Source organism: Vicia villosa, linkage group LG4, assembly GCF_029867415.1.
Source record: "Vicia villosa cultivar HV-30 ecotype Madison, WI linkage group LG4, Vvil1.0, whole genome shotgun sequence".
Lineage (NCBI taxonomy): Eukaryota > Viridiplantae > Streptophyta > Magnoliopsida > Fabales > Fabaceae > Vicia > Vicia villosa.
The window spans coordinates 28919363-28991451 of NC_081183.1; the positions used below are offsets into that span (position 1 = coordinate 28919363).

Genomic DNA, 72089 nt, shown 5'->3' on the forward strand with positions numbered 1-72089 from the left:
GGGATCGACAAATCCAAAAAAAAGAAGGGGGTTTTTCTCACTAGGACTACTTTGGTAGATTTGTGTGGAAGCCTGCAAAAAAAAGATGGAGTTTATCTCATCTCCATATAATCTAAGGCTCAAGGGACCTGTAGGATCGAGTAAATATCATTGTAGAATGGAGGCTTGGAGTAACATTCTTGGAGTTGGAAGATTTAAGTCAGAGTCGAGTAAATATTTACAAGAGCTCAATGTCTGACACTTTTTTAAAGAAATAATATATATTAAAGATGATAAAATGGGAAAAAAATCCAAAATCAATAGAGTATAACAATAATTAGCACAAGAGGGGCCATAAAGAACGGAAAAAATCATTAGAGAACAAGCAAAATAACTAAAACACGGCTAATAAACAACCATAAACAGGATCAACCAAAAACAAAGTAATAAAGAAACTTTAGTACAAAAGCCTACACTCCAAAATTTGAACCGCCGAAGAACCAAGCTAGATCTCAAAAAATTGGCCTTATAATTAATAAAAAATAAATTTCACATGAAAACCAAAGCCATTACTTCCTTCAAGGAGAGGGACCAACCTCTTGAACCGTTATTAGTTTAGGCACAAGTTAAGGTTATGAATCTATTCAGAGAGTAAGGTTGAGATTGGTGGTGACCTCCAAAGAAACAAATACCAAGCAATAAAATACTCTTATCTTCCACATTTCTTAGAGATCTTGAGAAAAGCTTATTGTTACGCACAAACCAAAAATGGTCCACACCGCAACATGCGAAATAATAAAAAAAAACTCCCCAAAACTTAGCCTTACTTCCTAATGATTGAAAGACATCAAAAAGAATATTGGGATCCATAGGAAGGGTAACTTCAAATCCTAGCCACCTAAAAATCCTATACACAAAACTAGACGCTAAGCTAAAAGTAACAAAAATATTGAAAGTCGATTCTAGCAAATCCTCACACATAATACACGAAATATCCTCATACTCAACTACGACCTTTCTCTTAATTATATTCTCTATAGAAGGGAACCTAACATGCAGAAGCTGCCAAGAAAAAACCTTTACATTAGAGGAAGCCCAACTCTCCTTAGTGTCTAAATTGTGTACAAGTTAAAGAGGATTTGGATCGAAGATTGTTATGTTTAGTATTATTTGAATTGTGAATGTAATAAGGAAGTCTATGTAAATTTGTCAAAATCAAAGTGGAAGAACGACAAACATTAAATGGACAATGGAGTAAGCATAGCGAGGATAAATTGTTGAACCACTATACATGTGCAGTATTTTCTTTTTCTCTCTCTATTTACATGTTGTTTAGAATTGCCTGTTTAGGTTGACTGTTTTATAAGAACTGTATGTTGTTAGATTTTATTGTATTGATATCGATTTCATTAACTAGTTTTAGAATTTGTTAGATTGAGACTCTAGAACATTTCTTGTTGTTGACTAAATCTAAATATTGTAATGTTAGATTTCTCACTCAATTGATTAGACTCATATTACATACCTTGTGTAAAATTGATTTTCATTCAATTGACATACTGATTTTATTGGTATTTGTAGTGTTATATTTGTAAAAGACTAGGCTAGGGCGGGAGCTTTGCAACCCCAAGGAGAGGTGACACCACTGCAAGGAAGCCTTAACTACCCTAAATTGTTATAAACCTACTAAGGCCTATGAGAATCTCCTACCCTTATAGGGATACCACACACATGTACTTTGTGACAAGTGCAATGGCGTCCACCGAAGATAGCAGATAAAAACTTTACACTCTAATACAAACACCATAGACGAAGGTTTCGTTGGTGAAGGAAGTTCCTAGTCCTCCCGAAGGAAATACACAAGGCAGGTATTTGCTACAAATTTGATATCTCCTAGTTTCCCTAGGGGTGAACAAAGGGAAATGAGGGTTAACATCATCTTTTCCGACAGGGATGCCATCAGAGTCAACCCCCATGATAATGACCATATGGCCATCATGATGCAACATGACAATTGGGATATCAAGCGAGTCAACCCCAACAATGTCAAAGAGTTTAGGGGCTCGTTAATAGGATTGTTAGGCGAACATGTACAAGAAAGGGGCCATAAAACCCTACAGACAACATTTGGCGAGGGAGCAAATGCCGAGGCGATTAAAGTCAAGTACCTCATCGTGGAATCCTTGTCTCCGTACAATATCATCCTAGGTCGACCCTCCATCAATGCATCAGGAGTAATTATTTCCATTTAGTACCTGGTCCTAAAGTACCACTGCTTGATGGATGAGTCAGTGCAATTCGAGGAGACATGCAAATCACTCAAAAATGCTGTCAGAATAGCAGCATGTGCGACACATTTTTCCAAGAAGTTATGGCATTTTTTAGCTTCATGAGATTTCATCAATTTGTTTATTTTTCTTATTTATTCTCATGTGTGTGTCTAAGTCTTCTCCATTCTAGTAGTCGTAACTTCTACAGTGAAAATACTACATAATTTTTATGGTTAGGATAATTCCAGCTACAAATCGATCTTTTCCAGAACTCTTTGAAAGCGTTGTTAAAATTTACAAAAATGTAAACAAATATAAGTAAAATCTATCAAAATTAATTAAAATATGATAAGAAATGTGTAATGACTGACTGTCATGAGAACACCAAACTTGAAATTTTCCTTATCTAGGAACAAACTCAAGAATCCAGATTCTACACAAACATATAGCAACTTTACATGCTTGGATGATAATGTCTAAGTTTGATGCTACTTTTCAAATAATTAAGATCTTATCCAAACCAAAATGTTCTAATAGTGAGGTAGAATATGATAAGATGATGAAGTTAAGTAATGCTTTATCCATGAAATATTCTCCTCAATTTGGAGGTGTGATAGGGTTGGTACGTGCAAAACAATCTGACACTCTAACTAGAAATGTTTTTAGGTTTTCAAGAGTGTGTTCCTTGTTTTTGTGGATGTGACCCTTTATATAGGGGTTTTACTAAGGTTTTTTATGGCTCTTGTTCTTCAGCTCTAATCATAGCCGCTTAGGCCAACAAATGTCAATATATAATTTATTATGACATCTGTCAACCTTAATTTAGTTCCCTACCTGAAAGTTTATACCTGCTTCATAGGTCCTATATAACCTTTTCCTTTATCCATTAATATATTTACCTTTTGGATTTAAATGGTTCAATTGTACTACTCCTCATTAGATCAAGTTTGGTACTGAGACCGATTAGAACCAATCAAGATTTTGGCTTATGAGTTATTATACCTACGGGCCAATTCTATCCTTGCCAAGGCCCATGTATGAACAACTTCCAAAATCATGGTTAAGTACAATTCCTTTCTCAAATCTCAAGATTTATAAATCAAAATACATTTATTGTGCTCGTATCTACTCATTTTTCTCTCTTCCTCACAAATTAAAATTGACAAGTGTATCGCTCAATCAACATTAAAAAATAATTTTACCATAAGCACGAACAATTTTTAAACAGTCTATTAAATCAAAATTATTGCACTCATTTTTTAGGTTTTAAAGATTGTAATATGACTTGAGTTAAAGTAGGAAACATTTAGTTGTTTGTGTTAGGTGCTAAATGTTTTCGTTCATCCTATCTTTCATATAAATGTTAAATTTCTTTTGCACATAAAAAAGAGTTTGAAACTTAGAGAGAAAATTAGTAATATGGCAAGTAAGTACCAGAGTTGTGTCACGTCATTACTATTATTAGGCTGAAGGGTTCAAGTGGTTATAGTGTTACTTTTAGATTTATCATTTTACCTGTTTATCTTAATAATTTCTATGTTAATAATAGGTATAATTCTTATGCAGTAAAAGCATACAGAAGAGGAGTGCTAGTAACACACTCTATTTTGTTAGTAACTTTTATTCTAAAATATAGAGAAATTATTTGTGCTTTATTGAATCAGAAATGTTATTTTTACACCAAACCTTACACCTACACCGTATGTACAAACGACACTGTTCATGTACGGATGACATTGTTCATGTACGGAAGAATACTATTCATGTACGGACGTTTATTTTTAATACATGGACGTGCATTAACCAACTTCATTACTGCATTAATCAAGTTTTTACACTGGATTAACCAAATTTAAAATTGTAAAATACTGTTGGGTATAAGTATTGGTGTAACAAATAGGTGTATGAATAGCATTCTTCTTATTGAATATATCCCTCCACAAATTACATGAACACGAGAGAACTTTGGTTTTCCCTTCAATCAGTTCAAAATCAACACTTCCTTCATTCCTTCATTGGCGTCTGATTGGTGATTTCAACACTTGACTGATTCTTATAACACAATTCATAACAAACAAAAGGGGCTTCTTTCACAAATTGCAGGAACAAGAAATGTTAGGAAACATGTTAATTAGTGTGATCATATTAATTGTTTCAATTTCTCTACCAATGCTTCCAAGCTTACCTATTCAGGATCAATCTATAAGTTTGTCATCTTAAAAGCTTTTGGTTCTACGATTCATCTTCTTAAGGAAACTATGACCAATAAGTGATTTAGAACTTTAGTCATATAATTGGTTTATCAAATTTATAGGGAAGTACATCATTGTGTGAATAAATTTAGTCGCAATAGCTTTAGAACTTTAGTCACAGAGTATATTATGGATTTATTTCTTTTTTTTTTGGTTTGGACATGTGGTGAATGAATGAATATTGGAGTGTATGGTTTGGGCTTTTTTAAGCCTTTAACATGGAAATTTAACATACCACCTTTAAAATTATTTCTGCCACCTCCCGTATTTTCGTATTGATAAAAAAACTCTTATTATTATTTATCTAAAAAATAGTTATATTTCTTTAAAGAAATTCAGTTTTGAAATTTCTGGTATGTCTGCAGATAAAATTCTTTACTTGTGTGGTATAGAGCCGACAGCATCTTCGACGGATTTCTATACAAAATTTATGGAGTTTTTACATATACCATAAGTTTCCTATTCAACTAATACAATTTTGAGTTGTTTTCACGTATTTATGAAAGTGATAGTTTCATAATTATGTGTTGTAATTGACAGATATTTAAGTCTCGATCTGAAGTTTTAGCATTGGCACAAACTACTTGTAAATGACATGGTAATATTATTGTCACTATTCGTTCCGATTCTGCTAATGAAATGCCAGTGAAAAATGATAAATTGATTATGCATTGTGAGAGAAGAGGAAATTTAAAAAATAAAAAAAAAGGAATGCATCCGAAAGCACTAATTTCTCAGACGATATTTATATACTACTACAAATAATACATTTCATGACGAAGCTTTCACCTCAGCCAATAAAAAAGAGGTATTATGCCTTGGCGCGCCACGTTCTATTTTATTTTTAATAATAAAAACAACATTTTCCCTTGGTTTTTAAGAAAACCGAGGGGAAAAACAAATCAGGACACACTTTAAATCCCAGCTTTTGTAGTTTATGTTTTTATTTGTTCATAAGTGTAAGCTAAATGAACTAACTATTCGGTAAATTACATGGTATTATTGTTATCACTATTCATTCTGATTCTGCTAATGGAATGCGAGGAGGAAGGATAAATTGATCATGGATTGTGAGAGAGGAGGAAATTACCTAAAAAAAAGGAATGCATCTGAAAGCACTAATTCCTCATACGACATTTATACACTACTACAAATAATCTATTTAATCACAAAGCTTTCACCTTAGCCAATAAAAAAACGAGGTATTATGCCTTGGTGCGCCATGTTTTATTTTTTTATAATAATAAAAACAACATTTTCCCTTGGTTTTTAAGAAAACCGAGGGGAAAAACAAACCAGGACACGCTTCGAAACCCAACCTTTGCAGTTCATGTTTTTATATGTTCATAAGTGTAAACTAAGTGAACTAACCCTTCGGTTTTTTGATATAACTGAGAGATCAAATAATCAAATTTCACTATAAAAGTACTCGTCAAACAGATTTTAACCTAATCCTTTTTTATATGAAGCCGCCCCAAACTCGCAGACATCATTCTTTTAGTTGGATTAAAAGACAGAAAAATCTTCAATGCTCTTCTATCTGAACAAAACATTTTTCTGCTCTTGCAATCTATCTCACATAATTGTGTTGATGTTGTTGTTGTTGTATTTTTGCTCATTTGATAGATTGCAAGTCTAGAAAATCAATCTTGCTTCAAAAATTTATCGTACATTTCCTCTCTTCAAACAAACAAACTTACACAAAGATGTGAGCTTAACCTTTGAAAAGATTTGTTGTAAATAATTTATCTTAATATTCTGTGTAAACAATGTAATATTTTTAACAAAAGAATTATTCATCTCGATTTTAATCCAAAAACGAGGTGATAGTTTAAAGGATATGATAATTTATCTTGGTTTTATAGTTAAACTGAGGGTTATAATAATCATATTTTACTATAAAAATACTTGTTAAATAGATTTTACCCTAATCCTTAATAATATGAAGCTGCTCCAAAGAGAGAAAATATTTACCATCGCTACAACATATCTCTGAGATGGATTGCAAGTTTAGAAAATAAAAATTCTCATTGGCCTAGGAAACTGATATCTAGCATCTTACATGAAACCTCTAGCATCTAAATCTTAATATCATCAAAGATTTGTTGCATATAATGTATTTTTAATATTCTGTGAAAACAATGTAATTTTAAAAAATAAAATACGCATTCACATCGGTGATTTGTCATGATCGAGGTGATAATTAAGTGTTTTTTCTATACTATATACATCGTCCTTAACAAATCTTTGTCGTTCATTTAATGATTATCAATGCTCAAGAAGTTGACATTAGTGATTCGCGTGAAATCGTAGGGACATCCATTATAAAAGTATATTGAAAATGTAACATAAATGAAACATATGAAACGCTTGAAACCTAAGGACGCTTGGGAAAGTTCTCTATGAAGGATTGCAAGAGCATAAAATTTTCTGGGTTCTAGGTTTGTTTTATAAAATATTTATTCAAACAAAAAATAATTTGATTTTTTATATTAATTATCTTACCTTTTTTTTCATCATATCCAACAGAAGATCTTCCCCAAGATTCTCTAATTCGAAGATCTAAAGTCTAAATCGTGAGGGAATTTGATATTTATCTAAATCCCTAGGGAATTTGATTTTTATCTTAAACTCTAGGGAATTTGAATTTTATTTTAATTTTAATATTATGTGTAAATAATGTAATATTGGGTAAAATAATGTAATATTCTAAGTAAACAATGTAACAACTTTAAAATAATAATAATAATAATCACACCCCTTAGTTCTTGAATAAACCGAGGTAAAAGATACGTTAGTTTTGAAAATAATAAAAGTGCAACTGCAGGGGTTCGAACCTTTGTGCATATAACTATATCCCTTGGTTTTTTAATCACCGAGGTGTTAAGTGGAAACTTTTCATGACGCCCTTCGTTACCTCGCTACTTTAGCTGATGTAAAACGCATTTCGCGTCTGAGGTTAAAAGTGTTATTTGTTGTAGTGATAGCATGAAAGTTAAATATCCCTTTAGGTTGAGATATGTTCCAAATGTAACTATTCGAGGATTTGGATTGCCCTGACATATCAGTGTAATAACAAGATTTGGTTCTATATCTGGCCTTAAGTTTTGATGATAACATTATATGATATCTTAGAGAACAATTTAGTACTCTAATGGTTTTTGTCTAGTATATATATTTTTCTAAGAGGTTCTGACTGTGAAGATAAGACATGTTACGTCATTAGGTTCTGAACTCAATACACTCTAACTCTGAAACAAACCAATGGCATTTACAAAGACTCAGTCAAGTTTTAGAATGCTTCTATTGTAAGTATATTGAGTGCGCCTACGAGGGGGGTGAATTAGGATTTTGAAGATTTATCCGGTTTTAGAATACTTGTACTTATTTTTGGTTAAGTGTTTGAAGATTTTGGAATGGTTCTTTTCTTTTCTTGGTAATAGTGATGAAAGCGGTAAAATGCGGAAAAGTAAAGAACACAATGATGTATACTGGTTCCCCTCACAATCCGAGAGTACTCCAGTCCCCTTTCAACACGAAAGAGATTTTACTATTGTTAGATATTTGTACAAGCCTAATCCCAAGACTTATTCTACAATCTTCTAACACCCAAACCACCAAGAACAATCCTCTTGGATTTATCAAGTTGAAATGAGAACAATCCTCTCACTTTCAACTTCTTGTTTCCAACAATCCTGAAAACAATGAATACACTTCACACAATCTTAATTCCAACAATCCTGGAAAAATAAGATGTGATACAAAGAAGAATTTTTTTTGAATAAATAAATATGTAGTATATAAATCCTATGAAGGACTTCTTCTCTTTCAAATATGAAACTCAAGAATAATATACTCTCTTAAGTGCTCAAGATACTTTATGAATATGATATGAAAAATATGAATCAAAAGTATCACTTGATGAAATTTCTATTTGGTAAAAAATATGCAGAGAGTTTTTATTTAATTTATTGAAAGAGGTTAAATAAAAAAGAATTTGAAAATGAATTTATAGAGTAAAGGAAACTCTACGTAAAATGGCAATGGTTGGTATATATTTTTGAAAGAAAACCATAACGTAATATGAAAATAAATTAAAAAAACATTTATTCAAAATGAGACATTGTTTCATAAAATTTTTTCAAACAGTGGCGAGTAAAACAATTAACTGCATCAAGAAGCCAATTAATTGGCTTACTCCCAACGAATATATATTTTTAAAAAAGAAATAAACCAATCTATTGGAGTCACATGCCAATCTAATATAAAATATGTTTTCTATCTAACAAACCCACCAGAAAATTATTGATTAAGTTTAACATAAACTTTGTTTTCAAATCTTAAAGCAACTATTGTTTCAAAAAGGAAATATATTGGTTCAACATATTTTTTAAAGATACACAAATATAGAGACATAGAGACATGAAACAATCTATTGTCTCATAAGACAATCCATTAAAAAAAAATATTATTTTTAAGAGTATTAAAAAAAAGTCGTAACATATTTTTCAAAAAGTGAAACTTTGAAAAATATTTTATTAAATTTTAATATGCATGATTAATTTATTTTGAGCACTAAGATTGTATTTGAAAAGAATTTCATATACCTTAAAAGTTTGATCATAAAGCTTGAACAAAATCATGCATCTTTTTCCTTCTTCTTTGATATATGTATATGGTCTTGAGAGTTTTAAAGTTGTCTTCATCAAAACACAATGTTGGAGAAGCTTGACTTCACAATCTCCCCCTTTTTGATGATGACAACCATTAAAAATTGAAATGCTTGAATCTCTTAGAATAGATGAGAAGTTATTATGTGAATTCTCCCCCTAACTTTGATAACTCCCCCTTGATCAAATATCTCCCTTGATTCATATAGAATTTGACTTCTTTATTGCTGCAAAAGTTAGAGACAAGCATACACATACACATATATCTTCTCCCCCTTTGTCATTAGCAAAAAGGATGGGAAAAAGATAAATTATCTAAATAAATCATTAAAAAATATTACTTCTTTACCTATGAGTTTTACTTCATGAATGACTTCATCAAATATTCATCTTTGGTGAATATGATTTTGAAGCCTTTATCACAAAGTTGACTTTTGCTTAGAAGATTTTGCTTTAGTCTTTCAACATAAAGTACATCTTCAAATGGTTGTGAAATTTAGTGCTCCAACTTTGCCAATGCCAAGAATCATTCCTTTAAGGTATTTTTCATATGTGAAATCACCCTTGGACTTTTAGAACTAGATTTGAAAGTTAGTTTATGTCTCCCATCAAATGCTTAGAACCACCACTTATCAAAATACCATAGATTTTAAGTGATCCTGAAGCAAACCTACAAAACAAATTAAGTTTGATTTGGTACCCAATGTGCTTTGGGTCCATCATAGTTAGTTCCCTTTTTAACCCACACATAATGTCCACTTGCCACACTAAAGTTTCTAACATAGAAAGCATTAGGTGCATGGCCAACAATACCACAATAAAAGCAAGTAGGTACAAAGTTGTTTCTATATCTAGGAGTATATGATTTCTTCTTAACACAACTTTTTCTTTTATGATAATAATGAACCTCTTGTGCTTTATCCATTTCTTTCTTGTTGGATTGGTCACTTGTCTTCACAAAAATAGTTTTACTAGTACTTGGTTTGTCAAGGACACATTCCAACCCAATTTGTCCCTTTTCATACCTTTCAAGGACTCTCTTTAATTGAACAATTTGAAAAGAAAGTGATTCACAATTTTTGCATACAACATTATGTTTTTTATCACTAATCATCTTTTGTTTTTCATCCTCAAAATCTTTTTCCATTGTCTTAACTTTTTCTTCTAGAGAGGAAATTTGTTTATTTTGAGATGATATTGTCTTGTACAAAATTTTGCATTCATTTAAAAGTTCATTTATAGCACCTTGTGCATCATTTTCATAGATATTAAATTCGTTACTAACCTCATTGTCTTCATCATCAGAATGGTGTGAAGCCATCAATGCCAGATTTATATATTCTTTGCTTTTGGAATCGGATGATGAACTTACTTCATTTTCTTCCCATGCTATATATGCTTTCTTTGATTTTTTATCCTTATTTCTCTTGAAGTATTTATTCTTCTTTTCAAGTGTAGGGCATTCACTTTTGACATGTCCTCTTTCTCCACATTCAAAGCACTTAACCTTCCTTGTTGGTGCTTCCTCTTTAATGATCTTCTTTTTCCTTTCTTTTCTTAGAGATTTTTCAAATTTTTTGATAAACTCATTATCTTCTTCACTAGTGGATTCATCCTCTTGATTGTTATCATGATGTTTGACTCTTGTCCTTAAGGCAATGTCTTTTGAATCTTTTATTTGAATTTCATGCGTTTCAAGTCTTCCGAGTTCTGTTTCATATTCTTGAAGTTTACCGAACAAGGTTGCAGAAGTCATCTTTGATAGATTCTTTTTCTCGGATATCGCCGTTACTTTTGGTTGCCATTCTCTTGTTAAAGATCTAAGCACCTTTAGATTTTGTTCCTCGGTAGAGACTTTCTTTCCAAGAGCACTCAAATGATTTATTAAGTGAACGAATCTTTTTTGTAAATCAAGGATTGATTCTCTGGGCTGCATTCTGAATAATTCATATTCTTGACTTAAAGTATTTAAACGAGATCTCTTAACTTCAACGGTTCCTTCATGAGTTTCGACTAAAGTATCCCATATTTCTTTTGCTGTGGTGCATGCCGAGACACGAAAGAATTCATCCATACTAAGTGCACCTTGAAGAAGATTGATTGCCTTTTTATCATAGAGGACCTTTTTCTTATCATCATCATTCCATGAAACTTTAAGCTTTGTTGATACAACGTCATCGACAACAGTTGTAGGAACAAAGGGACCATTTTGGACTGCTTCCCATACTTCTTCTCCTTGTGCTTCTAAGTGAGCCTTCATCCGAATTTTCCAAAAATCAAAGTATTCTCCACAAAATAATGGAGGCTTGTTGTTACTACCACCGTCTCTAAAAACTATATTTTGATTTGCGGAAGCCATCTGGATCTTTTAGGAACAGGTTACCTATAACCTGCTCTGATGCCAATTGTAAGTATATTGAGTGCGCCTAAGAGGGGGGGTGAATTAGGATTTTGAAGATTTATCCGGTTTTAGAATACTTGTACTTATTTTTGGTTAAGTGTTTGAAGATTTTGGAATGGTTCTTTTCTTTTCTTGGTAATAGTGATGAAAGCGGTAAAATGCGGAAAAGTAAAGAACACAATGATGTATACTGGTTCCCCTCACAATCCGAGAGTACTCCAGTCCCCTTTCAACACGAAAGAGATTTTACTATTGTTAGATATTTGTACAAGCCTAATCCCAAGACTTATCCTACAATCTTCTAACACCCAAACCACCAAGAACAATCCTCTTGGATTTATCAAGTTGAAATGAGAACAATCCTCTCACTTTCAACTTCTTGTTTCCAACAATCCTGAAAACAATGAATACACTTCACACAATCTTAATTCCAACAATCCTGGAAAAATAAGATGTGATACAAAGAAGAATTTTTTTTGAATAAATAAATATGTAGTATATAAATCCTATGAAGGACTTCTTCTCTTTCAAATATGAAACTCAAGAATAATATACTCTCTTAAGTGCTCAAGATACTTTATGAATATGATATGAAAAAATATGAATCAAAAGTATCACTTGATGAAATTTCTATTTGGTAAAAAATATGCAGAGAGTTTTTATTTAATTTATTGAAAGAGGTTAAATAAAAAAGAATTTGAAAATGAATTTATAGAGTAAAGGAAACTCTACGTAAAATGGCAATGGTTGGTATATATTTTTGAAAGAAAACCATAACGTAATATGAAAATAAATTAAAAAAACATTTATTCAAAATGAGACATTGTTTCATAAAATTTTTTCAAACAGTGGCGAGTAAAACAATTAACTGCATCAAGAAGCCAATTAATTGGCTTACTCCCAACGAATATATATTTTTTAAAAAGAAATAAACCAATCTATTGGAGTCACATGCCAATCTAATATAAAATATGTTTTCTATCTAACAAACCCACCAGAAAATTATTGATTAAGTTTAACATAAACTTTGTTTTCAAATCTTAAAGCAACTATTGTTTCAAAAAGGAAATATATTGGTTCAACATATTTTTTAAAGATACACAAATATAGAGACATAGAGACATGAAACAATCTATTGTCTCATAAGACAATCCATTAAAAAAAATATTATTTTTAAGAGTATTAAAAAAAAGTCGTAACATATTTTTCAAAAAGTGAAACTTTGAAAAATATTTTATTAAATTTTAATATGCATGATTAATTTATTTTGAGCACTAAGATTGTATTTGAAAAGAATTTCATATACCTTAAAAGTTTGATCATAAAGCTTGAACAAAATCATGCATCTTTTTCCTTCTTCTTTGATATATGTATATGGTCTTGAGAGTTTTAAAGTTGTCTTCATCAAAACACAATGTTGGAGAAGCTTGACTTCTGTTTGAACTGAACAAGTTGTTCATACTTCACTCAGTGAAGTTCTGATACAGTGAGAAGGTAAAACTGAAGGAAGAAGAAAGACTGAAAGAGAAGATAAGCTAAGCTTCTTGATTTTGTGATTTCATTCATTGAATCATAATGTTCACACCACATGGTTAATATACAGAGGCTAGGAAAACGGTTACGTGAGCTAACAACCAGTAACCGAATGCCAGCTGGTAAAACACATGTGCTAGAAAATAAAAGAATTATACACATACAAGCTTAGCTAAAAACAGATAGAGTGTATAATCCTAATACCCCCCCTCAAACTGAAGGTAGGTGAGTGCCACAAACCACCTTGAGTTTGTTCCTAAGATCCTGGAAAGTTGCAGTGCCAAGTGGTTTGGTCAAGGTGTCTGCAATTTGAGCAGTAGCAGGTACATGTTCTATAGCAAGCTGTTTAGCAACAACTCTCTCGCGGACAAAATGAATGTCAAGCTCAATGTGTTTCGTTCGAGCATGCAATACTGGATTGTGAGAGAGCAGTACAGCACTCAGATTGTCACATAGAAGAGTAGGTGTGTGGAATGATACTTGCAGTTCTGAAAGCAGTGACTCCAGCCATAGCAGTTCTGCAGTGGAGTGGGCAAGAGCACGATATTCTGCTTCTGTGCTTGACCGTGCAACTAAGGACTGCTTTTTGGAGCTCCATGATACAAGATTTGGGCCAAAATAGAGACAGGAACCAGAGGTGGAACGCCTGTCATCAGGATCACTTGCCCAGTCGGAGTCACTATAGACACGCAGGGAGAACTTGGGGGCAGAGGCAGCAGGAGATAGTATGAGTCCATAGCTACTTGTACCACTAAGATACCTTAGGAGTCTCTTCACAGCAGACCAGTGTGACTCAAGAGGTGAGGCCATGAATTGACATGCCTTGTTGACACTGAAGGCTATATCAGGCCTAGTAAGAGTGACATATTGTAGAGCTCCTACAATAGATCTATATAGAGAGGCATCAGGCAAGAGATTAGATCCATGCTTACTGAGTTTGCAGTTACTAAGCATTGGAGTTGGAACTCCATTGGCACCTGGCATATTGGCTCGAGCTAGTAAATCCTTGATATACTTGGTTTGTGTAAGATGTAAGGAACCATTGGTACAAACCTTGACCTCAATGCCTAAGAAATAACTGGGTCTGCCAAGCTTTTTAAGAGCAAATGTGTGATGTAATTTGTTAATCAGATCATGAATCAAAAGAGAGTTAGAACCAGTGATTAATATATCATCTACATAGACTAAAGCATACATAGAAACATTTTTAGCACAGTAGATGAACAGAGAGTGATCACATTTGGATGGGCAGAAGCCAAAATGAATGAGAGCTTGAGTGAGTTTCTCATTCCAGGCTCTTGGTGCCTGCTTGAGACCATATATGGCTTTGTGTAGCTTACATACTAGATTCTTATCTTTGCTCTCAAACCCAGTAGGCTGCACCATGTATACTTCATCATGAAGAGAGCCATTAAGGAAAGCATTGTTGATATCAATCTGCTGAATCTCCCATTTGTAGGTAATAGCTAGAGTTAAAATGACTCTGATGGTGATTGGTTTAACAACTGGGGAGAAAGTTTCTGTATAATCAAAGCCATGTTCTTGGTGAAACCCTTTGGCCACTAATCTGGCTTTGTGTTTGAGCAGACTACCATCAGAGTTGTATTTGAGTTTGAAAACCCACCTACATCCTACTGCTTTTCTGTCAGAGGGTAGAGTGGTGAGGGTCCAGGTTTTGTTAGCTAGTAAGGCATCAAACTCAGTCTTCATAGCTTGCAACCAGGCTGGAGAAGCTAAGGCTTGTTTCACAGTGGTAGGTTCAGACTCTGTATGGGCTAAGAATGCCTTGGGTTTGGAATGCCCTGTCTTTGCTCTTGTGAGCATAGGGTGACTATTAACAAGAAGACTCTTAGGAGAGTGGTTTGAGTGTATTGAAGGTGAGTTGGAGGAACTGGAGAGATTGCCACGACTTGGGATCTGGATTGATGACAGACTTTTTGTAGGTGAAGTAGAAGCTGGCATACTATTATTTGTGCTATTATCCTCAGGATAATTAGCAGTGTTGTCTAAGGGCGTGGCTGTAGGAAGCTGGTCATTATCCTCAGGATAATGCAAATTGGGTGACTCATGGTTGGATGTGTTACCCTTAGACATATTAGACATGTCACTATTGGACTGAAGGCTGGTGTCAGAGACATGACTGGTTATGTGAGCTTGTAAAGAGTCAGTGGGTCCATAGGAGTTTGGTTCATGGCTAGGTATGTCTTTGTCTGACACAGAATTAGCCAACGTGGGGTCCTCCAGGGTTGGATGAGGGATTTGTTGTGAGGGTGACTCATGTAAAGGGGTAGACACACTGGGTGCAGCAACAGAGGGTATTGTAATAGTGTTGTTGTTTGACACACTAACAGAACTTTGCTGTTTAGAGAACAGGGATGGATAGGGAAAGTGATGTTCATTGAAGTTAACATCCTTAGAGACATAGATCCTACCATCTTTACTGAGGCACTTGTAACCTTTGTGTTGTGGGGAGACCCCAAGGTATATGCACTCTTGGCTTCTCATTTGTAGTTTGTTTTTGTTGAAAGGCCTGAGTAAGGGAAAGCAAGAGCACCCAAAGACTCTTAATGACTTGTAGTCTGGTTGTTTAGCATATAAGGCATGAAAGGGAGAGCTGGCTTTGGGTAGTGCAACTGTAGGTAACCTGTTTATCAGGTATGTGGCTGTGGTGAAGCTATGATCCCAGTATTCTATAGGTAGAGAGGCATGAGCTAACAGAGCAAGTCCCATTTCAACAATTTGTCTGTGTTTCCTTTCAACTGTGCCATTCTGATGTGATGTGTGTGGACATGTTATCCTGTGAGAGATACCAAGTTCTGCTAGATATTTTGTAAAGGGGCGAAATTCCCCACCAAAGTCAGACTGTACTGCTTTGACTGTTGTGTTAAACTGTGTTTGAACAAACTTAAGGAATAGCCTAAAGGCAGATAATGCTTCTGACTTTTGTTTGAGTAAGTACAACCATGTGTACTTGGAATGACCATCAACAAATGCTATATAGTAGCTAAAACCAGAACTAGATGGGCTGGGAGAGGGCCCCCAAAGGTCAGTGTAGACAACATCAAAGGGGTGTTTGTAAACAGTAGTAGTAAGGGGAGCATACAATCTATGAGCTTTGCCTAAATTGCAAGAGTTGCAGAATTGAATACTACTATTATTCATAACAGGAATATTACAAGATCTCAGTATATGAGCCATAGATTTTAAATTCGTGTGGCCTAATCTGTGATGCCATAATGTGCTGGTGTTACAAGTATGTTTATCAGTGTTGACTGACCTAGAAATAGAACTATCAGAGGCAACAAAGCTATGAACACAATTAGGTTGCGCAGGCCTGGAACTGACTTGGTGAGACTTGACAGGCTCCATTGACAGTTGAGGGAAGCAGTAAAGACCACACTCATCCAGGACTCCTTCAACAATGACTTGTTTAGAAGCCTGAGAAATAATATAGCATTTGTTAGGAAGGAACTGAAATATGACTTTGTTATCACTAGTAAACTTGGAGACAGACAATAAATTTTTGGTAATGGATGGAACATGTAACACATTTGTGAGCACCAAATTGAGATCAGGATTTGTATGAGTGGTAAATTGTATAGACCCTATAGATTGAATACTTAGATTTTGGCCATTGCCAACACAAACTTTATGAGACCCTGCATATTTATGTTGTGTGTGTAGAATGTGTGAATAAGGTGTAAGATGATGTGAGGCACCTGAGTCGGCGAACCAGGCCTGTGACTCTAGTTCAGAGGGGAGAGAGTACGCTTGTGTGGTTGCCATCATTGCCATAGCTGGAGAACTCTTAGCAGCATCAGTGTTGTTGTCTTGGGATTGCTTGGAGTTGGACTGAGTCCTGTTGTTCTCGGGGGGCATATAGTTTTCATCAAAGCGATGCCAGCAAGTTGACACAGCATGTCCATACTTGCCGCATAGCTGACATGTGGGTCGATTAACAGAGGTGGATCTTCCACGGCCACGCCCACGGCCCCGAGTGTATCTGTTTCCACGTCCACGGCCACCTAAGTATGCTCCTCTGGAGCCGGAATCAGCCTGATTGGTGTGGGCTACGTTTGCTGCAATTGTGGACGTTGCAAGTTCTTGACGGAACTTATCTAATTGGGCTTCCTGCACATAAAGGAGTGCTTCAACATCACACAGAGTGGGTGGGTTAGGGCATCCATACATTTGCATCACGAATGGGTTGAACTCTTCAGGAAGTCCCTCAAGAATAGCATCAATCTGATCTTGTTCAGTGATGGAGTCTCCCACGGCTAATAGCGAGTTGGCTATGGATTTGATGCGAAGAACAAACTCTGTGATAGATCTGTTACCTTTCTTTGTTGACTTGAGTTCCACACTCAGCTGTCTCACCCTGGCTTTCATTTGCGCATTGAAGAATTGATGAATCTTGTCCCAGACTTCAAACGCATGCTTGCACGCAAGAACTCGTGGTAGCACAGACTCAGAGATCGTAGAGAGAAGCCAGATGAAAACGGCTTGATCTTGCGCGATCCATGTCTCGTAATCATCAGAAACCACACCGGAGATGCGATCTTGTGCAGTCTTGAACTTCTGCGGGATCTGAGGATTGACAACAAGCTTGTGCATCTTTTGTGCAAGAATCACTCCTTCTACCTGTTGATTCCATAGCAAGTAGTTGTTCTCTTGAAGTTTGATGGAGAGTTTGGGACCAAAGGAGTTGTTGGATTTTGCTCCACCTAGCAGCGTTGGGATTCCTTGAGAGTCAGTCTCCGATTCATGAGTCTCGGGCGCCATGGAACGATAAGGAGCAGTGAAGAAAGCAAGGGTTAGAGGAGAGGGTGAGGTGCAGGAAGGAACGAATGAGAATCACTGATTGGAGTTGAGGGAAGCGATGGCGATCGAAACCGCGACTGATACCATGTTTGAACTGAACAAGTTGTTCATACTTCACTCAGTGAAGTTCTGATACAGTGAGAAGGTAAAACTGAAGGAAGAAGAAAGACTGAAAGAGAAGATAAGCTAAGCTTCTTGATTTTGTGATTTCATTCATTGAATCATAATGTTCACACCACATGGTTAATATACAGAGGCTAGGAAAACGGTTACGTGAGCTAACAACCAGTAACCGAATGCCAGCTGGTAAAACACATGTGCTAGAAAATAAAAGAATTATACACATACAAGCTTAGCTAAAAACAGATAGAGTGTATAATCCTAATAACTTCACAATCTCCCCCTTTTTGATGATGACAACCATTAAAAATTGAAATGCTTGAATCTCTTAGAATAGATGAGAAGTTATTATGTGAATTCTCCCCCTAACTTTGATAACTCCCCCTTGATCAAATATCTCCCTTGATTCATATAGAATTTGACTTCTTTATTGCTGCAAAAGTTAGAGACAAGCATACACATACACATATATCTTCTCCCCCTTTGTCATTAGCAAAAAGGATGGGAAAAAGATAAATTATCTAAATAAATCATTAAAAAATATTACTTCTTTACCTATGAGTTTTACTTCATGAATGACTTCATCAAATATTCATCTTTGGTGAATATGATTTTGAAGCCTTTATCACAAAGTTGACTTTTGCTTAGAAGATTTTGCTTTAGTCTTTCAACATAAAGTACATCTTCAAATGGTTGTGAAATTTAGTGCTCCAACTTTGCCAATGCCAAGAATCATTCCTTTAAGGTATTTTTCATATGTGAAATCACCCTTGGACTTTTAGAACTAGATTTGAAAGTTAGTTTATGTCTCCCATCAAATGCTTAGAACCACCACTTATCAAAATACCATAGATTTTAAGTGATCCTGAAGCAAACCTACAAAACAAATTAAGTTTGATTTGGTACCCAATGTGCTTTGGGTCCATCATAGTTAGTTCCCTTTTTAACCCACACATAATGTCCACTTGCCACACTAAAGTTTCTAACATAGCAAGCATTAGGTGTATGGCCAACAATACCACAATAAAAGCAAGTAGGTACAAAGTTGTTTCTATATCTAGGAGTATATGATTTCTTCTTAACACAACTTTTTCTTTTATGATAATAATGAACCTCTTGTGCTTTATCCATTTCTTTCTTGTTGGATTGGTCACTTGTCTTCACAAAAATAGTTTTACTAGTACTTGGTTTGTCAAGGACACATTCCAACCCAATTTGTCCCTTTTCATACCTTTCAAGGACTCTCTTTAATTGAACAATTTGAAAAGAAAGTGATTCACAATTTTTGCATACAAAATTATGTTTTTTATCACTAATCATCTTTTGTTTTTCATCCTCAAAATCTTTTTCCATTGTCTTAACTTTTTCTTCTAGAGAGGAAATTTGTTTATTTTGAGATGATATTGTCTTGTACAAAATTTTGCATTCATTTAAAAGTTCATTTATAGCACCTTGTGCATCATTTTCATAGATATTAAATTCGTTACTAACCTCATTGTCTTCATCATCAGAATGGTGTGAAGCCATCAATGCCAGATTTATATATTCTTTGCTTTTGGAATCGGATGATGAACTTACTTCATTTTCTTCCCATGCTATATATGCTTTCTTTGATTTTTTATCCTTATTTCTCTTGAAGTATTTATTCTTCTTTTCAAGTGTAGGGCATTCACTTTTGACATGTCCTCTTTCTCCACATTCAAAGCACTTAACCTTCCTTGTTGGTGCTTCCTCTTTAATGATCTTCTTTTTCCTTTCTTTTCTTAGAGATTTTTCAAATTTTTTGATAAACTCATTATCTTCTTCACTAGTGGATTCATCCTCTTGATTGTTATCATGATGTTTGACTCTTGTCCTTAAGGCAATGTCTTTTGAATCTTTTATTTGAATTTCATGCGTTTCAAGTCTTCCTAGTTCTGTTTCATATTCTTGAAGTTTACCGAACAAGGTTGCAGAAGTCATCTTTGATAGATTCTTTTTCTCGGATATCGCCGTTACTTTTGGTTGCCATTCTCTTGTTAAAGATCTAAGCACCTTTAGATTTTGTTCCTCGGTAGAGACTTTCTTTCCAAGAGCACTCAAATGATTTATTAAGTGAACGAATCTTTTTTGTAAATCAAGGATTGATTCTCTGGGCTGCATTCTGAATAATTCATATTCTTGACTTAAAGTATTTAAACGAGATCTCTTAACTTCAACGGTTCCTTCATGAGTTTCGACTAAAGTATCCCATATTTCTTTTGCTGTTGTGCATGCCGAGACACGAAAGAATTCATCCATACTAAGTGCACCTTGAAGAAGATTGATTGCCTTTTTATCATAGAGGACCTTTTTCTTATCATCATCATTCCATGAAACTTTAAGCTTTGTTGATACAACGTCATCGACAACAGTTGTAGGAACAAAGGGACCATTTTGGACTGCTTCCCATACTTCTTCTCCTTGTGCTTCTAAGTGAGCCTTCATCCGAATTTTCCAAAAATCAAAGTATTCTCCACAAAATAATGGAGGCTTGTTGTTACTACCACCGTCTCTAAAAACTATATTTTGATTTGCGGAAGCCATCTGGATCTTTTAGGAACAGGTTACCTATAACCTGCTCTGATGCCAATTGTAAGTATATTGAGTGCGCCTAAGAGGGGGGGGGGGTGAATTAGGATTTTGAAGATTTATCCGGTTTTAGAATACTTGTACTTATTTTTGGTTAAGTGTTTGAAGATTTTGGAATGGTTCTTTTCTTTTCTTGGTAATAGTGATGAAAGCGGTAAAATGCGGAAAAGTAAAGAACACAATGATGTATACTGGTTCCCCTCACAATCCGAGAGTACTCCAGTCCCCTTTCAACACGAAAGAGATTTTACTATTGTTAGATATTTGTACAAGCCTAATCCCAAGACTTATCCTACAATCTTCTAACACCCAAACCACCAAGAACAATCCTCTTGGATTTATCAAGTTGAAATGAGAACAATCCTCTCACTTTCAACTTCTTGTTTCCAACAATCCTGAAAACAATGAATACACTTCACACAATCTTAATTCCAACAATCCTGGAAAAATAAGATGTGATACAAAGAAGAATTTTTTTTGAATAAATAAATATGTAGTATATAAATCCTATGAAGGACTTCTTCTTTTTCAAATATGAAACTCAAGAATAATATACTCTCTTAAGTGCTCAAGATACTTTATGAATATGATATGAAAAAATATGAATCAAAAGTATCACTTGATGAAATTTCTATTTGGTAAAAAATATGCAGAGAGTTTTTATTTAATTTATTGAAAGAGGTTAAATAAAAAAGGATTTGAAAATGAATTTATAGAGTAAAGGAAACTCTACGTAAAATGGCAATGGTTGGTATATATTTTTGAAAGAAAACCATAACGTAATATGAAAATAAATTAAAAAAACATTTATTCAAAATGAGACATTTGAAATTCTGGTAAGACAGACCCCAGATGTCATATACGATGTTGTGACATCTGGTCTGTCATCAGCTTGGCTGAGGCAGTACATACAGATCCCTCAATTATTTATTACATCTAACATCCAGAAGTCTGGAAGTGTTGGGATCCCATATCAGTTCAGTTAACATTAACAAATCTGCTTAGCAGAGATTCTGTGTTAGCACAGTCATTAAATCACACACTGATGTCATGCACGATGTTATGACATCCAAACTGAACTTACAAATAAACAATGCAGAAACATAAACAACACAACAGAATTGTTCACCCAGTTCGGTTCAATCAACCTACTCTGGGGGCATACCAAGCCAGGGATGAAGTCCACTATTAGCAGTATCAATTCAGAGCTAAACTCCCAGTTTACAACTCCTCACTTAATCACTACCCAATGACCCTTCTACCTAGGTTCTCCCTAGATATGGAATATCTCCATTCCACTCCCAATCATAGCAATGATGTCTAGCAGTCAACAACTCAGCCACTGCATCAACGGCTTAATCACCAACAATTTAAATATACATAATAGCGTAGTTCCAAGAACACAATTTTCACTCATTGCTTCACAGCTTCTGAGTGAATAAAATAAACCTCTTACCTACAGGCTTCGAGGCACAAATCAGTGACCTTCCCACAAACCGGGAGGTTCACCTACACGGCTAACCCTAATGGTTACATCTTTCTAAACGCCGGCTAGCTTGATAAACTAGGTTACAAAGTTTCCTATTTATAACCTATTCCCAACTGGACTTGGGCTTACAATCACAACATTATTTGCTGTTACAAATCACAGAAAACTTTCTGGTAAAAACAAGGTCTTCAATCATAAGTTTCCTAATTTATCTTCATAATTAGAAACTGCATAATTCTCGAATATTCTAATCTTGATTCTCTTGACCTTTAAACCTGCGCCACATAGGATTGCATAATATTCCATAGAATATTCTGCATCTTTTGAGTACTTACTGAATCTTTATATTCCAGCTCAGCAGGCGCGTGACAGCTAAATATAACAGTAACTGCTGTCAAATACTGATGTCACAGAGCATGTCGTGACATTCCATAGAACATCTTGATGTTGTACCTGTTCTGCATAAATCACAGCAAACAGTATTCTTCACTTCAATTCTCTGCTTCTCACATATCAGGGTGCCAAAAAGACAGCCCATGATTTATTCTATTACTGATGTACAATCAGCACAATCTTTAGTTTCCCAAAATAAAGACTGAGATAAATAAGGAAACATAATAGAAATAGAATAGAAAATGTAGCAGCTACTGCTGTCAGACACTGATGTCATGACGTCGAGCATGACATCCAACTCACAGCATGTATTAGCTTACACAACCAAGACCTGCATAACCTTTAACACTACACACCACATGTCATGACCTTAGTCAAGACAACAGAATACACATGAATGTTTTACCACAAAATGCAGCCAATCAAAACATCTACAACATTGTTTCATAAAATTTTTTCAAACAGTGGCGAGTAAAACAATTAACTGCATCAAGAAGCCAATTAATTGGCTTACTCCCAACGAATATATATTTTTAAAAAAGAAATAAACCAATCTATTGGAGTCACATGCCAATCTAATATAAAATATGTTTTCTATCTAACAAACCCACCAGAAAATTATTGATTAAGTTTAACATAAACTTTGTTTTCAAATCTTAAAGCAACTATTGTTTCAAAAAGGAAATATATTGGTTCAACATATTTTTTAAAGATACACAAATATAGAGACATAGAGACATGAAACAATCTATTGTCTCATAAGACAATCCATTAAAAAAAAATATTATTTTTAAGAGTATTAAAAAAAAGTCGTAACATATTTTTCAAAAAGTGAAACTTTGAAAAATATTTTATTAAATTTTAATATGCATGATTAATTTATTTTGAGCACTAAGATTGTATTTGAAAAGAATTTCATATACCTTAAAAGTTTGATCATAAAGCTTGAACAAAATCATGCATCTTTTTCCTTCTTCTTTGATATATGTATATGGTCTTGAGAGTTTTAAAGTTGTCTTCATCAAAACACAATGTTGGAGAAGCTTGACTTCACAATCTCCCCCTTTTTGATGATGACAACCATTAAAAATTGAAATGCTTGAATCTCTTAGAATAGATGAGAAGTTATTATGTGAATTCTCCCCCTAACTTTGATAACTCCCCCTTGATCAAATATCTCCCTTGATTCATATAGAATTTGACTTCTTTATTGCTGCAAAAGTTAGAGACAAGCATACACATACACATATATCTTCTCCCCCTTTGTCATTAGCAAAAAGGATGGGAAAAAGATAAATTATCTAAATAAATCATTAAAAAATATTACTTCTTTACCTATGAGTTTTACTTCATGAATGACTTCATCAAATATTCATCTTTGGTGAATATGATTTTGAAGCCTTTATCACAAAGTTGACTTTTGCTTAGAAGATTTTACTTTAGTCTTTCAACATAAAGTACATCTTCAAATGGTTGTGAAATTTAGTGCTCCAACTTTGCCAATGCCAAGAATCATTCCTTTAAGGTATTTTTCATATGTGAAATCACCCTTGGACTTTTAGAACTAGATTTGAAAGTTAGTTTATGTCTCCCATCAAATGCTTAGAACTACCACTTATCAAAATACCATAGATTTTAAGTGATCCTGAAGCAAACCTACAAAACAAATTAAGTTTGATTTGGTACCCAATGTGCTTTGGGTCCATCATAGTTAGTTCCCTTTTTAACCCACACATAATGTCCACTTGCCACACTAAAGTTTCTAACATAGCAAGCATTAGGTGTATGGCCAACAATACCACAATAAAAGCAAGTAGGTACAAAGTTGTTTCTATATCTAGGAGTATATGATTTCTTCTTAACACAACTTTTTCTTTTATGATAATAATGAACCTCTTGTGCTTTATCCATTTCTTTCTTGTTGGATTGGTCACTTGTCTTCACAAAAATATTTTTACTAGTACTTGGTTTGTCAAGGACACATTCCAACCCAATTTGTCCCTTTTCATACCTTTCAAGGACTCTCTTTAATTGAACAATTTGAAAAGAAAGTGATTCACAATTTTTGCATACAACATTATGTTTTTTATCACTAATCATCTTTTGTTTTTCATCCTCAAAATCTTTTTCCATTGTCTTAACTTTTTCTTCTAGAGAGGAAATTTGTTTATTTTGAGATGATATTGTCTTGTACAAAATTTTGCATTCATTTAAAAGTTCATTTATAGCACCTTGTGCATCATTTTCATAGATATTAAATTCGTTACTAACCTCATTGTCTTCATCATCAGAATGGTGTGAAGCCATCAATGCCAGATTTATATATTCTTTGCTTTTGGAATCGGATGATGAACTTACTTCATTTTCTTCCCATGCTATATATGCTTTCTTTGATTTTTTATCCTTATTTCTCTTGAAGTATTTATTCTTCTTTTCAAGTGTAGGGCATTCACTTTTGACATGTCCTCTTTCTCCACATTCAAAGCACTTAACCTTCCTTGTTGGTGCTTCCTCTTTAATGATCTTCTTTTTCCTTTCTTTTCTTAGAGATTTTTCAAATTTTTTGATAAACTCATTATCTTCTTCACTAGTGGATTCATCCTCTTGATTGTTATCATGATGTTTGACTCTTGTCCTTAAGGCAATGTCTTTTGAATCTTTTATTTGAATTTCATGCGTTTCAAGTCTTCCGAGTTCTGTTTCATATTCTTGAAGTTTACCGAACAAGGTTGCAGAAGTCATCTTTGATAGATTCTTTTTCTCGGATATCGCCGTTACTTTTGGTTGCCATTCTCTTGTTAAAGATCTAAGCACCTTTAGATTTTAATATCGGGCTAATCTCTAAACTTATCCAAAATATTAATATCGGGATAAGGTTTAACTTGAACTTGGTTTTACCACGGCCTTACCAAGAACCTAAGAGATCTCACCACGGGTTGATCTCGAACTTAAACAAGGTCTTGATCATACAATCCCCAAACCAAAAGCTTTAAATGGTTTAGCTTCTAAACCTAATATTCCCTAAATGGATAATATTCAACCAAGGTGTAAACAAAAATTACCTTGGTAAATTTTACAATTCTACACTTCCATAATTACAAATAATTCTAACTCAGAAAAGAACTTTCTCGAAGAAACACTTCAGCTAAAATATTAGTGAGAGAAAGTATAAGAAAAATTTAGAGAGAGTGAGAGTGAGAACTGTAAAAACACGATTCTGGATGAGTTAAGATGAGGGAAAGGACCTCTATTTATAGTGTAGAGGTTTCCTCAAATAGGAAATTAATTTTAATGCATTTTAAGACAAGCTAATCGATTAACACCTAATGCCAAACGATTAGATACTTTAAAAATAATCATTTATAAATTCAAAAAAGGAAATAATAGATATCTAGTAATTGCACATCATCATTAAGATGTTCTCCTAATCATTTAGGACTCAACTTTTTACTGAGATAATCAATTAGATGAATGTGCCAATCAATTTGCAAAGACGAAATTTTTCCTAGAGCTATTCTGACCGCTCCCAATTCATCTGACACAAATTCAAGACATTTTTTGAAGTTGTTTTCTTGAGAAAAAGCAGTTTGAAAATATGTTTTAGTTTGTGTGTGTGATTTATTCGTGCTCTTTTACGAGAACGCCCTTATGCTTTACAAATTATTCACTCAGACTAATTAAGGTAAGGTTTTTTGCACTTCAAGACTTTGTCAGATACTTTATTTTGTAAACACTTTCTTAAGTTCACTTGATATGAGGCTTGATTTGTATTCCAATTGATTGCCATCACCGGACAGTTAAGTCCATCAAACCCTAATACTTAAGTTTGCATTTTTATCTACTTAATCTCTTATGCTTTACTTGCCATTAGTTGTAATCATCAAAAGTTGTTATCCTTGTTAAAAGCATTTCACCTTCTAAACAAGGTTCCACAATGAAGACCGCCTTTGAAAATTTCATGTGGGGGCAAGACAAAATGTTGGAGGAGAGGAAAACCGTTGAGGCTAACATTCAAAACCAAATTACAAAACTTGCAGAGTTAGAGGGTGAACTAAGTGGCCTCAAGGTGAACCTTGAGGAGGCTCGTATATATGGCATCCAATCTAGGGATCATGTGTTTGATAAAACAAAGGAACAAGTATGTTGTATGTACCCCGAGCTTGACCTTGGCGAGTTAGATAACTTCAAAGTGGTAATGGGTGGTTGTTTGGTGGAAGAAAATGACCTTGCAAATGACCAGCAATTGGATGGAGAGATAGAGGTGCCTCCTTCTCCAAGGGATATGACTCTTATTGACATAACTATTAGGATGGTTGTGATTATCCAACCAGAGATCTCACCTAAAGATGTCTTCTCCACCTAGGATATTACTTTCTGTTTTATGCTTGTTGTGATTTATCAGAGTAATATATACCTCCTTGTTGGGGCCCTTTTGTAATGTCTACATATTTTCATTAATGAATTTTAGTCTTGTTATAAATTTACTTTTCATGCTTTGGCCAAAGTGAATCCTGAATTTCATTCATCTTTTCCATTTATAATTGTTTATTCTACCATGTCTTATCCCATCTCGCCGTGAACTTAAGACTTTTGTAGGGATCTTGTGTGAAACTTAAAGGGTTTTAGATTCCCACTAAGGTTCAGATGGATAACCCATAGGGCTTCATAGTCCTACTAATATTTTGATTGTGGATCTATGTGCTTTCCGATATAAACCATCAGTTGTTTTTTATGATGACAACTGATGACATCTGTCAAGCAACCTTAAAAGAAGATAACTCCATTAGTAAAACGAATTTTGGAGTTTAAGAGTTCTATGTGACAAATTAAAAATGGGGATTTGATTTCAATTGTCCAGTATTTCTTTATGATGGCATTAAATGAGGATATCTCAAGTCTCGTCAATCAAATGATTCAAATATCTAATTGAAGTTCTAATCAACTATTAAATCAAGTAGTGGATCTTGAAGTATGAAAGAGAAAAAGTGTGAAAGCTTTCTTGTTCCTACACTTAGCATCTTAGAGTGATCATTTTAATAGTAAATTGTCAAGAATAATCCTTGGAGTAATAAGGAAATCACACACACATAGAAAAATGTTTTTCGAACCCTCTCTGATTTCATAAAACTTCCTAATAACCTATCAAGGCTTGTATGAAATTGATTAAGAATTATTTATTATATATTAGGGAAGCTTACACATTTCCTAATTGATTGAGGACTTGCTCCACTCGATTAGATCAAGGTGAAAGACCTCTTAATTAATTAGAAAAGCTACCAATCGATTAAGTTATATAGTTATTTTAGGGTTTTTTATTAGGTTTGTTGTATTTTGAAAGCTTTTAATCAATTACCAACTAGGGGTTAATTGATTAAATTAATTAATTGGCCCATTAATTATTTCCTTTTTTGAAATTTTTTTTTATATAAAAGAAGCTTATTCTTATTTCGTATTTTCACTAAATTATTAATAGAAACCTTTATACCTTTCTTATACTCTCTTGGTTTTTGAATTTTCTTTTTCACAATAATTTTTCTTAGTTCTAAAATATTGAAAAGCCCTTGTGAATGTTATATTGTAATTAGTGTTGTGGTTAACTTTCCTTATTCAATAATGTGATTATCTTAAGATTTTTTTTTTTGTAAAGGACATAAAAATTGCAAGCTTAACCTAAAAAAAAAAGCTTAGGTCAGGGTTCTTTAGCATTTATAAATCTATGATGCATTCTCTCTAATTTTTCTCTCCTTATATTTCAATGAATATTTTATTTTTTCTATGTATATCTTTTCATCTCTTTCCTTCTTTTATCTTGCTTATATCTTATAACATAAATGTTTTCAAAAAGTAAAATATTTTATATATTAATCACGAATTTTGAATATCATAGTTAACCCCCTCTTGTGTTTAGAGTTACTAACTTGGTCAACCACTGAAATTATAGCCTAACTCTAGTTATAAGACTTATTGTCCTAGTAGGTAGGAATGACTTCAAACAATTCACTAAATAAACCTCTACCATGTAATGGAGAATGGTGTGCTTTATGAAAAGAGAAGATATAATCTTCATAGAGGGGTTGTATTACAATATTTAAAAGGCTAGGGAAAATGGTCCTTTTTTTTTCACACATCAAATTAATGGTATTATGGAAAACAAAGATCAAGAAATTTGGACCAAAGAAGAAAAGAAAAAAGTGAAATATAGTTTTAAAGCTAAGGTAAAAAGGACTAGGATGAACACATTGATCCATGAGTAGGAACATGAAATGAAGATTTGCAACTTACGAATCTAAAGATTTTTTTCTACGAATTTGACTACCTTGTTTAAAAAGTTGCAGGAACATGAAATGAAACTAAAAATGCTAGATGAGGATGAAGAACACAACAAAAAGAAGATTAATCTTGCCCTAAAATTTTACTATCCACCTAAAAATAGTCTTCAGCATCATCAGCGAATTCTAGATTCGACGATGATGCTTCTTCCCTATTTCTTTGTCACTTTTCAAAGACAAAAAATTAATAACAATGATTTATACATCTAGCTTTTTTCCTCCAACCACCATGTTACCTCCTTAACACTAAGTGGCCGCTTGAACTAACAAAAGGGTTTATAGGGTTCTTCATATTCTGGCTTCCTTTGGTTCGACATTAGGGCAATGTGTACTGATTTTTTCTTTTTTGAAAATAGAAAAATAATATTATATAAAACATTTGAATAATTGTAAATAAATTCTCCCCATATCCATTTGCTTCCATAGCATACAAAACAGTCGAACACCAACATACAAGATTATGTAATATTCTACTAAATATACTTAAAAAAATCTATAAAAAAAAAAAAGAAAAAAACACAAACAAATAAAAATATCCCAACTAGCCTCCTTGGCTAGCATATCCTACTATCTATCCATTACACCATATGTGTAGCCTCTACTATGCGGCTGCAAAAGAACAAAAACAAAAAAATTCCCATTTGTGTGGTTAATTATTTTAGCCAACACAAGTTTCTCTTTGTCAATGAATATTAAGTGATATGATATACTATATAGTTTGAGTCATGCATTTGTGTTAGTATGATATTCATTCTATAGCATTGGAAAAGCCACAGAATGATCTTGAGAGGAACACAAGGAAATGATTTCTTCTAGTGTTCCATTCATACAGTCTATGTATTTGTCATATAGAAAGCAGTTTTCACTCATATCTGGCTTCAATATTGATTTTGTCTCCATTTGTGGAAAATCTTCCATCATAAAAGGTGTTTGGGGAAATTGATTATGGAAGCCACCATACATAGGTATTTCTATATCCTGCATCATCACAAAACTAATATATTAGTTACTACATATCAATCATGCACCCTAAAAAGAGAAATAAGGTTTTAAATATCGGTCGCGATCGCGTAAATGATTTCACGATTGTGATCGGTAGATGCTTGTGATACTTATTGAGGTCGTCTCGATTGGATTTATCACAATTTATTTTTTATTATAAAAATGGTGAATATCAGTATCAGTATCGACACCTTTTGATACTGTTTTTTCGCAGTCGTTTTCACAGCAAAAGACTACAAACTTATGCCTAATAAGTAGATAGATACAGATTTTGTGATACTGATTACAGTTGCTGCGGTATATCATAATTTTTTTTCAATATAAAAATGGTGAATACTAATATCAATATCGACATTTCTCTAATACTATTTTGTCGCGGTGGTTTTCGTGGTAACAGACGGTTTTTTTAAAACCTAACATGCATGTATAACTCATGCCTAATAAGTTGGAGCTAAATGAAGTAGTGCAAGTGGAAAAAAAAAAAAAGAGTGTGGTTATTACTATTATAGAGGCTTTAGGTTTAAAAGATAAAGATTAAAAAGTGGTGTACTTGATATAATGGTGTAAGAGAAAATTTTGAATTTATTGAAGTCCCCAATCAAATGCATATATTGCTCGCATGAATTCAACAAAAATTGTAAAGATAGTTGAAATAGTTAGTAACATTACTAAAGCTTTTGCAAAGATTGAAAATGTTGAAAACATTATTGATAAAAAAGAATGTGATTAAAGGTAAAGATGTATAATGCTTTAGTCCTTAAAACCTAACAAACCGTGAGAAAAAATAGGAGTAAAGAGATCTTTACTTTGGAAAACGTTTTGAGTATATAGTCAGTCAAAAGAAATTATAGGGAATGGTGAAGAAAAGCTAAATTGGAGTAGTGAGTCCAAGTGAATTTTAGAAGTGATGTCTTTATAAAAAGATTGAGAGCTTCATCATACTTCCAACTTTCATCACTTTAAGATTAAAAGAAAAACTCTAAAATATTCTATGTGGGCCCAAGGTTTAAAAAAATAGTCTAACATGTAAAAACGGTCACGACAAAACAACATTAAAAAATACTGATCTGAATATCATTATTCATAATTTTTATGAAAAATAACGAATTATGGGTTAATTTACAGTAAAATGATCACAGTCAGTATCACAACATTTTTATCGACTAAAATTGCAAAAATCTTTTCGAAACCGACTATTAAAACCTTGTGTGTGGGCCACTATATAAGATCACAAAAATTTACTTGTAAAATTATTTAGATGCAAATGTGCAAAGTAAGAGCAAGAAGTGATGTAAATTCTAGTTATTTTATGTACTATTTGAGGAGTGAAATTGAAGTAGTTAATTTGTTAAATAAAAAAGAGAATATGGTTGGAAATGCATAGAGAAGACAAAGGAAGTAATCATGAGCATAAATGCTACAAACATGGAGAAAAAGAAAAAGTAAATATACCAATTTATAGATCAATATAATAATGATCAACCTATGACCCCACCTTTGCTTTTTCATATATGTCCTATCAATCTAATAGATTCATGACACATCTACGTGAATTAAAGAATACTATAGTACTACAAAATACAAAAAGAAAAAATCATAAAGTTTATAAAAATTATTCAAGTATTAAATTAAATGAAAAATTTAAAATAATTTTACCTGAAATAAGTTTCCAATAGGATAAGAAATAGTTGAGCTATTTGCTTCATCACAAGCAAATTGTGCATGAAAATCATCTGTTATATTGTTGTTATTGCATGTTTCTGTTGGTGTGCATGTTCCTTGAGTGACATCAGAAGATGAAGCGTCACATGGAAATTTTGGATATTCATTATTATTATTATTATTAATAACTTTTTCATCCATAGTTTCCATTATCTCATTTCCACTTGAGTCTTCCCCTTGCATCATTATTTCCTTCTTTGTATCTTCAGCTTGTTCTTCTTCATTAGGTTTTGTCGAAATTTGAATTGTCTTCTTGAAAATTCGACACAACGAATATGAATCCTGAAAAAAAATTGTTTATACAGTCAATTAATCATAATCGTCAGATCATCGTAAAAAAAATGTAATCATAGTTAATTTAAAAGTTATAAATATTATATATAATTGGTTGAGATTAGTTACATTAAAAAACAATGGTTTAATTATTTGTTTCAAATTCGAGATGTTTTTGGCCTTTTAGGCAAGGTTTTAGAATTGTCTGTAAATGGCACGACAGTATTAAAAGGTGTTGATACTGATATTGATACTGTTATTTACTGTTTTTATGATAAAGAATAAATTATAGTTAATTTACACTGCGACGATCATTATCAGTGTCACAATATTTGTATCGACCGAAATTGAAAAAATCTTTACCAATAAAATTTTAGGGTTTGTAATATATATGTACCTTCAAAGAAGAGAGAGAAGCACCGGGGTGTGATTCATTAAGACGATATTCATGCATAACCCAGTTGGTTCTAATTCCATGAGGTGCTCTACCTTTGTAATAAACAAGTGTCTTCTTCATTCCAACTTGTCTCTTTTGAGAATTCACTGCTCTATCTTTTCCTGTTGCTTTCCAATAACCACCTCTTGTTGCTCTATTTGTTCTTGACCCATTTGGATACTTTCTGTCTCTTGGACTGTAAAAATACCACTCCATATCCTTGCTTGGAAGAAATGACTTTTCTGCACATTTAAATTCAACCATATCATATAAACTAACCTATGAACAAATGAGTTATATAAATAAAAATATATACAACTATGAAGCACAGACACCAGAAACACGACAGACACATCAACATCAATCATATGTGTGTATGTCTTGGTTTTAGATACCGATACTGACACGGACACACCTTATTTCAGAAGTGTTAAATGCATGAGATGATTAGCTATACTATTGTATGAAATATACCTGGCAAATCCCAAGGTTCACATTTGTAGAGATCAACTTCTGCAATGATGTCAAGCTCAATGATTCTACCTGTTATTTTTCTCTCTAAATAGTAAGCAACAAGTTCTTCATCTGTAGGGTGGAACCTGAAACCAGGTGGTAGAGACATTGGAGCCATTATTACTTTTGATGAATATTAGAAAGAGAAAGAAGAAGAAGAGAGAGAAAGAGAAAGAGTTTGATAGAGATATGAACTAAAAGAGCTTGTGTAAGATGGAACTAAATAGGCCACTGTTGAGATTAATTAATTTGCCCTTGAATATATTATGTATATAATATATTAGTATAGTAATGAAGGGGTAAAGGGTAATATTGTGGTGGAGAATGAGGGGCTAAAGTGTAAAAGTGAATATATATAATACTTTGGCTTTAGAAGAGATTCTATGTGTAATGTAATGTGTGAAAACCTAGAAGGAGAGGATAAGAAGCTTCTCTGCTTTTGTCTGCTCACAAACTAACAAAAAATAGTGTCTCTATCAAAAGCCTGTGTGGGTCACTGCCAATGCCACTAAACCAATTTATAAACAACTAATAATTGTTTACATATTGCCGTCTTTGAAGATGTACAAAACCGATAAAATTTTTCATAATAGTATATTACTTGGTTAAATTATAGGTATGTAAATTGTTTTAAATTATATAAAGTTTCTAAAAATTTGAAGTCTCTCTATGTAACATTTATTTATGAGTTAAATATATTTTTTTTAATAAATAATTTAAATTCAGTTTTAGTCTTCATAGATTTTTTTTCAAATAATAGTTTTTCTAAAAAATTTCATCATAATTTTGCTCTTTCCGGTTAAAACAATCGCTAAAACCGTCTTTAATTCAGTCGTTAATTAGTAAACAATTGTTAAAGTTGTAGCTAATTTTATCGTTAAATTGAGGAGAGACCATGAAAATTTTATGAGGATCATTTTTTTTAAATTTTTTTAAATAGGTAAGTTAGAAAGACTACAAATATATTTAATCCTTAGTTTATTATGAATTATTGAAATTCAAGTAAATATATTTTTGTGATGTGGTGGTGTGATTTATGATAATTAGATTGCTAGTTGCAAAGGGAAGAAGGTGTATGTAGAATGTTATACATATTGGTACGTCATGGGCAAGTTGTTATACTGTATTAAAGCTGCATGGCTCTGTATAGATTAGGAGGGACGCTTTATTCGTATGATGTGAAAATTCAGACTGTACAGAGTACAAGTTTATGGTACCTTACCTCATGATACACTGTAGACTAGCTGTAGTTACTAGTAGCATGCAGCCTTTACATTTCCTAAATAGTCGGTATTGACTGTGACATTTAGTATAGATTAATACTATTTTAGTTTGTCATGATTTTGATCGGCAATTGCAGAAAATCTCTTATCTCAACTCATGAACTTCTTACACACTATATGCTTTTGGAGATGTATTTTATAAAAACATTTTTTTTTTAAATTAATTTTTTTCGAATATACATCTACGGAAGCGTTAAAAACATGATATTATGAACTTTTGAAAAATTCAAAATAATTTAATTTATGAAATCTTCCGTAGTTATATTTACGGAAGGTCTTTAAAATAGAGTGTTTTGTAGATGTACCTACGGAACATTATATTATATATTTTCAAATCAACTACATTTCACTCAAAAACCCAATTTTTATAATAAAAATGGAACATCAAATTATAGTAAATCAAAATAGTGCAATTAAGATTTTCCAATTACTTTAATTTACTATAATTTAATGTTTCATTTTTGTTTAAAAAATTAGAATTTATGAATGAAATGTATTTGATTTGAAAATATAACAAAATGTTCCGTAGATACATTTACGAAACACTCTATTTTTAAGGGACTTGGATCCTCTCCATCTCTTTTTCTCTTCATCCCTCTCCTTCCTCTCTATCTCTCTCTTAATTCCATTCTCTCTCTTCATTATAAAATTATTTTTGCTTAAGAGGGAGAGTGAGATTAAGAGAGAGATAGAGAGGAAGGAGAGGGAAGGAGAGAAAAAGAGATGAAGAGGATCCAAAATGATGTTATTAACGCATCCGTAGATACACCTCAGAAAAAAGCCAAACTTTAAAAGAAGAAAAATTGTGCTTCCGGATGTACATCTACGGAAACAGGGGCAAATGGGGATGGCAACGAGTCGGGTCGGGTGAGGGTTTCACGCTATCCAAACCTGCACCCAAAATCACCACCCGAACCCGACCCAAACCCAAAAACTATTCGGGTAGGAAAATAACACCCACGCCCACATCCGTTGGGTTCGGATTTTTTTACCCAAACTCGAACCCGCAGTAAAATACTTATATTTCCTACAATTATGTTATATATATATATATAGGGCGACTCAAGTGAGAACACTTGGTTAAAATGAGAAATGAGAACAATCAGTTATAGCCCTCAGATTTTATTAAATGAAATTTGTGGTATAAATTATATCTTACTTAAAATAAACGTGCGACTAAATGATACACACAATCATTTTTCTCAAATCTCAATTAATTAAATAATCTCTTATGAATAAAATTTAATATTTCTTTCTCAAAGATATTTATATTTAGTATTTGTTAAATATTAATTATAAAATTTTTTAATAAAGTAAAATTACATAATTTCAAAATAAAATTCTCAATAATGAGTTTATAAAAGTTTATTTACTATAATTTGAAATTTTAATATTTTTAAAAAATCTAAAGAGAAAAAGCATAGAAAAAAAATTAAAATATCTTATTCAAATTTTAATAAGTATCAATTTAAATTATTTATTTTAAATTTAAATTGCAATCTCGGTTTAATTTCAATTCATATAATCATAAAAAAAAAAAAATCAATTCACGTATATCTTTTTTCTAACCAAATATTTGTAATGCTATGAAAATTGTATTTTACAAAAACGTTAAAATAAGAAATCTTTAATATATGCTAGTTTTGATAGTGTTATTTATTTTTACTAGTACTGCATTTTAAATTTTGTACTTTGTAAATATGAATATTATAGAGATAGTTATATCAGATTTTGTTCTAAAATTTTTTTACAATATCACTATTTTTATGATATATATTTGTTTGTTATAAAATTTTTAAAAAACTGCGAATTTTTTAGTATCACATATCTTCGACACATAACAAAATTTAATTTATTTAAAATAAATAATTATTAAAATTAAATTTAAATATTTTCATAAAAATCATTATTGAAAAATATTTTATTATAAAAATTATGAAATTTTAATTCTAAATAATTTTTTATAGTTTAAAACTAAAATTATTTAAGAAAGAAATATTTAATTTTATTCATAAGAGATTCTCTAATTAATTTTGAGATTTGAGAAAAATGATTGTGTGTAATTTTTAATTGCATGTTTATTTTAAGTAAGATATAATCTATACCACAAATTTCATTGAATAGAATCTAAGGGCTATAACTGATTGTTCTCATTCCTCATTATAACCAAGTGTTCTCACTTGAGTCGCCCATATATATATATATATATATATATATATATATATATATATATATATATATATATATATATATATATATATATATATATATATATATATATATATATATATATATATATCAAAAACTTGATCGAAAAAATATAAGGGCTATAATCTATACCACAAATTTCATTGAATAGAATCTAAGGGCTATAACTGATTGTTCTCATTCCTCATTATAACCAAGTGTTCTCACTTGAGTCGCCCATATATATATATATATATATATATATATATATATATATATATATATATATATATATATATATATATATATATATATATATATATATATATATATATATATATATATATATATATATCAAAAACTTGATCGAAAAAATAGCAAGTGTACTATTTTGTCTTTTGTAATAATAAGAGGTAAACTCCCTGAATGTCGATCTTTAGGACTGCGTAGAAATATCGAGTTTAATGCGTGGTTCAATCAAACAAAAGTAATATGTGATTTTGTTTAATGATTGGTAATAAGGAATACATAGAATTAAATAAAATATATAAAAAAAAGACTTTTTCACAAATATGAGGAAATGCTAGGGTAAAGTGTAAGATTTGCGCTATTATTTTCTCATATTTGTGAAAAAGCCATTTTTTTCAAATTACACTAAGGTGTCAAATTTAGTAATATGACATCTCTGATAACTCTTCACCTCTTATCCATATAATCAAATTCACTGTTGTATTGAAAGTTATTATCATATAGATCACGGCTATAAAATTTCATATCAATCAAAAATCATTTGATATATTAAAGACAATGATCAAAATCAACGGTTTTCATGAAGTTTTGTAACACGTTAGTTTTTATACATTTCGTTGACATGTCAGATGATTTTCCGATTGATATTAAATATTATATACATGATCTATATATAATAGCTTTCAATCAATCGGGGAATTTTGTTATACGAACATGTGGTAAAGAATTATCAGAGGTGTTATGTTACTAAATTTGACTTCTTAGTGTCAAATTTAGTATTACGACACTTTTGATAAATCTTAATCGCTTATCTATACGACAATATTCACTGTTGGATTGAACGTTATTACTCCCTTTAGTCACAATTATAAACAAAAATAACTATTTTCACACTGATTAAGAAAGATAGTTAAGTGTAATTAATTTTCTTTGTTTCATGTGCAATCAAAATAAATTTTACTATAATATCCTTAATAGAATATTAAATGCTTCTGAACTAAATAAAGGTATACAAATATTACAAGCATTAATTAGTTTAAAATTTATTGCCTTTTGTTTATAATAGTGATGAAAATTTAAGGCCATTTTTTTTTTCTTATAATAGTGATTGGAGGGAGTATCATATACATCATGTCTATAAAATTTAACATCAATCAGAAACCATTTGACATGTCAATGAGATGCATAAAAATTAACACTTTATAAAACTTCACAAAAAATTTTAATTTTAATCATTCTCTTTAACATGTCAAATAATTTTTTATTGATGTTAAATTTTATAGACATGATCTATCTGATAATATCTATCAATCAATCAGTGAATTTGGTTATACGAATATACAGTAAAGAGTTATTAGAGGTGTCGTAATATTAAGTTTGACATTTTAGTATCATTTGATCCTGACATATATATATATATATATATATATGAAAATGTCTTCTTTTTTATATGAGAATGGGAGAATTAATGAATCCGAACCATTAGATTTTAAAATAAATGGTGGAGATTATGTGTGAATCTTTTTTATCTCTCCTCCATTATTATTATTATTATTATTACTATTATATATATATATATATATATATATATATATATATATATATATATATATATATATATATATATATATATATATATATATATATATATATATATATATATATATATATATATATATATATATATATAAGGGGTAAATTTTAGACAAAATACCATTTTTTGTCTCTTAAGTATACCTCAGGATCCATCTGATGTGGCGTATGATAATTATACTATTAATTAAAATTCAACAAAACCTCAAAAACTTTACCTTAGGCCTAGATTCAAACCAAGTACATGGTGGTCACCATAGAAGTTACTTTACCACTGAGGCATTTTTACTTATGTGATTATATTTCCTAATTAAATTTATTAATTCTCTTTTTTCTCGTGGGTTTCTTATAAGTACCTCATCTTGTTCTTTAATCTAAGTTTTAACAATGGGTTTCTTCAATCTGAGTTTTTGATTATTTCTTCAAAAATAATCAAATAATCAGAGGATTAATTATGGATTATCACTGTAGTATTCACATGAGTTCCCTTCTTCTTTGGCCTCTCTTTCTTCCATTCACGCCATGGTTGTACCGAATAATTAAACGCATCCTGGGGCAACAATTGTATTTTCTAGGGAATTAATATCTGGAACAAATTTCGCTAACGTATTTTGAAGCTACAGCTGATGCATCAACCTAATATCCAATTGAAACTTCATAAGTAAGAAAGTTGTCTTTATTTTCCTGTCGGTTTCTTTGGGAAATTTGATTTTAGGGCTTCAAAGGGGGCGGATCGATTCGCATAATTATTGAGTTATTCCATGAGATTGATACTAAAATTGTGTTCAGAGAAGAAAATAGAGTTGGGTTTATGTTGGGGAAGTATTGCGTATCAACTTAAACAACTCAGATTTCTCGTGGAAGCTTCTTACACTGGATATGTGAACAATATTCTTTCTAGTAAGAACAAATTCTCAATTTATCTCTACTTTGGTCTTCTAAAGTGGTGAAGTAATTTTATCCCGATGGCATCTCGATTGTTTTGCAGTTTCCAGCAAACCGGTCAATGTTCCTCAAATTATGTACGGAATGGTCACTGAGAAGGCAAAGAGAAATACTACATGGAATTGGTCAAAGATACCCTGTCCCATTTTCAAATGCTCTGACAAGGTTTTTTTAATCTATTTCTTTTGAGATATTAATGAAAATTGTTGTTTTAAAAGTATATTAGTATATGTTTAGAAGTGACTCACTAGATTTTCGTTGCAGGTTAGATCTTTATTGTCCATTCTCCAGTGCTATATCATTAGTAAAACTGATTTGAAATAATAAACGTCAATTGTGGAGTGGCGTAGTGGTAAGTTGTTATTGCTCGTAAGGTCCTTTTTGAACAATTAAAGACCACTTTGGAACTTTTTAAAGATAAGAGACCATAATGGATCCCAAGGTATACTTAAGGGACCAAAAAGCGTATTTTTCCTAAATTTTACTATGTACTATCAAAGATAGTTAAGTGTATTTAAATTTCTTTGTGTCAGGTGTAATCAAAGTAAATTTTACTATAATATTCTTAATTTTATTTACCGAATCAACTGTCAACATTAAATGCTTTTGAATTAAATAAATGTATACAAATAATAAAAGCATTAATTAGTTTAAAATTTATTAACTTTTTGTTTATAATAGTAATCAAAATTTAAGGTCATTTTTTTTCTTCTTATAATAGTGATCAGAGGGAGTATCATATAGATTATGTCTATAAAAATTAACATAAATAATAAATCATTTGACATGTTAATGAGATGCATAAAAATTAACGTCTTACAAAACTTCATAAAAACTGTTAATTTTGATTATTCTCTTTAAAATATCAAATGATTTTTTATTGATGTTAAAGTTTATAGACATGATCTATCTGATAATATCTTTCAATCAATCGATGAATTTTGTTATACGAATATGCAGTAAAGAGTTACTAAATGTGTCGTAATATTAAGTTTGACACACACACACACATATATATATATATATATATATATATATATATATATATATATATATTAAATTAAGAACATTTGATCTTCAAGAAAAAATTAAGCATCCTAACTATGTCGACATCCAAAAAGATTTTATCACATTGTCATAGGTCATAAATATAATATATAAAAGACTTATAAATAGTCTTTTGGTACCTGTAAGTTAGCGTGTTTTTAGTTTTCGTCCCTGTATCTTTTTTTCTTGGATAAAGTCCTTAAATATTGAATTTCTTTCGGATTTAGTCCCTAAAACTAAAATTCGCAAGAAAATCTGCAGGTTTCCTACGAATTTTCCTGTGGATTTTAACTTTAGGGACTAAAATCAAAAAAAAAAATTAACATTGAGGGATCATTCCCAAGAATAAAAAGATACAGGGACGAAAATAAATAGGGAATGCTCTTTCTTGTCTCATGTCTAAAGAACTAGATTGGGACTTCTTCGTTAACAAAATGATCTTGCATTCACAATTAGAAATACCAAATAATATGTCTTGTTGTCGATATCATAAGTTCGAACGTTCTTTATCTGACTGTCACACTGTAGAATGTCATAATTGTAAGAAAATAGTTCATACTTCTTCATATTGATATTGATACTGTAAGTCATCCAGACACTTGATTCAAAATTTTACCACACATCTTTTGTGACTTTATCAAGATAAGAACCAACTACATCCGAACTCTTCCAAGCATGCACTTGCAACTGTTATTGTTATCAATGATTTTGGAGAATTCGCTTAATATGCATTTTTTTGTCCCTGATCTTGAATCTTTCTTTAAATAACTTCTTCTTTCTAGTAATGGTAATACTTATGTCGCTTTTTCAACCACACCAGATAAATTTAAATGATACTTAGATTCAGCATATTTTAATCACGTTTCATATGCATCTCAATTACTTCTTCCTTATTTGAAAATAACATTACTCATTTTAGTCAAACCATTTACAAGTCTCTTAAACTAATAAATTTTATCTTATTGACTAATTTAAGCTTACCGAACACATATCTTAGTCCTAAACTAAGTTTCGATATTGTCTATGTTGGTCAATTTTGTGACCTTTGTTATTAACTTACTTTTCTTCCTCTAGATTTTGTGTGCATGATCCATAGACGAGACAACCGGGACTAGATGTAAGATCAGAGGATTTGAGCTCACTAAACTACATGTTCTCAAGGGCCAACATATTTGTTCCATTCGTCTTTGAAATCGTCTTCTAGGTTATATAGTTCTTTCAGAAAAATGTGTCATATTGTATCTCAAGGTCTTTAGGATCTATTATAAATGAGTCTCTTGATTGGACTGATTGTCAAAATGCTACAAAAAGATTCATTTTTATCAAAATTATTATTATTTTTGCTTTACTTGAATATTCTTGATGAAAAATTGGCATGAGCTTCCTCAAATTTACATTAACTTTTCCAATATGATTAAAAACATAATTTTCTAATCAAGTAAGATTTTTTGCTGAGATATTTTTAATAGAATATCATGATAGTAAAATCTTATCTTTTCTTGGTGAGTAGGTAACCTTTTCGGAATTTTCATGTCCTTATATGTCCCAACAATGAGTTTTAGGTTTCTAAATAAACAAAGTTTAATACTACCTTTGTTCCTGTTTATAAGAGACAAATCAATTTTTAGGTTCATTGAATAACCAATGTATTTGGTCTGTTTAAAGACTAGGTACATTGATTATCCAATGAACCTAAAAAGTAAGTTGTCTCTTATAAAAAAGAACGGAGGTAGTATAAGTTTAGTATAACCAAATTGATTGTCAATTGTCACTAATTAGCTTATTTGGATATATTATTGCTATAACAAGTTGGCCAATTAGTGGTCTTGAGTTCGAATTCCAATGAGGTGATTAACATATTCGTTTCTTTTTTATTATAGCTAATGACTTTTCTAATTCTTATGTTTCTATTACCCTTTTTTAATGAGAAAAAAATGCATTCCTCTATTAATTAGAAAGTAATTTTTTTTCCGAATCTTGACGAGGTAAGGAAAATATTTGTTCAGTTCAATAGAGCGAACAATTGTTCTTATTTTTTTGTTTTTTTAATATTGCTTAATTTTAATGAGAAAAAATGCATTGCTCTATTAATTAAATAGTAATTTGAATACATAATGAGTCAAAAGTATCCTCAATGTACCGCATAATGTGTTTGAGAGCATGAATGTGTTCTCCATTCTAGTCATGCGTGAATAAACATAGTTGTTGCACAACATAAACAATATCGGGTCTCTGGAAGGTGAGATACTTAAGAACCCTTGCAAGGCTTTGATAATGAGATAGATATGCATATTGTGTGTTGGAACTAACATTAAGCTTCAACTTAGTTTCAACAAAAGTAGAAGATGACTTACACAATGACATGCTGACTCGTTCAATTATCATTGTTGCATATTCTTTTTGAGATAAGAATAGACCACCTCAATGATGAGTTACAATGATACCCAAGAAATAATGCAATGCCCACATGTCCTTCACAAATGGAGATCGAGATATAAACGCAGTAGAAAAATAAAAACTTCTCTTAAGTCGATCCTTAAGAATGATCATTGATAGAAACAATTACCTTTTATGGAAATTAACACCTTTGATACACAATCGGATGAATGATCCCAAATGTTGAACAAAGAATACCACCTCTACTCAGTCCATACAAATAAAGTGTCTTCAATCTCAATGCTAGATGATACAAATGAAGACCTTGAGATAGATAGATAGATAGATAGATAGATAGAGAGAGAGAGAGAGAGAGAAAGAGGGAGAGAGAGAGAATACAACTAGGGTTCAAAGCCAAATTTATAGAACTGCTTGTGTGGGTTGTAAGCTAAAAATCCCACTTAAGTGCACCGTATCTTACAATTTAATGTATTTCACTTAAGTGCACAGTACCTTAGAGTATTTTGCCTTCCACTTAAGTGCATTGTATCTTATTGTGTTCTATAGTTCACTTAAGCGCATTGTACCTTACGTTATTCCATAATTCTCTTAAGTACATTGTATCTTATGGTGTTTCGTATTTCACCTTCTTACAGATATATCCTTATATGTATGACTTTGTATGTTCTCGTGACATTGACAATTATACTAAATCACCTATTTAATATAATAAACAGTGATCAATATCTAGCAATACACCATTGATACCCAAGTCATGGAGATGTCATGTGATCTGAGAAAAACCATTCTGTGATAATGTTTGTATGTATAATTACCCTTTTGCTGATCTCATGTATATATAGAGCACAATGCATAGATCGTGTCACCTTTGTCCAATTCAATATTCAGCTCTTAGACATATATCATGTTATGCATGACGAGAACATTCTACCTAGGTCACTCATGTTCTCCAGCATGATATGTGAAACAACTATCAACCATCCTTATGGTCATTCTGTTAGGTACCATGTTTGATTGACAATAAAGTATTCAACTCCGCATCTAGGATCCATAGTGGTTTCAGGTCGAATAGTGGTATACACTACTATCACCTTGATAATAACTTATGATATACTTGCATAACATTCTATGTAGTATTCTCATGGTGGGTCAATCCAGTATAATTACTACTACTAATATTCATACTGATGTGAAGACTTGATAATTCTTTAACTGTGATCCATGAGACGTGATCATTAGTCTATCCACATAATAATCTCAGTGCTCTAATGTTATCACACTTCACAATAAAGCTAGACTATGAATACTTTAAGAATAATGTCTTTATGTTTAATGATATCTCATGATTAAGTCATACTTAATGTTTCATTAAACGGACTAACTATTTCAGGGATTTTATTATTTTGGAAAACCAAACATAACAAAAAAGTGTCTTACTATTAATAATAGATAACTCGATATAATTACCAAGTTCAATGTAAAACTATTGCTCTTACACTAACAATCTCTCGCTAGCACTATAATGACCATCATGTTTGTGTTACGCAAAAGGCTTTGTCAGTAGGTCAACGACATTGTCAAATGTTGATACTCTGCATATCTTTACATCTCCTCTATGTATTATCTTTCGAATGAGGTGATATTGTTTAAGTATGTGTTTGGATCATTGGTGAGATCTAAGATTCCTAACTTGTACGATATATAGCACCATTTTTATCACAATAAATATCAATCAGACTGTGATATGAAATTATCCATATCTATTTAAAACCTAACAACGATGTATTCAATTACAGAAAACTCTTCCATATATATATATATATATATATATATATATATATATATATATATATATAAAATAAAAACGCTCTATATTTTTTTAAAAAAGAGTTGAAACGCAAGAGTGCTTTTGTACAATAATATAGCTAGACCAAGATTTAGCTGTAGAATTTTTTACATTCCAAAATCATTTTTGGCAAGAATTTTTTATGTCAGAACTCATCATATTTTATTAAAATCCCAAACGTTATAGTTAATGTTGTTCTACTTTAATCAGTTTATACAGCTAAATGTGGTCCTATATTAAAATCTCAAACCAATGATGACAAGTGTTCTGAGCAATGACATTTGATTATAATTTATAAAAGCCATAGGATATAGAGGCCCCTTTGTCCAACATACTGTATACAAAAGCAAATCCAAAATAAATACTATATTGTATTGTTGTCGTATAATATACTTAAAGCATGTAGCAATTTGTTAAAATACTATACGTAAAGCATGTAGCAATTGTTAAATTAAGTGAAAGAATATTGCAATAACAGCTTTACGATTAATTAAAATATTGTTTAGTAGTATTTTGTAGCTTGTCACTTCTTGTAACATGTCTAAGATACTTTACTCTAATATACTTTAATTTTCTAATTAATATATGTTATTAATTTGACACGTTGCTTAATTGCATATTGATTATTGACATGGTTTGAGTATGGTTGGGATAAGTGACATTCCAAGAACCTAATTTGGAAAGGGCAACATAAGATAATTTCTTAGCGTTATTATAGTTAAAACATGTTTATGTAATTTAAATGGAAATACTAATTTTTGGCTAGTTTCTTAATTTTCAACATGAAACCAATCGCCTCTTATTGTCCACTTCTGCTAGTTAATTCAATATGCATCTTTATTCTTGCTACTAATTTTTGGAAGCTCATCATCTTAATTTCTTTTGGTCTAAATATCTCATCTATCAAGATGCAAGATAACAACATTTTGCTATGGATATGTTGTAAATGTTGGACAAGTGACTTCAAATACAAGAGGGGGATTAGGAGAAGTGAATTGTGATATTCAAAATTCGCGATTAATTTAGTTGTTGTATTTTTTAATAGAAAAATGCTTATTAGTAAGAAAATGGAAAAATAAGAAATGCAAGAATAAATCAAAACCATTGATTATCACCACAACTTCATGATCCCTATTAAAAAGAAAATTAAAATTAATGTAAAATTCACCACTAAAATAGTGACACGGTTCATTCTTGCATTTCTTCTTCAAATACTCTTCTTAATAAGCATATTGTGTTAGTATCTAAAGATCAAAGAAAATGTAGCGGAAAGAAAATATACAATATCATGTAAACAACAAAAGTGTGTGTGTGTGTGTGTGTGTGTGTGTGTGTGTGTGTGTGTGTGTGTGTGTGTGTGTGTGTGTGTGTGTGTGTGTGTGTGTGTGTGTGTGTGTGTGTGTGTGTGTGTGTGTGTGTGTGTGTGTGTGTGTGTGTGTGTGTGTGTGTGTGTGTGTGTGTGTGTGTGTGTGTGTGTGTGTGTGTGTGTGTGTGTGTGTGTGTGTGTGTGTGTGTGTGTGTGTGTGTGTGTGTGTGTGTGTGTGTGTGTGTGTGTGTGTGTGTGTGTGTGTGTGTGTGTGTGTGTGTGTGTGTGTGTGTGTGTGTGTGTGTGTGTGTGTGTGTGTGTGTGTGTGTGTGTGTGTGTGTGTGTGTGTGTGTGTGTGTGTGTGTGTGTGTGTGTGTGTGTGTGTGTGTGTGTGTGTGTGTGTGTGTGTGTGTGTGTGTGTGTGTGTGTGTGTGTGTGTGTGTGTGTGTGTGTGTGTGTGTGTGTGTGTGTGTGTGTGTGTGTGTGTGTGTGTGTGTGTGTGTGTGTGTGTGTGTGTGTGTGTGTGTGTGTGTGTGTGTGTGTGTGTGTGTGTGTGTGTGTGTGTGTGTGTGTGTGTGTGTGTGTGTGTGTGTGTGTGTGTGTGAGAGAGAGAGAGAGAGAGAGAGAGAGAGAGAGAGAGAGAGAGAGAGAGAGAGAGAGAGAGAGAGAGAGAGAGAGAGAGAGAGAGAGAGAGAGAGAGAGAGAGAGTTTCTAGGTTCGGCCGAACGTTTGCCTACTAAATCTTCTTGTGATTTGATCTTTTACAAGTTATTCCCACGAACCTTTGATACAAGCAGATATAAAAAATTTATATTGCCTTATCCCCAACCAAAAGAATGATTTTCCCCCTAGTTGAGCTAACAAATGGATTATAAAGGAAAAGAATTTTGGCGTGAAATTAAGAGATGAGGCACATCCTTTATACAGGAAAAGAATTGGCTCAAAAAGGAAACGATCCACGTGCCAATTAACTCATCGAATCGATTAGGTCCTAGGTCGAATTAGTTAGGTACTTCATATAATTAAATATTTATGTCCAAAATTGAAAGTTTTTATATAGAGTCGTTATCAATCATTAAAAGATTGTCAAAATTGATTATATACTCGATTAGGCTCGATTAGGTTAAGAATCTAATCAAATAGATAGTTGAAATATTGACCTAATCAAGCAGACAATCCCCTAATCAACAGGATAGGCCTTGTAAGCATATTCAAGTGATTTTGTTAGGTAAAGATAGACCTTAAAAGTATTTTAGGTGTGTGTTAGTTGCCTTAGTGTATTATGTACTACTTTTCTATTTTTATAAGACTCTGGTCACTTAGACAGACACGATCAGGCGAGCTTTCGCACTTTCTCTCTTTCACAACTATGAAGCTTTCAAATTCCTTTGCCGGATATGCCGATCATATAAGCACTTCACTGGAATCTTGAATCTACTACTTTATGAGGCTTGAGATATCTTCAATTTAATCACCATTGTCCAAGATTTAAAAATATAATATCACCGACTTCAACAAGCATAAACGTTGTCATCGTCAAAACACCAAGAAGGTCACCAACATCAAGAATATTAGCTTCATACCTTCAAGTACATAGATCCACAGTAAATATAAAATTCTTCCTATGTTGAAAACATATATGGACCATCTCAATAATGTTATCTCAAGGGAGTATAATTTTGGACAAGTGACTTCAAGCACAAGAAGGGAGCAGATGAATTGTGGTATCTAAAATTCGTGATTACTTTAGTGGTTTTCTAAATTACACTTGAAATTGTGTTATTAATTTCTTAAGGATAAAGTAAATAACAGCGAAAATAAAGACAATAACAAATAGAAGAAATTAATTAGGACAATGGTTTGAGAGATTGCACCAGAGATTTATCTAGGTTTGCCTGAACATTAACCTACTCTTGTCCCCAAGAGATCTTCTTGAGATTTTAACTAACATTTGAATTTTTACAAGTTGTGCCAACGAACCTTTGATACAAGTTGATCTTTACAATGATTTATCCCCAATCAAACAGGAAGCTATTACTCAGATAAGCTAACAAACCAAGTAGAGACTTTCTACGCCAGTCTCAAGAATCAATCATATATTTTAAGATTGGTTAATCTCAAGAATCAAACTTTAGTCTACAAGAGTATCAAAGTAATCACAAGGGCACACCGCTAAAACAATTTCTTCCTCACAATTAGTGTTTCACACAATGCACCAAGACAACTTTAAGTGAAGAAAAATGTTTCTAGATAGGGAGAAAAATGGAGAGATAAATTCTATAGAAATGTAAAAATTTATAAATTGGTAATGAAATAAGGAGGAGGAACCCCTCCTTTATATATGAGAAGGAAAAACTAAAGCTTTCACATGAGAATAAAAGTGATCGTAAATAACTTCTCAACGGTTGGTCTGGTGATGAAGGCTTGAGATTTAAAAATGGCCACCTCTATATATCACAAGTTTGAATCTCTCTAGTGCCAATAGTTCTGGGATGGTAGAAATGACCCCTCAATTTAGTCGTTTCCAACAAAAAAATTTATCTTTAATCATTTTACATCAATATATTTTTCAAGCATATTGACTTAACTTGATCCATATTTAATCAAATAATTTTTTTCCTTCTCTAGCCTATCTAGTGAAATTTTAAAGGTTAATATTAAAACATTTTTTTGCAAAGGAGGCTAAGCATGTATCAAACTAACCTATCCACTTCATTTATGATCTCATTGTACAAATTTTTTTATCATTCTTTAATGCAAATATATAGGACTGGACATGTTTTTCCCGCGGTGAGACAGATGGATATAATATAGTGTGAGTCTAAAATCTTGATTTATTCTGCAAATAAGTGAGACGGAATACGGAGGATTTGACAGACCTGCACTTTAACATGTAAAAGTTGCAAATCCCACGTAAATGTTTATATATCTGCAAAAAAGTCTGTAAAAAAGAAAAAGAGATAAGACATAGGAAAATAATAGAGGATGCGGGTCTTAAAATTTAATTTGTCCTATAAAAATTACAGACAAAACAGACATATTCGACGAACCAGATCCGTTTACACTTTTCAAATGATTTTTTTTAATACCCTGAATTATAATTACTCGAATTGACATTTAAAAAATCTTTTTGACTTTTCAATGCTATATTTGTTGTTAAATTTTTTTTATCACACCATAGAGTGACATTAACTCCATTATAATCTAGTTTACCTACATATAAAAGCTTGCTGGGCCATAGTGGGTCCATGAGATGTTTCCTTCCAATTTTGGCCCAAGTGGAAAAGAACTCTTTTATCAAACATCAGTTCAAGATGGACCCACTAAGCATCTAAACAAATCTACCTGGCATATAGTCACTCTCTTCTTTTCTTTTCATTATTTTTTCTCTTTAACTCTTTGTTTTTCAACTTTACTTTTTCTTTACTGTTTCCTTTGTTCCTTGTTTATTTATTGTCCTTTCCTTAAAAAAAATCATTTTCATATGAGTAAAGACATCTTAATCACTTTAATCATTACAACACAAAATCTTTGACTGTGCACTCTATCAATTATTTGGTACTTTGGAATTTGGTTTTACAGTGTAAACAAAATTCATTCAAAATTTAAATTTATTTTTAATTTAATTTAATTTTTAAGAATATTGTTTTTTCTATTTAAAAAGAATAATATTTGCCTATTATTTATGTATAATATTTATGATATTATTTTTAAATAAAATTATTTTGCAAAAAAAGTTAAATTGATAAAAATATTAATTAAATTTTAGACACTCCTGTGTTCACATATCCTTGAACTTTGTTGACATATTTATATAATTTTGTTAAGATAAAATTATAAATATACGATAAAAGCGGGTCAAAATGTGAATTTCAAAAAATTTAGGATAAATTTAATAAAAAACAAACTGGCAAAATTTTAAAAATTAGAGACCATTTTAAAAATTTTGAAAATTTATAGAGGCCCATTTACTAACCTATTTATATAATTTTTTCAAAGATAAAGTATAAATATATAAAATAACAGCTCAAAATGTGAATTTCAAAATATTTAGGATCAATTTAAAAAAAAGAAAAAATTACAAAATTTATATTTTAGAGACCATTTTACAATTTTTGAAAAATTATAGAGGCCCATTTACAAAATTTTATAAAATAAATGGAACTAATGTGCAAACTTTTAAAACATATAGTAACTAATTTTCATAATTTAAAATAACTATTAGAATTAATTTGAAATTAAATTTGAATAATATTTCATAAAATTCCTCCATTTCAAAAGTTCTTAAAGTTTATCTCATAAAAAATAAAATTTGTTTAAATTTTTTGAATTAACATCTAAAATTATATATATATATATATATATATATATATATATATATATATATATATATATATATATATATATATATATATATATATATATATATATATATATATATATATATATATATATATATATTTATTTATTTATGTGGTGGAAAATTTAAAAGTGGCAAGGTCAAATCTTTTGTGTCTATATATTTTTGTATGGAAGTTAACACATTGAAGTAAAACGGCTATTCCACATTTTTATCAGTTATTACAAACTAACTTTTGAATCTTTGCTTAAACTAGCTTTATTGTTTTAACACTTAAAATGACGTTTGTGTAAAATCAATTTCATTAGTAAGAAAGAAAGGGTTTTCTGAAGTCCTTTGCCGAAAGACCTTTTCTATTGTCACAAATTTTTCATTCTAACATTAAGCTTTTGATTTCAATAAAGAGATTCCAAACTTATTCATTACCTCCAATGAACTATACTAATTTCTAACACTATAAGCTTATAATAAATAAAGTAATACCTATACCTATATAACACTTTACTTTGTTCCATCATTCACATGGTTTTTTTATTTATAATAATTAATTTTTAATATAGATATATATATTTTTTGGGTCTGGCTAACCAGTCCCCTTACGGCAATGGTTAAGCATTCCAAAAAAAGAAAATATTTTATAAAAAATTTAATATTTCAATTTTTAAGACATTAAATAAACAGATTATCGAGATAAATTTACTATTTTTAAAGTCAACCTGAGGGTATCTGGTTAACATTTCCTATATATTTTTTTATTATGTTGGATAGTTGTTAAAGCCATGCAACCTTTCACACACGATCTTAGTTGTATGGGATGATGATGATAAAGGAATCAAATGCATGAAAGTGAGGTGTAGTATGTACTCTCTAGATCTATAGCGGTGGTTGGTCTTGGATATATATGATTAAGATACATGAGAATATAGGTATAATAGGGAGCATTAGATTCTCAAAATTTGGCTTGGTGTGTGACCACACATGTTAGTTTGTGCAAAAAAGACAAATTGGTCAGATTCTTCTCTGTTTCCTATTTTAGAAACTTTCATGTGGGTTTCTCATGGCAATGTATTATTATTTTTTATCTCAATGGCAGAAACACTTGCTTGAGGCTACAATAGAAGGAACCATTTTTATGATAATGTTGTGGATAGTGATGATGTGAAACTTTTTATTTTTTGTGACTTATCATTGGCATGCCGGCAACTTGGACCATATGTTTTTTTTTTTTTACATGAAATTTTGAATGAAAATTTAGTGCTATTTGCTTTAATCAATAATGAGACAGAAAGTGGTGATTGTTAGTTATTATTATTATTATCAATATTATTATTATATTATTTTATTGTATCTTTGTAAGGGTAGTTTAGTCTTATCTAGCTTTTAGTATTTATACTCTTGTGTAACCCTTACTCTTTAGTTTTGCTCATTCTATTGTAACCCTAAATGAAAAGGTCCTTCTTATTCTCTATGTTTGTATACGTTTATTATTGTTAACATGGTATCAAAGAGCTCGGTTTGATTTCAGATCTGCGGTAAAGGGGCCACATATTTTTTTACGGTGTTGATTAATTGAAATGCTGATGGTACTGTTTGGAATAAATCTTATGACCGTTGGCTTTCCGGTGTTGGGCCAATTTCACTAGTGATTTGGTAATGTTTCTTTGCTTTCTCATACTGTTCCTTTGCAATATGCTTGACGTCATGAAATATCCATGTTGTTTCTTTAGTTATGGCATAAAGGCATGATTGAATAAAAAAAAAAAGAAATTGATAATTTGGAGAAGATCATCCTTGGATATATTGACGTGGCAGTGTTTTTTAAGACCAATTTTAGTTGATAATTTTTTTATTGTGGTGTTTTGGTTATTTCATAATTATTTACAATGAGTAATGATAAAGATGATTCTCTTCAGTCTGTCAGTGTCCAACTCAATGGAGAAAATTATTCTTATTGGAGTTACGTAATGAAAAATTTTTTGAAAGGAAAAAGAATGTGGAGGTATGTTGATGGAACCTCCGTTAAACCTACAGATAAAAAGGATGAAGCAAAATATGCAAAAGAGTTGGAAACATGGGATGTTAGTAATTCTAAGATCCTTACTTGGATCAATAATTCTGTTTCTCAGTCAATAGGTGTGCAACTGGCAAAGTATGATACTGCTAAGGAGGTTTGGGACCATTTGAAACGTTTGTATGCTCAATCTAATTTTGCAAAACGGTACCAGCTGGAGAGTGACATTAGAGCTCTGAAACAGAATAATATGACTATTCAGGAATTTTATTCAGCTATGAATAATTTGTGGGATCAATTGGCTCTTATGGAATCAACAGAATTGAAAGTTGTCAAAGCATACACTGATCAAAGAGAAAAGCAACGTTTGGTTCAATTTTTGATGGCGCTTAGGGATGATTTTGAGGGACTACGTGGGGGTATTTTGCATCGTAACCCTCTTCCTAATGTAGATTCAGTTTTTAATGAATTGTTGGCAGAAGAAATTAGACTCAAGTCCCACTCCAGTTTGATTCCAAATAAAGGAGTTCTCCCTACTCCTCCGTCTGTTTTTGCTGCTCCAATTCACAAGGGAAAATCTCAAGGTAGGGTTGGTTTAGGTAGTGATGAATGTGCTTTTTGTAAGGAGAAAGGTCATTGGAAAGCACAATGCCCCAGATTGTTGAAAGGAAATAAGAAAAATTTCAAGAGTTCATCATCCAATGTGGCTGCTGCTGCTCCTACTACCATTGGTTCTAGTTTTGATCATGTATATCCATCTGAGACTACTTCTCAAATATCTGATATTGCAGAGCAGCTCCAAAAGCTTCTTGCTACTCAGTCACGTGCCATGTCTGCTTCCTCTAATAAAGGTTTGAACTCTTCTTGTTTGTCAGGTATATCTTCTCCCATATGGATACTTGACTCTGGAGCATCGCATCATATGTCATATGATGCAAAATCATTTGTGTCCTTGAATACCACATCATCTATGTCAGTTATGACTGCTGATGGCACTAATATGCCATTAGCAGGCATTGGTTCTGTCTCCACACCTAATTTTTCATTTTCTGATGTTTATTATATTCCTAGTCTCACTTTGAGTCTTGCTTCTGTTAGTCAATTGTGTGATTCTGGTTACTCAGTTATGTTTTCTTCCACTTCTTGTTGTGTGCAGGATCCTCATTCCGGGAGGCTGATTGGGACAGGCCGTAGACAAGGGGGACTTTATGTTTTGGATGAGTTGAGAGTCTCAGATACTGCAGCCTCAACCTCTACTTCCACAACTGATTTATTATCCTCTTTTCGTTTGAATTCTTCGTCTTCTAGTTTTTATTTATGGCATTACCGTCTTGGACATGTCTCTGCTTCTAGATTAAAGTATTTGGCTTCTACTAGAGCTTTAGGAAAGTTACAAACCAGTGATATCTCAGATTGTTGTGGTTGTAAACTTGCTAAATTTTCAGCTTTACCATTTAGTAAAAGTGTTTCCATTTCATATGCACCGTTTGACTTAATTCACTCTGATGTATGGGGTCCATCACCGCTTGTTTCTAAGGGTGGATCTAGATATTATGTTTCATTTATTGATGACTATACTCGTTATTGTTGGGTTTACCTTATGAAAAATCGTTCTGAATTTTTTGACATTTATTGTATGTTTCGTGCTATGGTTAAGACTCAGCATAATGTTGTTATAAAGTGCTTCTGTTGTGATTTAGGTGGTGAATATACCTCTAATAAATTCTCTGAATTGCTTGCTTTTGATGGTACAATTCATCAAACATCTTGTACTGATACACCTCAACAGAATGGAGTTGCTGAAAGGAAACACCGACACATTATTGAGACTGCTCGTTCTCTTTTGCTGTCTGCTTTGGTTCCTAGTGAATTTTGGGGTGAAGCTGTTCTTACTGCTGTTCATGTTATTAATAGAATTCCATCGTCTGTCACATCAGGTTTGTCTCCCTTTGAAAAATTATATAACTCCATCCCTGATTATTCCTCTTTGAAAGTGTTTGGTTCTACTTGTTTTGTTCTTCGCCCACAAGTAGAACGTAGTAAGTTGTCTTCTCGTTCTGCTATATGTGTTTTTCTTGGTTATGGAGATGGCCAAAAGGGTTATCGTTGTTATGATCCTAGTGCAAAGAAATTGTATGTTTCTCGTCATGTTGTTTTCCTTGAACATATTCCTTTTTACTCTCTTTCTTCTGATTCTTATATTACTAGCAGTTCAAAACTTACTCACATCGATCCTTTTGGTCATAATGATAATGTTTCTAGTGATTGTAATTTTGATAATTGCAGGACTGATACTACTGCTACTCCAGATACTAACTTCCCTCTTGTTCCCACTGCTACCCGAGAACCTCCTGCGACTGTTGATCCTCCAAATCCCCGTTATCCCTCTCGTGATCGTAAGTCTACTCAATTGCCTGATTTTGTCTATTCTACTTACTCTGCTTCGTTTGCTTCTTTTCTAACATCTATCCATAGTTTGTCTGAGCCATCTTCCTATAAAGAGGCTATTCTTGACCCTCTTTGGCAACAGGCTATGGCAGAAGAACTTTCTGCTTTGCACAAAACAGATACTTGGGAATTAGTACCTCTTCCATCTGGAAAACGTGCTATTGGATCTCGTTGGATATACAAGATCAAAACTAAGTCTGATGGGTCAGTTGAGCGCTACAAAGCAAGACTTGTTGCTAAGGGATTCTCTCAACAATATGGTATGGATTATGAAGAAACTTTTGCTCCTGTTGCTAAGATGACTACTATTCGCACTCTTATTGCAGTAGCATCTGTTCGTCAGTGGCATATTTCACAAATGGATGTTAAAAATGCATTTTTAAATGGTGATCTTCAAGAAGAAGTTTATATGGTACCCCCACAAGGTGTTTCTCATAATCAAGGGGAAGTGTGTAAGTTGAAGAAGGCATTATATGGTCTGAAACAAGCTCCACGGGCATGGTTTGAGAAGTTTACCACTGTGATTACATCTATTGGCTTTCACTCTAGTGATCATGATTCTGCTTTGTTTGTCAAGACTACTAATCATGGTCGTATTTTACTCTCACTATATGTTGATGATATGATTATTACAGGTGATGATATGGATGGAATTAATGATTTGAAATTAGAGTTAGCAAAACAGTTTGAGATGAAGGACTTAGGTACTCTGCGATATTTCTTGGGCATTGAAGTTGCCTACTCTCCTAGAGGATATCTTCTCTCCCAATCCAAGTATATTGCCAACATTCTTGAACAGACTCGTCTTTCTGATACTAGAATAGCAGATAGTCCTCTTGAGTTGAATGTGAAATATGCTCCATCTGATGGTATTCCTCTGCCAGATCCCACCTTATATCGTACTTTGGTTGGCAGCCTGGTGTACCTTACGATTACTAGACCAGACATTGCATATGCTGTTCATGTTGTTAGTCAGTTTGTTGTATCTCCTACTACAGTGCATTGGGCAGCTGTTCTTCGTATATGTCGTTATCTTCGGGGAACCCAGTTTCAAAGTCTTCTCTTTCCCTCATCATCCTCATTGGAACTTCGTGCTTATTCTGATGCAGATTGGGCCGGTGACCCCACAGATCGTAAATCTACCACGGGGTTTTGTGTCTTTCTTGGAGATTCTCTTATTTCTTGGAAGAGTAAGAAACAAGATATTGTCTCTCGTTCTTCTACAGAAGCTGAGTATCGTGCTATGGCATCCACCACTACAGAAATAGTTTGGTTACGATGGTTACTTTCTGATATGGGCGTCACTCTTTCTGAACCAACTCCTATGTATTGTGATAACAAAAGTGCAACTCAAATTGCCCACAACTCGGTCTTTCATGAACGTACCAAACACATCGAGATTGATTGTCACTTCACTCGTCATCATCTTCAGCATGGGACAATTACTCTACCGTTTGTCTCCTCTGTTTTGCAAATTGCTGATTTGTTTACGAAGACGCATTCCGTTAAACGTTTTCGATTTTTGATTGACAAACTCTCGATGCTCTCTGCTAATACATCTTGAGTTTGAGGGGAGATGTTAGTTATTATTATTATTATCAATATTATTATTATATTATTTTATTGTATCTTTGTAAGGGTAGTTTAGTCTTATCTAGCTTTTAGTATTTATACTCTTGTGTAACCCTTACTCTTTAGTTTTGCTCATTCTATTGTAACCCTAAATGAAAAGGTCCTTCTTATTCTCTATGTTTGTATACGTTTATTATTGTTAACAGTGATAGATAATGGTTAATATATTTATTGTAGTGGTTGTGGCATGGCATCCTATAGAAACTGTGAAATGTTAAGAGTTACTTTAATGGTTTCAAATGTATTTTAATCATTTTGGTATTGGTACGGTTGATCATAATTTTTCATATCATATATATACAAGAAAATACGAGCATAAAAGGAAAAGGAAGTCTGCTGGTTAAGTACAATTTAAAGGCATGATAGATTTGTATCCTTTATTTTTCTACAGTGTTTGTCTTTATAAAGTGTGTTAATTTTGTCCTATTTATATTCATGAAGCAAATCCACATTCGTCCGGTGGTTATGGTCTCTTGTGAATAGAAGGATGGAGTATTAGGAAAGTTCACTTTATCGGTCAAGTCAATGTTTGAATGAGGTGAAGATATATATAAGTGTGTGTCGGAAGAATATATGGGCATAACTTACGGTTATAGTTGGTCTGACATGGAGTGCGAGTGACCGTTTCTAGAAGGTATATTTTGTTGGATTATGTGAGTTGTCCCGAAAATCCTTGCTATAAGCTTTGAAGCGAGGAATTTTGATGTAGAAATTGTTGAGACCGATCCAATGATAAATTTGACTAAGGGATTTTTTTCAAATTAAGACATTGGGGACATGCACATTTAACACACTTCGCGCCTAAGCTTACTCGAGTGCACTCAAATGCAGTTATGAATTTAATATTTTTTCTAAACGGTTGATTAATCTTCGATTGTGTATTGAATTATGGTCGTTGATCTCGGTCCCTTTTGTACATATAAACAGGAACAAGAGCTTCATTTTCACTTGGTGACTTCTTTTTCACTCCTTAAGTGCTATAGAGAGAGTTCCCATGTGAATCATTTGATTGTTGTTGGAATTTATGGGTTTGGAATGTCTTGATCAAATCAAGTTTCGTTCTTTTTGAATTTTGATGAAACTCCACCAACATGAAGTTTTATCAGTAATTTTAAGTATTTTTAGTAGTAATTAGTGAAGGATTACATCGTTTTAAAGTTAATTTTGGCCTCATTTGAGACTAAGATCAAAACTGTCAAAAGAAGAGAAAAAAAAGAAGAAATCTGGAATGCATAAGTTTGGTGCAACCTATAGAAAATGTGAAGACAAACCTATATAAAAGTTCTTCACCTTTGTGTGTTCTTCATCCATTGATGAATTTTTGCTAGGTGTGATTCATGATGTGAGCATGTATTGTGTTAGAATGTTTTGTATGCTTTTTGTGCTTAGGATTCGTTTCGTTTACATGTTGTCGTTGTAGGATAGTGGTAAGTACTTACTTTATTTATACGTTTTTGTGTTAAACCATACATTTGTTTTTAGTTTTTCTAAACTTGGGAACCGGTTCCCCAGTTCAAAATTTGAATTCTTTTGTAACGTTGGTTTAATGAACCCGGGTTCTAAATTATGGGAACCGGTTCCCCTGTACGTTTTTTGAAAAATATTATTTTTCTCCAACAGCTTTGTGCCATACCTCTTCACCTTATATCTTTGCAACCTTCCATGGATTATGAACATTTGTAGGGATGTCTTAGAGGCTATAAAATCCAGAATTTCAGAATTATCAAATTACCTCTTTCATTCATATAATTCAAACAATTCAAGTGTCCATATCTTTCACAAAATTACCAAGTGTTTATACTTCATTTTCATTGAAACTTTGTGCATATAACCTTCACTCAAATTACCAAAGTTTCATATCATACATCCATCAAACACTTGTATATCATTAAAATAATTGTGTGCTTGAAAGGGAAGATCAATCAAGTGATTGATATATTATTCATCTTCAAAAACTCTTGTAAAAATTCAAACATATTTTTGTTTACTTATTTTCCAGGATTGTTGGAATTAAGTGTGTGCATTGAATAGGATTGTTCTTCTTGCACTTAGTGTTGAAGATCTTAAAGGTTTGGGTTAATAGTAATTCACCCCCAGTAATGTTAGCGAATTTTGCTTTTCCCCCTCCCTACCTTTTGGGAACGGTTTTTTCAAAAAAACCGTTGCCAAAACCTGCCTTTGGCAACGGTGGGGGTAAATCGAAACACACTCATATTACAGGGGGTAAATTACTATTAACCCTAAAGGTTTTAAGAGCCTTTGATCTTTCTATAGGTTAGATAGTAAAGCATCACATTTGGTGTGGATAGGCTTGTACAATCATTCTAACTATAGTGAAATCTCTTTCATGTTGAAAGGGGACTAGAGTACTCTCGGACTGTGAGGGGAACCAGTATATATCGTTGTGTCTTTTATCTTTCCGCATTTTATTGCTTTATCCTAACTTAACCAAACCAGAAAAATAAGAACATACATATCTCTAAAACCAGAACAATTTTAAGAACCTAATTCACCCGCCCCCTCTTAGGCGCATTTCATACTTACAGAAAAATGACTGGGAGATTATCACTAATTGTTGAGCGATTTGGACAATCTTAGCACAATCATTTACATTATTGGGTGGTTTGGCGCAAACTAACATATTGTTGGACGATTAAAAGTCATCATTGGGTGATTGGGACGTTGATTTGGCATAAAAGAAAGATTGCATTATTCTTTTTGGGGATTCAGATTTTGAAAAGAATCTTGAAGGCTACAAGTGTGTTAGTATTGTATCCTTTGAAGGTTTTTCTCTATTGAATACTATCTTTCATCTCAAAATTAATTTATCTTTCTTCTAAACTTTTGGCTATGAATAATTGTATTATTAGTAAATAAACTTTCTTTTAATTAGGCATTTGAGAATAATTTATTTTGAACTATTTGAACCATGTAATTGTATGAATCACTACTACAAAAAATACATTTCATGATAACCCTTTCACCTCGGTCAATTAAAAACTGAGGTCAAAGGCTCTAGAACGCGATACATATACGAATACATTATATATGATTTTATCACAATATTCCATACATACGTAGAAACAAAAAAACATAGCCCAACTTCATCAACATTATTTTCCATCAGTATGTTTGTGCTTTACGCATTCACGATGTATAACATATAAGAGAAGAAAAATAACAAGTTCCATCATTCTCATCCCATGCTTAACCGTGTACACACCATCATCATCACATCATACATACACTACAAAACAAGAAAAACAAATCAGTTACAAATACAACAACATACAATTCATCAGCATCGTGAACATAAATACATATTGAGCATACCATAACATATATCAGTCATAAAAATCAGTTCTTGAGCTTTGCACACTGCATTGCATGGACATCTATGAGCACAAGTACATATAGGCAAATATTTATGAGAATTGAGTTCTTACCATAGTCCTTTAATCTCAAGAAATTACTCTGTGACAGATCTTGAATTTTTCTTCAAATCGTTGGTGGTAGAACGCAGAGTCAAGATGCGAACACGGTCAGCTTCGGAAAAACGTTTATGCAGCTTGTTCCAAGCATCAACAACATTTTCATGTAAAAGAATAGTTGAAGCAATTTGTTCACTAACCGAATTGATGATCCATGAGAGGATGAGATGATTGCATCGCTACCACTGATCAAAATTGAGGTGATCTTCATCTAAAATTAGTGGATCCATCAATGAACTTCAACTTGTTCTTGGATCATAATGCATGTTGCATGGTTCTGTTCTAGGTGACCATAATGTATTATTATTGTTATTATTATTACTATTATGACTATAAATAATATAACCCAAATTATGTAAATCTAAATAATTATAATTAGCTCCTTAATCCACCATTATGCCACACATACCACACATACATCATCTAAATTCACAATAAATCACAAATAATCAATTAAATAATTAAATATAAATTTTAGGGTGTTACAGGGTGCACCAATGCTTTTAATCAAAAATAAAGACGGTGTGATGATATTGTGCATTGATTACTTACTGTAAACTCAACAAGGTTACCATTAAGAATAAGTATTTTATGCCTAAGTACTTTATTCCTAGAATCAATTACTTATTGGACCAACTCTAATGAGCCAATATCTACGTTCAAGATACCAATAGATTTGATTTAAGAAGTTAGACACGCCTAAAACTGCATTCATAATACATTATGGTCACTATAAGTTTTTGGTGATGTTGTTTGGAGTGACGAATGTCCTAACGATATTTATGGATTATATGACTTGTATATTCCAAATTTATCTTGACATGTTCATATATTTTGATCTAATCACAAACTCCAAATTCCTTTTAGAGAACTGCATCAACCTTACATTGGAGGTTGTAATAAGGTTCGAATTCCCAACATCCAACAGTTAAGAAATATGAGGTTTGTTTAGTCAGACTGTGCATTACCCTCAAGATGTGGGCAAAGAGGGAATATTTAAATTTTGTCTTTAAGAAATCATAAGTGAAGAACCACTAGTGAAGATTTTAATGTGTCCCTTACATGATCTACATAGAAGATTCAAGGAAGCCTCGCCAAAAAGTTGCAGAAAGATCACTCCAAACCTATCCAAGTTGGGTTTCTTTATAGATCTTATCAATAGATATGATGAGTTTTGATGGAAGATATTTAATACTAGTACATTGGAGAAAATGATGTTATAATGTATGTTTTCATTAAGATGAAAACCCTAGGATTCATGACCATGAGCTCTAAAATTGCATGTTTATTAAATATTTTAGCTTTGGAATGGTTGATTGGTATATTTATGTTTATGATCAATTGAGATAGGTTTGAAATGTTTTGCCTATATTTTAATTTTGATAGAGGAATTTGTGAAAAATTGTAAATTTGTTTGAGTAATCGACTAGTACGAAAATATTAGTCCGTTTAAGCAATTTTGGGACCTTTCTGGACCTGATGAATTGAATTCCTTTTTAAGGAATCAAATTCTTTTATAATGGAGTTCCTAAGCTCATTGAAGCTGCGAAAGTCCGAATACAAAAAAAAATATGAATTGATTCAAGCAGTGTAGTTTTTCCTAAAATGTTATTTAGGAAAAAGAAATCCCTAAGAGTGTGTTTGGATGAAGGATTTTAATGAGGTAATGTAATGTTTTGAGGGAATTTAAAATGATTTGTACAAAATTTATTGTTTGGATACAAAAATGAAGAATTGTTAAAATGATGGAAATTTATGAAGTATTTTATCTAAGTTAAATTTAATCATTTTGAAATTACACCAAAAATCAAAGAGTTTGAAATTCCTTCATACTCCATAAAATGTATGTTACTATTATTTCTTCAAATTTTGCAAGTTGGTCCTCATATTTTCCAAAATTACAAAATAGACCCTAATTTGTTTTAAAAAATTGCAAATTGATCCTTAATAATTTTTAATATTTATAATTTGGTCCTCCAAATTTTTGAAAATTGCAATTTGGTCCCTACTTTTTAATTTGGTCCAAAAAATTATATTCTATAAAAAATGACCCCAAAAATCTAACAATGAATTACCTTAATACGTCATCTAAACAAAATACTTTAAAATGAATGAATTTCAATTGAATCATTTGAATTGCTTTGAATTTTAAATTCCTTTAAAATTTCCAATTACCTCATCGAAACACACTCTAAGGGCTTGTTTGAATTTGTTTTGGTTTTTAGTTTTTTATTTTTAGTTTTTAAAACACTTTTAACAAACTGTTTCTCGAAAAGAAAAGAAGTGAAAATCCATTTGGAATCACAATTTTAGAAACTGTTTTAGAGAATAGAAAATTTAAAAATTTGTTTGGTTGATTGATTTTCCAAATATTTTTTAAATAATAAACATTTTATATTAAATTATAAAGTTAGATATATTCTTATTTCTTATAAAATCAACATTTTAAAAAAAAAAAATAGTACTTTTGTTACTACAAAATATTATGCTAAAAGTTCTCGAATATTTGTTTAATGAGTTTTTTTTTTTAATCTGATTTAATGGTAAAATTTATGAGAAATGAAATATCCACTTTATTGACTTCTCATGAATGAAAGTCATTTTATATAGAAAATTGAATTAACAATAGAGGTTAATTTTAGTTTTTAATGTAAAATTAATAATATTTTTTAAAGGTATTTGCTAATTAATATCATCTACATTAATATCAAAAAATTACTAACTTCATTGCTTTTTTGTTGAATAAGATAATGCTTTTACTCCAAAAACAATTATAATAAAAATAAAAACATCAAGATATTTTATATTATTAAGATCTTTTAGTAAAAACACTTGCTTTACATTAATGTAATATATATATATATATATATATATATATATATATATATATATATATATATATATATATATATATATATATATATATATATATATATATTAATTTGTATGAATTAATCTATCGAAATAATTATTTTAGAAGATATAAATATAAATATATCTATATTAATTTGTATGAATTAATCTATCGAATTAATTATTTTAGAAGATATAAAGTATTTGTTAACCAATATGTATAAATCTTAAATGATAATATATTTAAAAATAAACAACTATTATTGCAAAGCGAAGAAAAGACAATACATACATGTGACATTTAAGAATGAAAAATTAAAATAAATAAATTAAAAAAAAGGTAGATGTGAGCATTCAAGTTGCCAGTGGGAATAAGAAAATAATATAGTGGTTAAGGTTATGATTATATTTTTAAAAACTATATTGCAAAACATCATCATCAAACAAGTTTTTCATTTTTAAAATTTTTAAAAATAAAAAACAGTTTTTAAGAACTAATTCAAACAGGCCCTTAACCAAATCGTAGTTAACCACTCAACGTTGATCTTAACTTTACGGTGGCAATTAAGCACCTTGTCTTGAAAAGCCCCAAAAACAAGAAACTCCTTGATGTTAATAACCTCCGGAATGCCAAGCCAAACGAAAATATGATTCCAAATCTCTTTCGCCCCCCGACAATGAAAAAAAAGATGAAAAGAAGTTTCTACATGAACACCACATAACTCACAATCCGGATTTGAAACATTTGCAACTCCTCTTTTCAACAATTGATCTTTAGACGGTAGACGGTCAATGAAAAATCTCCAAGAAGACAACTTGATCTTTGGCGGTATTCTAAGACTCCACATGACTTTCAACAAATTAAGCACTTGATGATCCCATGCAAAAGATTTAGAATTGTTGATCATCCAAGAAATACCCGCTACCGTAAAATCCTTAGCCGAATTGAAGAACCACCCAAAAGAATCACTTTCGTACTCGCACGGAATGTAACCAACCACTAAATCGCGAAACCGGTACCAACAAGGCATGGCAGCCGCAGCTGCCCACACTGCTGTACCGCGCCCATCTCCAAGGGAGAATAACGCTTGAACATCCCACCTATGCTTTCCGTCGGCCCAAACCAAAATCTCCGCCACCGAACAATTTTTCATGGTTGATAAATCAAACAAATCTGAGTAAAGAAGAAGAGGTTGATCTCCCAACCACAAATTATGCCAAAAAAGAATATCCTTTCCATTCTTGCAACAACATTTAACACATCCGGAAAAACCTTTTTCCATAAAATCATCTAACAAATTGTTCTTGCACAAGTCCCTCCACCAAATCGAATCGTCACAACAAATCATATCTCCACTAGAATCTTGAATATTTAACTTTGGACAAAAATATCTCACCTTGAAAAATCTACTCCATATTGCATTATCTTCATTTAAAATTCTCCACTTCCACTTCAAGAGTAAAGCTTTATTCACCTCCTTCACATCTCTAACCCCTAATCCACCTTTCTCCTTTGACCTACACACAACATCCCATTTCACCCAATGGATACTCCTTTTCTCAAAATTACCGCTCCATAAAAACTCACTTTGAAGCCTTCTAATCTCTTTGGCAATATTCCCCGGAACTTTAAAGAAGGAAAGGGTAAAAATAGGAATTGAATTCAAAACCGAGTTGATAAGAGTGACCCTACCTCCCATCAAAATATTCCTTCCCTTCCACGAAGAAAGACGCCCTTTAATTTTATTAACTACTTCCGACCAAACTTTCTTCTTTCTAGGACTTTCCCCCACCATAATGCCTAAAAATTTGAAAGGAGTCTCACCTTTCTTGCAAGCAAGAAACTTCGTGGCGGCATTAATGTACCAATCACCCACATTTACTCCTAAAATGCTGCTCTTAGAAAAATTAATCTTCAAACCGGACACTAACTCAAAACCTCTCAATAAGACCTTCATATTCCAAATGTTGTCACAAGAGGCGTCACCGAGAAGAATGGTATTGTCCGCAAATTATAGAATGTCCATGTAATCCTCATCCCCATACATGAAAGGCTTGAATTTACCCAAATCGACCGACCTTTTCACAAGGGCGGTTAGACCTTCCATGGCAAGAACAAAAAGAAACGGAGACAAAGGATCACCTTGTCTTAACCCTTTATGCACCTCGAATTCTTTAGTTGCGCTTCCATTTACCAAAACGGGCATATGATTGTTGAAAATGCAAGCTTCCATCCACCTCATCCACCTATCTCCGAACCCCATCATAACCATAGTTTCTCTAAGATATTGCCAAGAAACAGAGTCATAAGCCTTTTCAAAGTCCACCTTAAGCAAAAGACAACTTCTTTTCTTCCTCTTCGACCAATCTATTATCTCATTAACCAATAGAACCCCGTCCATCATGTTTCTACCCGGGACAAAGGCAGTTTGGTTGGAAGAAACCAAGACACCTATAACCTCTTTCAATCTAGCCACCAACATCTTCGAAATAATTTTGTAAATACTTCCCAGCAAACAAATGGGACGGTACTCACCTAAGGATTGAGGATTAACTACTTTAGGAATCAGAGCAAGGAAGGAAGATGTAACCAATTTCACAAGAGATCATTTACTATGAAAGTCGTTGCACAACTTCAAAACATCTTCGCGGATCACCACCCAAAACTTCTTATAGAACTCTAAAGAGAAACCATCCGACCCTGCGCTTTTATTACCATCACACGACCATATAGCTTCCTTTACTTCCACCTCCATGAACGGACACTCAATGCTTAAAGCCTCTCTCTCAAGAAGCTTCTTCATGCCCAAACCACCAAGATTCGGCCTTCCCTCCACCTCTTCTTCGAAGAAAGACTTGAAGAAGTTATGAATATAATATTTTACCTCATATACATCCTCCAACAAACCGCTACTAGATGAAGGAGAACACAAAGCATTCCGCCTTCTTCTCTCTTTAAGGGAATTGTGGAAAAACCGTGTGTTGCAATCACCTTCGGATAACCATAATTGCCTCGATTTAAGACGAAGGAAACCTTCCTTCTTGTAAAGATTGTTCCAAAAATCTATAGCCGCCTTAGATCTTTGAATAACAATCTCCTCCGTAACATTACCTGCAAAATGAGCAAACTTGTTATCTAAAAAGTGCATCTCTTTCCCCGCTTCTTCAATGTTAAGGTCAATCCACCCGAAAACCTTCTTATTCCAAAGGCGAATTTTTCTTTTAAGAGCTTTTAACTTCTCCACAAAACAAAAATCCCCTCTACCCTTCACCTCTATTTTTTTCCACTCCTCCTCCACAAAAGCAAAAAAAATCCTCATGACTAAACCAAAGATTGTTGAATCTAAAAGGTTTAGGCCCCCAATCTCTCTTATTATCTTTGATCCAAATGGTAGCATGATCCGAAACATCTCTTTCGCCTATAGATTGGCCTTCTACTTTCCAATCATCAATAAACGTATTCGATAGAAGAAATCTATCCAATCTACTCATCGCACTACCACACTTATTGGACCAAGTGAACTTCCCTCCTATAGTAGGGGGATCCACCAACTCCATCTCTTTAATGAACTCTTTAAATTCTTCTATCTCCCTTTTATAATTCTTCTTTGAAACTCTAACTCTCTCCTTCAAAGACGAAATAAGACTGAAGTCTTCTCCTAAACACCACTAACCGGCTAAACTCCTCCTTTTTAAGTCCACTAACTTCTTCCAAGAATTCATTCTAGCATTGTGATCACATGAAGCATAAATATTGAAAAAATAAATTCTTCTATTCTCCTTTTCCACACAAATTCCTAAGAAACCCTCACCTCGGAAACTATAAATCAAGCTAAAAAAAATCTTTCCTCCACATTGTTAGAATACCACCCGAAGCTCCTACCGCCTCCATATGAGACCATTCCACCAGCTCATTACCCCCACAACTCCTCGACATATTTATGATGAAAATCACTCAATTTTGTTTCTTAAACAAAAGCTATGTCCACCATACCTTTTAGAATGTTGAAACCAACTCTCCTCCTCTTCACTCTCTTACCACCTCCTCTAATATTAAGAGAGTAAATAATCATTTCAACCTATTATGAGTCACCTTAGCGTTGCACCCTGATTTTTACCCTACGATTCCATTTCATTCGCATCATTGCATCTCATTTGATTATATCATTTTTTTTTACTAATTTTATTGCTTCATAATAATTTGCATCATTTTATTAAGTCATTTACATTTTCGCATTCATTCAAAAAATCAAAAAAAATATATACGTTCATTTTACGCATTTATGATCAATTAGTAGTATTTTGTTTTTTTACTAACACTTTTGATTTTACAATTTTAATTCTAATTCAATTTAGCTCTTAAGTTGAATTTTCATTAAAATTAAAATCACTTTCTCTTGTTATGTGTTGTTATCTCATTTTTATTCTAAGTGCAAATAAAAAGAGAATTGCCTGGCCCAAGATAGTTCAATTGGTAAGCCCATCATTTGATGATCCATTAATCAAGGCAAATTGCAAGAATTTTTTGTTGAGACAAAAGAATTTGTGGGACCACCCCAAGCTTTCACGTTTCACGTTTGTAGTCAGCAAGAAAATTATCCATAAAAATCCATTTTGCTTTGACAAGTCACAAAAGACAGAAAAACAAACTCTCCTCCTCATTGTCCTTCCTCTCCACCATCCCACTACCATTCCACTCCTCTGCACAAATTCAAAAATTCCACTACCATTGTACCATATCACAACTATTGTCCCCTTGATCTTATCCTGAATTCCCTCTCAATTCTCTCTCAAAAACCCTAATCTCTTGCCTATAAATACACTACCTCACACACTTGAAAAGGGAGGAAGAAAAACTTAAGTTTACTCTGCTAAAATAGAATCAAATACTTCCTCCAAACAAGAAGAAACTCTTCCTCCAAGCACCAAAACCTTCTTTTAATCGAACTCACATCCTTCATATGCATCATTCACTATAAACTTTCACCACTCACCTTCCATCACCACATAACTTCATTCAGACCACAACACTGCAACCTTCATCACTGAAACCGACTTGTAATTTTCATCTTCAAACTCATTCTACAACTTCACTGAACCAATATCGTCACCATATTTTCTAAATCATTCATACAACCAAGCTTTCACACAAACCTGCAAATACAAAATCTCAACAACAAGTAGCAGCTTCGAGCACAACGCGATTCCATCCGAACTCACACGTCAACAACAACGCTCAGGCACCGTTCATCATCATCACACGCACACATCAAACTTGCTTCCTGCAAGCAAGTCAACATCCGAACATTTCACTAAGACAGCAAAGCAACACACTCGGATGAATCCGCAACAACAAAACGCACATGACACAAAACGCAGAGAATCGAAAGAGGAGTAGAAGTAAGAGTCAGAGGCAGTACTGAACTCGTTACAAACTCAAAGAAATTATCACCTCGGCTGGTATTTCGATCATCTTTATTTGTGTGTTTGTCCATATTGTGTATCGTGTATCGCCGTAGCTACTTTGTTCCTTTCAATTGATTGATTATGTTTTGCTTATCGCCATTGTTGATAATGTTTGTCGTTGAATTGTATTTCGCTTGAGCTATTCTTCCATGTTTGATTGTGGTTACCATGTGACCTATTCTAATAAATCCTAGCGTTTTCTCCATGTTTGCTTGCCTTTTTCTTTCCGTCTGTGAATCGATTTTAGTTTGAGCAGAGAGATGTTGTTGTTGTTTATTCATTACACAAAGAGAAGCAGAGAGTGAGCAAATGAGAGAACGTGAGGACAAGAGTGAGGAAGGCGGACCTGTTGTTTGTTAGTCTAGGGTTTTTTTGGGTTCTCTAAGTTTGTGGTGGGCTTAAGTTAACTACCTGGCCCAATCATGCTTCCTTATGCACCCTACTTTCCAATGCACTACCCCTTTGGGTAATTATTTGAACTGGATCTTGGGCCTGTGTTTCCAATGTAAGCCCATTTTCGGATTCCATCATTTAACCCACTCGTTTTCCCCTCAGCCCAACCTGATTTCTCTGTTTTTTTTTGTCTTTGTTAATTGTATTTCCCTACCACACACCCTATGTTCCTCACTTACCCCCTGGACTGAACCTTGATCTTGGGCCTGCACCTTAATGGGCCAGCACCCCATGTTTACACCCCCGTGTTTATCACTCAGCCCATTTTGTTTTATTTTATGTTTATACTTTAAATTTAGTGTTTGTTTTTATTTTCTAATGTTCTCATAAAATACCAAAAACATGCTTTTATTTATATTTAGATTTTTGTTTTTCTTATTAAAATCCAAAAATATTAGTTTAGTCTTTTAATTCCTTACATTAGGTAGAATTAGTTTAGTATAATTTTAGGATTTTAGAATTTCCCTATTTCGTCTTTCCTTTAGTCTTCTTTTTCTTTTTTCAACCTTTTAAAACACTTAATAATTATTCAAAAGTGGAGAATGGTGAGTATCCTTGCATTGGGATTTAATTAACCACTATCCACATTTCCCTTTAAAAATACCCAACTATAAAACACACTTAATTTACTTAATGATTTCAGACTTTAAAAAAGTAGAGAAGGGTGAGTATCCTTGCATTGGGATTTAATTCACCATTATCTACATCAAAAAACACCAACCAATCTCATTTTTCTTTTCTCTTTAAGAACATGTTAATTCCTTTCCACGACATTTGTGTAAGTCTCCAAAGGTCGAGCAGCAGTGGAATGCGACGTTTAACATCGTTCATTTAAAAAACACAAAAACATACAAAATTTGTAAGTCGAACTACGACTGCTCTGATTCCTTAAAGGGATACGTAGGCATTGGGTCGCGGGGCCTGAACGAGCACATCTTTGTAAATATTTATTTCTTTTCCCCATGTTTCTTTTCTCTTTTTTTCTTCGCGCGTTTCCTTTTAGCTTTTAGTTTTAGATTTTTAGATAACACCCATAGATTTAGACTAACAAGAGTGGATCCCGTCGAGTACGACGGGCGTGAGGAGTGCTAATCCCTTCTCCTTGCGTAACCGACACCCTTACCCTTTTCTCTTGGTCGTAAGACCTTTGTTTGTTTTCTCTTTTAGGTTTTACTCGATGTTTTTCCTTTCCCATCTCTTGGGATAAATAAACAATCGATGGCGACTTCATTGATTTCTTAATCTAGTTGATTCCGATCCAGTTGTCACACTTATAAGCCTCTCCCCCTTTGGCGCCTCTCTTCTCCATCTCCTTCAATTTTTTAATGGGATCAAATAACACAGAAGAGTTTGAAATCCCCAGATTATTCATAGATTTCCACAGCCCCTTTGATGTATTTCCTAAATTCCTTTTAATTACTCTAGCATTTCAATTCATCACATCAGAATGAGTAAGCGAATCATTTGAGAGAGATAACCCTGCCGTGCAGCAGCCATGCTGATTGCTCGAGTCGTTACCTGAATTCATCGGAAAAACCATCTCAGCTGGATAGACAAAGTTTTCCACTCTATCTCCTAAATCAAAAATCTCTCGCATATGTTTTCTAACTTTCTTAGAATTCTTCAGCTTTTTGCATTGGTCGTCGAAGCTCAGTAACTCATTTTCCTCTTTGTCCCCACGAACTGCATGCATGGATCCTCCCATAACGTTGCAAGAAATCCCATTGGCCACCGCCCTGGGTCCCACGTCCTCTAAAGCTTTATTATTAATTAAAAAGTCACCTGGGGGTAATACAGTCTCTTCCAACGTCAAAAAAGAATTAACATTGTGATTGTTTTTGTCTTCACCCGGGCCCACCCGCGAGTTAGCTTTTGGCCCAAAAACAATGGGCCCCTTAGAGATAAAATCCCTTTTATCAGGATAAAAGACTTCCTCCTCTTTGTCTTTCGTCGCTATCTCTTCACTACCGTCTGCCAACAGCTTCGCATTTAATTCTCCATTGATAGAGCACTCAACCCTAGAGAAGCTTTCATTGGAAATGCTCTCAGTTCTGCTCTGCACACTATTTACAGGTTTGCAGCTAACCACTTTATCCCCTAGAACATATCTCCTTTTCCATCCTTCTTACCTTTCTGCAAAACAAAGGATTGAACCTCTGCTCTTCTGACACACCTCGATAAACCTCCACCCTCTTCTCCTATCCGCACGTCACCTAAAGTCTCCTCGGCTTCAACCTCCTTTTCTCTCTCCGCTGTGGATTCATCATCTTCCACCTCCTTCGATGTGTACTCAGACCCAGCCCAAGAGTCAACCTTGTCTCCAACCCTAACCGACGCTTCCTCCTTCACCAGAATATTGAACCAAACACCATCAACGGAAATAGCAATCTTCCGATTAATATAATCCAACTGATTCGTGAAAATCAACAAGCTGGTAACATCCAGCCTAACTTGTTTACCCTCCAAACAATCGCCGTTTGCCACCACCCCAATGTCTCAGAGCAGTAAATCACAAAATCTGCTGTTTCTCACAAAACATGGTATACCGTAAATGGATACCCATACAGATCTGAAGCACTCTACATCGTTCGACTTCCACCTCCTAACCTCCTTGAACCAGCTGTCTTTCCACTCCTCAGCCTTTGAAAGCAACCTCGCAAGATCCCCTTACTTGGCCTCTTCTAACAGGCAAAGATTCGGTCCCATGGGTGTTACCGCAAGGGAAAAAATGCCTTCAGTCAACAAGTTGTCGCTCACACCGAAGGCCATCCCTGGAGCTTTCGTTATACCCACCCAAGCATTGTGGTAATGATCCTTCTCCTCTTCATTAGAATTAAAGAAAAACATTTTGTTAATGTCCTCCTTAATACTAACATCCCTAGTGATTTTGGGTGAGATGTTCTTCGTCGTTGATACTCCCCCTTGCTTTGTGTTAATCCTCAACGAGGGATTTCTCTTTAGAGAATCCGCATAAGAGAAAGACCGATCCTTAAAACCTCTGTTTGCAAAACCCCCTAAAGCCTGACCACTCCTCTGATCACCCTTAGGGACAATTCTGATTATCCCAGTCGTAACACCACTTGATAAGGGATGATTCGGATTAGATTTTCCATACAAAACCTTCCTTTGGAACTTTGAGACGTTTGCCTTCATCTTTCTTCCTTCAAGCCATAGATTATCCAATTTAATCTCCAACAACCTGATGTTAACAACATTAGCAAACCTCACAAAACCATATTTTTCACCTCTCCAATCCCTCTTAGGTGGGATTACTATTTCAACCACCACACCCAAGTCCTTGAATTCAAAAAACAGGTCTCTTACTCTCCATTTGTGGTCAAAGTCTGTTATAAAGAACGAAGTAATTTTCCCAATGTCTCCTTCAATAGAATTCTTCATGATGTCCCACTTGATTCCTGAAAAAACTTGTCTCCCTTTTCTTTTCACCTCTTGCCAACCTCCATCTTAAAAAAATTCATCTACATTTTTTGTTCCTCCGGTTAAAAGAGTCACTAAAGTTGTCGCTAATTAGTAAACAGTCGTTAATTTTGTCACTGCAAGAGAAACCAAAAGTGTAGAAAATTTTTCAGAAAGATCAATCTTGAAGAAAACTTTTTGAGGAACTAAAACTAAAATATAAGATATTTAAGAGGATCATATACATATTTAACCCTACACACTTATAAATATTACACCTTTTCTCTACAAC

At 32.7% G+C, this 72089-nt stretch overlaps 1 protein-coding gene across 1 annotated transcript; it reads right to left on the bottom strand.

Annotated features, from left to right (window-relative positions):
• Positions 1-29276: 29276 nt before the first annotated feature.
• LOC131599005 (NAC domain-containing protein 86-like) lies at positions 29277-33029 on the bottom strand. The gene is made up of 4 exons (XM_058871529.1): positions 32775-33029; positions 32262-32542; positions 31526-31873; positions 29277-29845 (listed from the first exon to the last, which is right to left on the bottom strand). Exons 1-4 carry the CDS (start codon positions 32929-32931, stop codon positions 29621-29623), a joined length of 1011 nt encoding a protein of 336 aa, XP_058727512.1. The 5' UTR covers positions 32932-33029; the 3' UTR covers positions 29277-29620.
• Between the last annotated feature and the right edge of the window lie 39060 nt (positions 33030-72089).

Coding starts and splice junctions, on each gene's coding strand:
- LOC131599005 (XM_058871529.1), bottom strand. CDS start 32,931: ATGGCTCCAATGTCTCTACCACCTGGTTTCAGGTTCCACCCTACAGAT. Junction 32,543..32,774: donor TGAACCTTGGGATTTGCCAG/GTATATTTCATA, acceptor TTAAATGTGCAG/AAAAGTCATTTCTTCCAAGC. Junction 29,846..31,525: donor CTATTGGAAACTTATTTCAG/GTAAAATTATTT, acceptor GTGATGATGCAG/GATATAGAAATACCTATGTA.